The following is a 58,715-nucleotide window of genomic DNA, read 5'->3' on the forward strand; positions in this document are numbered from 1 at the left end:
AAGTTGGGCGCCAGGTTCACACCGGTGATTGTGCTGTCAAAATTGCATCATCTGGTTTTGCTTGTAGACTTGCACGTCTTAGATATGTGTCTTAGATATGTGAAGTTGAGTAATTAAATGATCTGGGTGATACTAGGTTACATAATTTTCAATCCTCAATGTAAAAAGTTGATGAATTAAAATCTTAACAAGCTGAAAACAGAGATGCTTTAAAAATTTATAATTATTTCTCACGTCCTACATGGCCGCCATTTTGGATTTCATCCATATGCCACGTTGTATTCGAAAGTGTATGTCCTAACGAAGATTTTAAGCCGTTGGTCATATTTTTAGGTTGCCCCAATTTTTGGACAGATGGGGGGTAAAAGTGACGTGGATTGTCCCATATGCAAATATCTCTAATACGCAAGCGCGGCGCGCCAGCTTTGTAAATTCACAACAAATTTTTATTGTAAATTTACAAATATTTTAAAATCACAGCAAAACGTTGTATGATTTGTAAATTTACTGTAAATTTTTATTGTAAGGGTAAGGGTACTGTAAATTCACATTTCTAACAGTGTTGATTACACATCAGATGATGGTTAATTATCATGACAAATGAGTATGAAGTTTGCTTTTTTGCTAAAAATTCACTAAAGATGACCCTAAATGAGATCAAAACGTCTAAAGAATTTCTAATACGTTAATATTTACATATAATACTTATATTGTATTAAAATTATAATAATTTTTGCGTTCCACAATAACCGCGCTGTTACTCTCATTTGCTATTCTCATATTATTTTTTATTATCAAGAGTCCTGTACTCTCAATTTATTTAAAGACAAATCGTTGATTTTTACGACGATTTCACGATGATTTCACCGGTGGGTCTTACCGTTAGCGCAAAGATTATTCGCAAATTGTATCGTAATAATGAGAAATATAGTATATTTGTCAGTTGATGTCAAATCTTTACGTAATCGCGGCCTGGAAAATTTCGATGGTTCGCGTAAAGAGAGATTAGCGCGAAACATTATACCGTGTTTACTGAAACGTTGCCACAGCGCGCGCACGATAAAAATTCTTATTTCACGGGCAGCAAAATATAATATCAAACTTCAAGTCCTTTTTCCAGGAAAAACGACAAAATATAATAGCAAACTTCAAGTGCTTTTTCCAAGAAAAACGGCAAAATATAATAACAAACTTCAAGTGCTTTTTCCAAGAAAAACGGCAAAATAGTCGTTACGTCGTTGCGACAACATTATGACGCCAACATGCGTTACTTCATCTACCAACGATCGTATAACGTTGGCGAGTGTTCGTCATGTATAAACGTATCGTTCATAGGCCGTATGCTTTAAAGACGTTTATATCAAAGTAAACAATCAGTGCGTCCGTCACACGTGTGCCGTTTCGTCATCGGGGCTCAGTCCTCATTTACTATGCGCGATAAATCAACGAGAATCAATTCACAGTTTTCTCGCTATTAATCTATCGGCACGATAAATGTCAATATGTATATTTGTTAACGCATTGTTTCACACTCGAATGTCTTTTCGATGCAGATTTTGTTTGAAAATAGTGAAAGAGCAACCCAGTAAAAGATTTTCCATGTAAGAACATACGAAATATAAATATACACTGTTAGAAATGTTTGTGAATTTATAATACCCTTACAATAAAAATGTGCAATAAATTTACAAACCATATAACATTTTGTTGTGATTTCACAATATTTGTAAATTTACAATAGAAATTTGTTGTGAATTTACATAACTGGCGTGCCGCGCTTGCGTATTAGAGATTTGCATATACTTTACTACAAAATGTTATTGTAATTTCACAATACAACTGTTTAAATTTACAGCACATTTTTATTGGATAAAAACTTCCAATACTTTTGGAAGTTTCTTACAGACAATACTTTTGGAAATTTCTTACAGTGTAATTATATATGAGGAGTAGACTTTCGAAATGCGTTTTGTCCAAAAAGACGATGTTAAAAAGAGACCGATTTTTGCTCACAAAGGTGTAAATAAAATGAAGATGTAAAATGAAGAAATAAAAATGTTTTTATAGATTTTGACTTTCTGAATACGATAATGTTAATAAAAACTTAAAAAGTTCGGGATCGATAGGGAACAACTTTGAAAATTGAGCATGATATATCCTCTCTTAAAATTGTTTACCGTGTTACGTACCCTGAAGTCTCTTTTCGTTGAGGCTGTTAGAGTACTTCGTTTCCGTTGAAATGTCGTATCTAAAGGTTTTGGGGGTCGCCGATTTCGAATCCGGTCTCAAATTTTGAAAATTCAAAATGGTTGAATCAATATGGCCGATTGAAGTTTTACTGAAAATGCTAAGTCTTCCGATTTTAGCAAAATGTAGTATTAAAAGGTTTTCGGGGTCGCTGATGCCGAAACCGAACTTAAAATTTGAAAATTCAAAATGGCTGAACCAATTTGGCGGACGGAAATGCTACGTGTCCTGAAGCCTCTTTTCGTTGAGGCTCTCAGAGTACTTCCTTTCCGTTGAAATGTTGTATCCAAAGGTTTTTGGGGTCGCCGATTTCGAATCCGGTCTCAAAATTTGAAAATTCTAAATGGAAATGGCTGAACCAATATGGCGTCTGACTATGAATACCGGTCTAAGATTTTACGTATATAACGTTTTTGTTTATTGAATGATTTACTAAATTGTGATCGTTACTTAAGTTTTGAAAGATTTTCGGGATCGTTCATTGTGATCGTTACTTAAGTATTGAAAAGTTTTCGGGGTCGTTCATTTCAAACCAGGAAATCTCAAGAAGGATGAACTATTTTTTTTGACGTTATTGTTAAAAGTCTTTCGATTTCAGCGAATTGTAATATTAAATAGTTTTTATTTTCATCTCTGACAGGGAAGGGTGGATGAAAGTCGCTCCAATTTTCAATAGCTTATATATCTGATTCTTATATATAATAAGCAGAGAAATAGTTATTAATTTTGACTGTTAATAACTTTTTAACGAACAGCGAACGGTGGATAAAATTTGTTCAAGCTCACTTTGGATTATGACCTTGACAATATATCCCAAAGTTAAGGTTATCGGAGCTTGGTCCCCTTTTGTCAAGATTTATCCTGATTTCTAAAATTCGATTTTTATTCAGAATTCAAAATCGCTGAACCAATATGGCGGTTGGAAATCTTTAAAATTCCTCGATTTTAACGAAATGTTCTATTAAAGAGTTTTCAATGACACTGATTTCGAACGATCCATTTCTATTCCTAACCTAAAATTTGAAAATTTAAAATATTTAACCCAATTTGGCGAACGGCAATTCTATGTCAATTCTTATTTTAAGACCTAAGTAATGTCCTAAGACGATAATGTGGTCCTCGGTATATGTAAGGAAACAACGTCTTTTTCGGGTGACGTAATGAACAATAATAATCTCATTTTTAGACCGAACATGTGAGAATGAAACCGATAAATTGGAGCCTTATGTCGGTCGAAGTTAGATCCCAAAATGTTTAAATAATTCAATCTTTAATCACTAAATATGCTATATATGTACCTGACATATATACCACAATTGTAGTCTAACAAACTGCGCGCCGAAAAAATTCCGGACTATATAAACGCAATTAAACCAATATAGTAATCTCGTGAATTAAATTAAATTTCAAATAATTTCGTTGCTCAAACATCATATTTTTAAAGATGTTAATATGCTGAAAAAACTGTAATTAAATTTAATAAATTTATTTTAATAAATTTAATTACAGTTTTTTCAATTTTGCACGTACAATTGGTTATAAAAAAGCTATCAGCAAGATGGGTGCCTCGTTTGCTTACTGTGGACCATAAGTGCGACCGTGTGACGATTTCAAAACAATCTTTGGAGTGTTTCAATTTAATTCAGATGAATTTCTGCGTCGATTCATTACTGTGAACGAAGCATGAATCCATTACCTTACACCCGTGACGAAGGAACAGTCAGAACAATGGCTTTCACCGGATGAACCCGTTCCGAAGAAGTCGAAGACCGTAAAGTCGACCGGAAAGGTGATGACTACAGGTTTTTGGGATGCACGTGATATAATTCATATCGATTACCTTCCGTCGAAGCAAACGATCAATGACGATTACTATTCAGCCTTATTGAATCGTTTCAACAACATTTTTAAGAAAAGAAAGATATTTTCCACCAGAGAGCAGCTCATCGCCGTAACAGAGGCTTATTTTGTAGGGTTGGACAAATTATTTCGATGGCTTGAAAATACGAGGACAAGTCAATAAGTTTTTAGAAAAACATAGTAAAACACATTATTTTGGATCAATTCATTTTTATTTCTCAATATAGTCTCCTTTCAGCTCGATACACTTGATCCAATGATTCTTGGTTCAACTTTTTTAAGCCGTCGAAATAATATGATAATAATATGATCGATATGAATTATACCACGTGCATCCTAAAAACCTATAGGTTTCATTCTTGAAGAATGAAGCGCAAAAATCAAAACTATGTGAATATAAAAGCGCATAAATCCTGTGAATATGATTTTCCAAATCAGTTATTATTAACACGTGTATGGGCTGACTGACAGCTTACTCAGCCCCCTCCCCCCCCACAAAAGTTTTTTTAAATAACGGAATGAACGCAAAAGTTTTTTCTTACGGATTTTGAAAGCGCATTATTATATATATTTTATTCATTAAGATTTAATTAAGTGGAGGTGCCGATGTATCTAGGCAGACATAGGTTATCGCGCGCTTGTAATGGGCTAGTTTAAATAAATTTCAATATTCTTGCTTCCTTTTCAAGGTATTCTCCAAATCCCGAACTTTTTAATAATTTTATCATATTCAGGAAGTCAAAATCTACAAAAAACACTATTTCTTTTACTTACATTCTTTTGGACAAAAGTCAACCTATATTCTCCAAAAAGCCCCTTTTGATGGGTAGATTTTTGTCCAAAAAGATATAAGTAAAAGAATAGTATTTTTCGTAGATTTTGATCTCCTGAATATGATAAAATTATTAAAAAGTTCGTAGCATTTGGGGAATATCTTGAAAAATAAGCAATAATATTGAAATTTGTTTAAAGATATCACACATGTTCATGTTTAATTTTCAAGGTGTTCTCTATCAATCTCGAACTTTTTATTAAGATTATCGTATTCAGGAGGTTAAAATTTATAAAAAACGCTATTCCTTTTACTTACACCTTTATGAGCAAAAATCGGCCTCTTTTTGACATCCTCCTTTGTAATTTTTAGAAAACGAGAAAGAAAGAAACTCCGCACACAAGAAAATAACTATGCACTTTACAGAAAATAACAATATGTCAATCAGTAGGATGTGAAATGTTAACCCTTAATACACACCTTTGGGTCATTCGTGTCCTACGCATTTCTTTTCTTTGAAATACTAAGAGCACCCGATCAATTATCGGTTTCTTTTCTATTCCTAAAAAAAGTTTGGCATTTAGAGAACAAGTTTTTTGTGCGTTGCCAGCTTCAATTCGTGCGTATCCTTTAACTGGCATAACTCCGAAATTTATCTCTGAGTCGCAAATGATCCAATTTGAACCAAGTTATCTTTTGTCATTAAACATCTATTTATATTAATATTTCCCGTCAGCATACTAATTTTCTAATTGTGTTCGAACACTGATGAGACAATTACGTCCCAGTGTCCGACCAGCTGTCCGATCACTGGTACATTAACATATTCTATTATTTAAATATTTTAATTAATAATTGTTATAAGTGGGTTTAAATAATTTGTCCTTGCTTAAGAAAGTCTTGAGTTTTCAAACGAATACAAATATTTATATTAAAAACCTTTCTAATATTATAAATTGTATTATTTATGACAATCTACGCATCCGGCTACTGGGTACATTTACCTAAATAACAAAATATTATTTAACCCAAGAGATTGGGTTGCCATTGCTCCTTTGATATCTAAGTGCGATCGAATTACGCTACGAGACTTAAGTATCTCTGAATTTATCTCGAAGCAGGAAAGCATCTGCGGAACGCAGCCATGTGACAGAGAAAAAGCTATCGGTCGAAAATCAGAACTCTCAAGTCTCAACGCGCCGCCTTTCGGTGGGCGGCCCACCAGCAGAAACGCGATCCAGTCGCCGCGCCGCGCCAGCGGGAAGCGATGCGACCGGCCACGTCCACATAGCGCGATCCTCGCGTTGGCAGCGGTACAAACATAGCTTCCCGAATATCGGGAAATGGGTAAACACGGGCAAAAGTAGTCAGACGAGCCGCTCGCTGTCTGGCGTGTCGCGAATGTCGCGATCAGCTGACGCGGCCGCCACACCGCCACGTTTTCTCACCTGTTGCGCGCCGTTCCCTCTGTCTCTCTCTCTCCCCCTTCCACTTTTTTTTCACTCTCTCTCTTTCGTCTTCCCGTTGCGTGATCGATCGACTTGCTCCGCGCTGATTTTCCTCGATGCTGCGATGCTACGAATTACCGGCACACTCTCGCTCGCGAGCACTCGTGGGACGGTATGCGTGACTTGATCGTTTCACACGAGATAAACGCGGATCGGGATCCGGGTTAAAAATACACTGAGGCGCGGCACGAGACCAGCTGCAAACCGCTCCCGTCTGCTCAAGGCAGCTCGGGCGGCTGTCTCGGAAATCTGACGCGGCTTCCAGGCACTTCCCGCGCGCGCGTTCCACCCTTCGTCACCCAACCAGGGGCGGATCTAAAAACCGATACGAAGTAGATGACCCTGGCTACGTTCCATTTGCTGCTCACAGCGTTCTTTGAATTATTTCATCCTTGTTCTAATATCAAACAAGGATAAATGATTCTCATGAGCGCCAAAGGAGCGCACCCCTCATATTAGAATCTGATCAGAGTGATTTTATCTTAACGAGAGTGAGAGAGAGAGAGAGATAGGTATATCATATACTGTAATACTATCTCTTTTTATACAGGTAGATTCATTTTAATCTTAACAGGCAAATATCTCATTTCGGAAATATGTATTTTTACTGAAAAACTTTCCGAACTACTCAAGCAGAACTACAAGTCACGATCATAACGTCAAAATGATGTTAAAATGAATCATAAATTGAAAATGACTTTTAATGATTATCTTGGAATCATTTTGACATCATGATGACTTGTTGTTCTGCTTAGGTGCATTCCAAAACGTTCTCTCTGAGGAAAATTTTACTTATAGGAAATAATAACGTATATCAGGTAACATTTTCCTTGGAGAGGATATTTTAGAATATAACTCGGATAAAAGTATATAATATACATCACCATTGTACGTCTTCTTAATTCTGTATCGTACAATTTTTATTTGGAATGTTTTTTGCATTATTTATTTGCATTAAAATTTCATTATTTTTAAAGTATTTGCCTGTTAAAATTAAAATGAATCATCTTGTATATACTATTTCACTCTAACTTTTAGACTACATTATTTTACTCATTCTACTTACTGAATTTAACGAAAAACGACAGGCTAATCAAAAGTTTGTTATTTCGTGATCAGACTCTATTATTACAGGCAATTATAGGATCTCTAATACAAAAGGCAGTTATCATGATGTCGCAAACACCGCAGAAATACAAGCATTCAAATTTAAATTATTGGCTATGTTTAGCAGAGGAAGCAGCTTTGCATGACTTTGCAACTGTTGCAAATATTCTTTAACATAATTGGTCTTATTCTCCTTGGATCTAAATATATAAACCAATCTTATTAATATAGCCATTGGATTATAATTAAATTTTGAATTCATAGGAAATTAACTTGTCACATATTCACCGGTCGCGTCGAAATAATCGGTGAAAATATAGCAAATTAATATTCTACAAAGAGCATTCAAATTTAGATTAAAATTCAATAATTTAAATTTCAATGCTCTTTATATTTCCGCGCCTTTTTTATTACCTGTCGCGTGGAATGACGTCACGCGTCTTTGATGTTTCGAAGATATAAGAAAGATAAGAATGCAGTACTGTTCTTGAATTGAGATATTTAAATCTTACTTGATATATATTCAAATATAGCATTATTAATTGCAACACGAAGACATATATACATACCTGACAATGATGCAAACGATGCTCGTGCATAAATTATACCTTCAGCGTACTTCAAACGAGTAATTGACGTGAGATCTTCTGCGAGGAGGGTCCCGATCCGGTTCCGAGCGAAAGATGAAGCGCCGGACTTGCGAGATTAACGTAGAATCGCGTGCGGATGGATTACACCGCGAGCAAATCCGACGTGCGACGCAAGAGTAATTTTTTTCACGCGCGAAATTCGTTTTCACGTTTTCAGGCAACGACGATCGCGCGAGAAACGCGAAGCGACTCGAATATGTGTGAAGCGTTTTGTGACTGGTCGCGATACTCGCGATATCGTGATTTATCGAATAGCGATTCTCGAGGTATCGAAACGACGATCGACCCTCGCCGGACCAATCACCGAAAGGCGAGTCACGCACACGCGCGCGAGAAGGCAAACCACGTGGTGAAATAGGTAGTATCGATTTCGTGCTGGAGTATCTGCCGCGTATTTGGATTTAATATAATCAGATAGTAAAAAGAGGATATAAAAAGAAGATTTTTCATAAATTTAAAACTGGAAAACACTCCGCGTTGAAATTAGATCGATGTTGTTTCCATCGGTTGGTGGATTTGCCCCCTCAATCTCTCTTTGAGGTTATATGAGATTTAATTGAAATTACGGTAATGTTTATTATTATATCTTAAAGACAAAAATCTGATTTTTATTCTTGCATTAGACTGTTTTAGATCATTTTGGTCATTACACTGGATTAGTGTGCACTCAGTACATTGGATTAGTACACGTTAAAGATTTTATATAAAGTATCTAAATGCAGTGGCATAATATACTCAATGTTGACAATGAAATAATATATGTATACTCTTAAATAATGCGGCATCGTTATAGGATAGTTAATTATTTAAATTATTTTTATGCTTATTGTTTTGCTAATTTTATGTATAGCAACTTCTGGTACGCATTCTAGTGTAATGCAAGAGTGACTGAATTCGCTATTATAAAACTTTCATTCTTGCTTTAGCAAATATCAAATATATATTTCACTTTAAATTCCAAAAGTGTATGCTGTTCTTATTAATGTCAATTAAACTAATAAAATATCAACTAAAAAAGCAGACTTAGTTAATAAAAATTAATACTTTCGTGAGATTTTTTTGTATTTTTTAACATAGTAAAAAATGATACAGTTTGAAGATTCAGTGTCTATTTTGACTCTTATGTCGATTTTTTTTTAATAAATAGATTCAGTCAAAGATGAAGCGATCAGCAGAGAGTTTGGACGCTGACCTGAAAGCAGAGAGTAATCTTGATGCAGGAAATAATAAAAAGAGAAAGAAAGTGACATTTGAGAAATCTCTTGATAATAAATTTACGGGTAAGAATGAAAAATAAAACCGTGGTTCGGAAATAGTCATGTGTAAAAATAAAAAATATTTTTCAGATAAAAATGTAAAGTCTTTAACAAAGAAGAACTCGAAAGGAAAGAATACAAAAGTAGCAAAACCAGAGAATAATGCTACAATCGAGAAGATAAAGTTGCTCGAACTGAAAAGGGAAAGAAAACAGCTTGGACAGAAATCCAAAGACCAGAAGAACTTAAAAAATGAAAATCCGAAAAAATCAGAGAAAAATAATACGACCGCCAAGAAAACCGATTGGCTCCAACTGAAGAAGGAGAAAAAGGAGCTTAGAGAGAAACGGAAAGCTAAAAGATTAAATAATGATGCAGTATATGATAAAATCATTCAGGCTAAGCAGATCAATGAGAAGTTACGTAGATTTGATTGCAAGCCTGTCGATCGTGTAACGTTAACTCAGACGTTGCACAACATACTGAAAAACCATTATAACAAAGTAATATTTACACACGATATGTCCAGAGTACTCCAATGTATGATAAAAAATTGTGAGGCACATATACTACAAGCTATATTTCAAGAGATAAAGCCATTTATCGCGGAGATGTTACAGTCTAAATACGCAAAAAATTGCATAAAAATTATTTTAAAGCATGGCTCGCAAGAAATCAGGCGTGAGATTATCTCTGGATTTTACGGCAATATTGTCAAACTAATGAGTCACAGTGTATCAGCCTCTTTTGTAGAACTCACGTACTCTACTTGGTGTACAAGTCTCGAGAAGATACATTTTAAGCAAGAATTTTATGGGGATATGTATAAACTGGAAAAAGACAAAGAAGTTAAATCATTGTCAGACGTATTCAAAACCGCGATGGATATGAAACTGGCTACACTATCTGCAGTAAAAGCTAATCTAATTAGAATTTTAAACAAAGGTTTTGTTAATTCTACTCTGTTGCAAACGATTCTATGGGAATTCCTCTGCGTATGTTCGGTGGAAGATAGGAGCGAATTAATAGTTATGCTACGATCTTACGTTATAACTCTGTCCCAAACGAAAATGGGCGCGAGAGTTGCTATGCAATGTATGTGGCATAGTACTAGCAAAGATAGGAAAATTATTATGAAAGCCCTCAAGGGAAATGTAAAAGCGATTTGTATGTCCAAATACGGTCACATGACGTTATTGGCGCTCTTTGACTCCGTAGATGACACCGTTCTCATGCAGAAAATAATATTGTCCGAGTTACAAGAGGATCTGGTTAACATTGCGTTGAATGAGTATGGAAAACATGTTATATTATATCTCGTGGCCAGGAGAAAACCTCTTTATTTTTCACCAGCTGTAGTAGAATATTTACGCCAAGGTGATAACAATTCCGCAAGTAAGAAGTCAGCTGATATTAGGGAAAAGGAACTCCTCGATACAATTTGCGGCCCGCTTTTTGACGCTATAATCGCGGATACAGCAATATGGTTATCCAACAGTAGCATAGCTATGACTACCCTGGCGATATTGAAAGTGGGATCGGGAGAGAAATTGAATTCTGCGTTTGAATCGATTGCTAAATTTATTAGCAATACAGATTCAAAAATCAAAGACAATGATACCGAGTACGATGTGGTTGAACATCCTGGATTACACACAATGTTGAAGAAACTTATTCAGTATGACAAAGAGTTGCTGAAAAAGAACGAATCTACATTTGGAGAAATATTGATATCACACCTAACGCCAAAAGTGCTAGAAAAGTGGATAGAATTTAATAGAGCTTGTTTCTTATTAATTTTTCTCATAGAGAATGAAATTGCTATAAATACATTACTAGTTAAATTAAAACCTTTAACAGAAAATCTCAAGAAAAAACACAGTGCTGGAGCATTGATATTGTTAAAAAAATTGACAAAAAAATAAATGTAAGTAAATATATTTGAAAGTAATGTATATTATTCATAATCCTTTTTTAATGTAAGTTGTTCCGTTTTTACCGGAAATGACTATAATAGACTTTGAGATTACAAATTATGTACTTTCAATATGTACTTTCAAGATTTTAAATAAAGTTTAATTCGATAAAAACGGATCAATCTACAGAGATCTCCCTTCCTGCTAATTATAATCAATTATATTCCTCTGCTTTAAATGTTTCTTTATGTTTTTATTGTATAATTAACATGTAACATGCAATTTGTTTGCAATTTATTTTACACATTAAAAAATATATTCACTAAATATTGTTTAAAAAATATAATTTAATATAATACAAAATATAAGAGACGAATAGATAAGATGTTTAAATAAGATGTTTAAATTAAATTGTTAAAGCATTTAATCAAATAATAAATATGATACAATAATGCATAAAGCAGAGTCTTCATCTTTCATTCTTTTATCTTTATCTTCATCTTTCATTCTGCGGGGTCTACAATATAAATCGTAGGATCTTAAGTTGTAGAAAATTGACCAATCATATTCGACTGTGATTGGTTAATTTTCTATGACTTAAGACTTTACGACCGCTACAACTTCTATTGTAGACCCCACATAAGAGTTCATAATTCTTTTATATATTTAATTATGAACTGATGGAGATTACGTTATAAAAAAATAAAAAATGACCTTACAAAATGGACTGCGTAACAAGAAAAGAAGATAGTGAAATATTAAATTAAAAGGAATCAGGAAATGTATTACAGAGATGATACCTTGGCAACAGAAAATAACTCGAAGCTACTTCTCCACTCTAGTAGAGAATTAATTCAGCTTCGTATTACAAAAGGAAAAAAGAAAGGGCAAAATACCTAAAAAGAAAACTAGTAACAACAAATACTAAAAAAAAAAGAAAGCATGTCATATACAAGTGATAAAATGCCTGTGCATCAAAATCAATAAAACAAGATTTAACGCCTAGAGCACTTGATACGAAAAAGCAAACTGTAAAGCAAAGGAAAAAAAAACAGTAATACAGAAATGAAAGGAAAGGATGGTAAAAAAAAATAAAGAGGAAAGTGGATAAATATAATATAAGAAGAGAAGCCTACATTTTTTTTAGATACTTCAACAACTATTCTCTCCATGGACGTAAGGAAATAAGATGAAACTGATATATCCAGTTCTTTATATCATGTTATCGATCCTGGATGATCTTATCTAAGGAACGAAAATCACTTATTTTTTATGAAATATATATTCTGTAGATTTTTAATACTGACAGTGTATATCAGAACCCGACTTATAGATTTCGCATTTTGTATAATGGTTATAAATAAAAGATTATTTTCAGTAATAATAGCACCGACAAAGTGATTAGATTGTTAGGATATAATACATAAGGGCGTAATAAAAAATCTTACAAACAAGTTGTTTTAAATTATACTTTATTAAGGGATATAATACTATAATTAGGCACATCTACATTTAACATATTAAATAAACACGCAACCATAGTTATCAATCTTTTGTTATAGTTCAAGATCGCTAACATCAACGATAGTATGCAATATACATCGACGTGTGCGAAGGATAAATTCGAGCTGGGATACCATGTACATACTTAATATATGTACGTGCTGGTTAAATTTTAAGCATTTCTTTAATATCAGTTACTCTGGTCCGTATTTCTGGTTGATTATCCTTTGTTAGATCGGGTAAGAGTTCTTTCAAAAGCCGTGTCATTTTATCAAGTTGTTCATCATTATGTGTCTCACGCATTTTTCTTGCTAACGAAAGAACTATATTTAATGCTTCTTTTCTAATTTTGGTGAACTTCGAAATATCTGCGAAGAAATAAGGTACTGTACTTAAAAATAGTACGATCTTAATAATTCCAAATGCTTAAATTATTTTAATAGAGCAGCATATATTAAACAAAATTAATGCATGCAGAATTAATACATGTTAAATAGAATTAATAATGCACTTAATTATATCGCATAATGTATATATACTTACTTATACAATATGATAATATTTTATTGAGACTATCACTTATTTGATCTAATAGTTTTTTGTCTTTTAATGACATTTCCGTTTTGCTTATTTTTAATAAAACAAGTCTATCCACAAAGAGATTTAACGCTGTCAAGATAGTAACTTGAACAGACCTTGTACTATTTGGCAGTACTTTCTGACAGTGAGTCACGAATTCTATGCAGTATTTATCTGCAATCACAAATCGATTTATAAAAAAAAATACTCAGAATGTTATAAAAACGCATATTTTTCACTGATTAAAATTTATCTAAATTTTGTAACCTTGAGTCTCTTTGGTGGAAGGCCATGCTTTCCCAAGTACCTCATAAATTGTTTCTTGCAACTTTATGTTATTTTCTTTTTTCTTTCTATTTTCTTCCGCAGTGTCCTCCTCGTCATCGTTATTTTTATCAGATACCTAAATGCGCAAAGTATATAAATATTATATTCACGTTCGCAACTATTCCTTCATGATATTGCTATCAACTTCTTACCTTAATCAGTATTTCTTGTACAATTTCATATGTTTCCGTAAACCTATCAATATCAAGTTCATGCAAAACCATAGCAAACGCTTGTAACGCGTGTCGACGATACTCAGCGTTCTCTTTCTTACTTTCCCTATGTAATGTTACCACAACTGTATCTAATAACGCAGTATCTGCGTTTAAGGCTTCTCTGTAATAAAATCCGAACTATTAAACTTAACGAGTATTAATTAAGTCTTTTTAGCACAAAGTTTCAAGTTGGTATCTTACGTACTTGCTATTGCATGCTAACATAGCGAGAGCGTTCAACAGACGTTCCTTTCCATTCCACGTTCTACCATGCAGACCATTGATCAGTATCTTTAATAAGGTATTCCTGTCATCTGTACCAATATTATGACCTGATTTTAAGGCAATGGTATGAACTGCATTTGCCGCTTGCACTTTTGTAGTCCATGATGCTGATTCCAAAGTTATATGTAAAATATTGGTTATTGCTGGCAGATTTTGCACAATTCCTGCTTCGGTCCCGGGAGTTATTTCGTTCCAAAAATCAGTCCATAATTCAACGGTGCTTTCGTTTCCTAATAACAGTATGTATAAAAATACACGAGAATAAAGTGCAAGGCATGCTTGTGAACGACACATTATACATACCTGGTACCTTTTCTGCATGCATTGCAAAAAAGGCAAGAGGAATAACTATTTTTTGATAATTCTTTAATTTCTCCTGATTGTAATTATTTATAGATTGCAAAGCTTGCCCGATCGCTAATCTTATTGCATCATCTGTAATTTATATTTTTTCATAAAATAAAATTATAGGACGCATATAACAGAGCATATAATGCTACTGTTAGATGTACCTTCGCGTTCCAAATACCACGTATTCAAGGTATTAAATAATTTATCCAGACTAGAATCTTTAGCGGAGCCAACTATATGTCCAATGGTAACCGCATTATTTTTTCTCACAGCAACATTACGATCCAACAAACCATTGAGCAAAGCAGATAGTAATTTAGCTAAATGAAACATAGTATCATTAATTTATATCACCAAAAAATATCAATTAACTACTAAATTGTGATACAAAAAATATTTTATGAAAAATTTAAATATATATATATATATAATTTAAATATATATATATATGTATATATAATTTAAATATATATGTAACATTCTTTGTTCCGTAATAATAAGAATAGTTTGTATTTTATTAATATGTTCTGTTGAAATTGAGATGATTACTAACCACTGTATGGCTGCAACTCTATTTTCAGATGCGTGCTAAGAAGAATCACGAAATGCGAACAAGCAATTTTTGTTCCAAATCCTATGCTGAACTTGATTAAATCTATTACTTTTGGCATTAATTCCTTTAATACATCCGCATCGACATATTGGATACACTATACATAAAAAAAAATTAAAAACAAAATATTAAGACTATACCTTATCAAGTTCGCAAGATCGTCTTCAACTCCTCCAAATCGTCTATAAGAATGTACCTTTGTTATTGTATCCGACGCATAATGACTTCTCGCAACATTCGCTCTAAGATTATCGATCGCTTCCTGAGTCTCTGTGGTTGCGCCGCACACATTACTCAAATATGAAAGCTTAGGATTCTCTGATTCACCAATCGTTTCCAATAACGACGGAATCAGATTGACGAGTGACGGTTTTAATAAAACGCCGGCCGTAGATACGAGTTGAGATACTGTTTGCAATGATATAGACCTCACCGTATCCACGACATGAGCAATGCCAATATCGAGTAACACGGGTAATATTGCTTGAATAACTTCTTTCCCCGTGTTACCGTGCGATGAATCGCAATGACGTATGCAAACCTGTGAGATTAACGATATTAAATTTCTGAACTATAAATAGTTATAAAGGCTAATCCATGATGTGCTCTTTGCTTCCTATTTCTTGCTCTTTATAACTTTTTACCTTTTGCCTCTTATCCTGTTTCTTCATTTTCTATCGTCTAAGGTAAAAATTAACAAATTTCGGAAGAGACAAAAAACACGTCAGAAGAAACACGATTGTCAATAAAATAATTATTGTACAAAGATGGAAAAAAGCAAGAAGTAAAAAGTAAAAGAGGAGAAGCAAAGAACACATTGTTAGTCTTAAGTTACGGAAACTCCATAGAGAAAATCTGTAGAAAATCTTGCGCTCACCTTACTGAGTATTTTAGTGGTGTTCGTCGCGGCTAATCGCGTGCCTTCGTGAATATCGTCCATTACGCGAAACAGTTTCTTCCAAAGTTCTGGGCCGCATTCGGCGAAGTCGAATTGAACACTACTCCTTAAAAGATCTGCGAGAGCATTACAACAACTGATACGTACCCTCCATTCATTATTCGTTAGATTATCGGTTACATCAGTCAATATTTCTTTATGATACTGTTCGATCTATGATGATATATAAAAAACAAATTTTTACACTTATAACATTACGTACATTAGACGTTGTTAACAGATATCAAATAATATTACTAACGGCTTTCGAGGTAGAAGGGACGACAGCTCGCCAAATGCTGACCATACTTTGCTGGATCTTTGGCGTCGGGTCAAACTGATACCTATACAATCGCGGTATAATGTTAGGTAGATATTTATTCAGTTCGTCTCTCGCGATATTGGCGATTGCCGCGAAACCGAAAGCAGCTCCCTTTTTGGATGTCCACATCGCATTATGATTTGCCAGATGCATAAAATAATATACAAGTTCAGGCTTCTGCAATTCTGTCGCAAGAGAACAGATTTCTCGATAAGTAGACAAGTTGCCACTGAAAAATTACATTATTTCTTTAAGTATCTAATATCTTTTCGTTATTAATATAGCATAATAGTAAATAATCGGTTTTTAATTCAAATATTTTTTATCTTAAATTGTAAGCTAACACGAAATATTCTATATTTCAACCTTACCCAGATGGGCTTTTTCCTAGTTGACCTTCTTCAAATAATTTAGTATCGGCAGTAACTTGTTGCACTGTTCTACGACCCTGTGTAAACTGATCTAATATCTTGGACACTAAAGCCTCGCGTTCTTCTTGTTTGCTGTTAATATGTACCAAACTAAGGCCTTTCGAAGCAATGTCTTGCACTATATCTGTTACGAGATAAAAAATCAAATCTCTTCTTCCGCTGAAAGATGATACAATTCACTGATACAATCAATAATTTATATTTCTTACCACTGTCATCTGAAAGAAAATCTATAAATGCATGATGAATCGTGGACAATCTTTCCTTAATGCATTCTCGTTGAACGTTGTATTTTAGAAGTGCGAATAGCCATACACATACTGCCTTTAAAAAAACATCTTGCTATTAATAAAGCAAGAACTGTTTTACCCCTTTTTTAAAATATGACATATAAATACCTGTCGTGAGTTTGGATGAGGCACTTTGTACATTTTAAATAATTCATTCAGCACATGTACTAATAATTCATCACTAATTTTACTGTATGGAATAACATGTTCGGCAGGTAATGTCGTCCAAGCATCTCTTGCTTCCGGAGAAGCTTGCGCTTGAACACAGCAAACCAAAGCTTCCCCCAGAATTAAATGGATTTCAATGTCTTTTGTCTATTAAATATCATATATTAATATATACATAATAAAAATGTGAAATTTAATTATATATATATATATATAAACACATTTATGCACCTCTTTGACAGTTGCTATGATTTTATTAGCGATGTCCACGGTATACGGAAAACACTCGCCGACACACAAATATCCCAATGAAAGCGCAGCTTTTTCTTTCATCTAAGCAAAGTAAAGCTGTAAGACTACAGAGTATCAAATATAAAATATTTAACTACATACACAATATGTAATTAATTACAAACCTTGGTATTCAATTTGGCATTAGATAATACGGAAAAGAGCGTTTCTATTATCGCTTTCTTATTCAATTCATTATCGCCTTCTGCTGGTAAAGGTAAAGAATATGCTTTACCTAAGATGCCAACAGCTTGAACAGCTGCGTCCATCAATAATATCGCGTTGTCACGAAGATATGTACCTGAATATAATAAACATAGTATTTCAAGTATATTAAGCCTGTAACGTAACATTATTTGATATATATAAATAATAAATACATACATATTGCTTTTACAATATCGTTGTAAGTCGTCCAATTGCACAAATCCTCTTTATTTCCATTTCGTTGTTGTATTAAATTTCTTTCCATCATATAAGTCAATGCCAATAATGCACCATGCTGTGCTTCCAAATTTTTTCTATTCATAACGTTCATAATACTCGAAACATGTTTCTCAAATTCATTCCTCGGAAAGTATCCAGTAATAGCGGCATATATTTTCGCGGCTAATTGTCGTACATCGTGTTTAGCAGAAGCAAGCAAAGAACAGAGCCATGGTAGCTCCTTTTCATATGATTTTATTATATAATGTGGAACGGATCCAAATACTTCCAATAATGCATTCAAGGAAATTTGATCTGTATATCATAATAATAAAATACAATAACTTGATATAATCAATATATCATATAATTATTTTGAGTTCAATCATAGTTATAGTTGATGTCGAGTACAACATATCACATAATTGATTTTTATTTATGATTACTTTACCTGCAGAAGAATGACTTAAAAGTAAAATCATGTCGAGATAATTATTTAATATCTCTGGTTGATCTTTGTATAATTTCTCTAAGTAACGTCCAATCAGAGGCGTATGTTCGCATGGATGCTGTAGCGGCTCATTTCGCGCGGGAATATTAGCACTTCTGGTGAGGCAAATGCGAAAATAAGAAATAATCTGTAACAATACAAGTTGTGATTGTAAAAATATTTATGCGGAATTCACAAATCTAGCTTCCACCTAGAACTTACTTCGGAAAATGTGACGGTACTATACGGGAGTATTTGCTTATCTGTGTTTCTGCTACTCGCAGCGGGCATTCTCGACTGCATCTTCGAATAAACATAACTTACTAGTTTCACAAACTCGGGCAACATTATCTTGCTGCTAATTTGTTGATCGTCCTCATTTTTATGCACAACGCCATAAAGCGCTTTCATGGCTTCTGTACTTATCTCGTGTTTATTGTCACCACACGCTAATAACAAGAGATACCGAGATGGAGCGTCATCAGGTGGAAACACGGTTGCGGCATAATGCATTGCCACAAATCTATTCGCAGAGTAATACACGTCACACACACGATTATATGTTAAAATTAATGTAATGAATAATGTATAATTTTTTCATACACATGCCTTACGCTCGATTCTGGTGATTCAATGTGTACCGACAATAGAGCATTCATCAAAGCTATATTGCTCTCGTCTTCTTTATTCAGCACAAACGCAGATGTTACGCAAATTAATGCGTCTCTTACCGTACGTCGCAGTTCACCGTCCGTCTTAAAAAAAATGTTCAAATTTAATAATTATATATGTATGATTTCAATAATCACTACAGTATTTTTAAAACAATCAAACACTTACAGAAACAAGCGTGTCGAATAAGTTGTGTAACAAACTTAAATCTTTGTTTATCAGAGATGGTATTCTTTGACCAAGTTGTCCAATGACTGTATATGCCATCGGTTTATGCACGTCATCGCCTTCGGAGATCAATTTTATCATGCCATTCAAGATTACTCCAGCCACGCGAGTTAACGGTACAAGACTGCAGCTTAAAAGATATTTTTAAATCAAATACAGTTTATTATATGCAACAAGATGTGTACTTTAAATAATGAGAAACAAAGTTATAATACATCAGGTGTGTAAAGAGTTTGCAATAAAATAAAAAATTCGAGAAGTTAATGATACGTTGCTCCTATGAATAGAGGATATAATTAATATTTTTCTTTGCGAAATAACTCAAAAAATTTGCAAATCTATCAATATCCAGTAAACAGCAACGCTGTTAATACATGAAAAATTTAATAGCGACTGAATTATAAAACACTTACTGCTGGACGATATTTGACGTAAATTGCAGCGCCAATGATTTTAATTTTGCATTCGTATTTTTTCCATAGAGTGAATCAAAAATAACCTGCAGGAAAAATGATAATTTTATTACGTAACTTTGTGTAATTTCACGCAATTTTTTCAATTGGCTTTAATTTACCTGAATACACGGTGGTATAATAAATCCTGCTTTAGTCACTCGACAAAGATATTGCAAAAGCTTGAGACGAATTCGTGTGCTTGCAGGTAGCCGTTTCATTTCGGGTTTCACCTCTTTTTGCGTAGCTAATGCATCGGTACCCAAGAATAATGTATAAAGCGGAGCTGCTAGTTGCATCGAAGACCAATCCAATGTACTAAACGGATGAATACAGAAAAAATTACAGCTCCGATCTGTGCCAAATAAATTCTGACAATTTTCACACGCACCCAATCATCTTTTTCAACTCTAAATCCGCCATATTAGCGATGCTGAATCTGGTATCCGCAGCCGCTACGATTAAGTGTATCAGAATATCTGTATCCGGGAAAAATCCACCTGCGAGAAACTTAACAATGCCCAACTTTATCTGCTCGAGTTGCTCGGCTGTAGGCGGACTCTCGCCTATCACTCTTTTAAACGCGTAGTCACTTAAGCCCGGCGGTACAGTGAACTGAGACCAATCAATAGTCTGACTTGAACCCTGTTGATTTTCCGTTTGTCCCACAGATCTGGTGATATTTATAAATCGCAGTCAGAAACTAAGTAAATATTTAAAAATAATGCTATTGTACAGTGTATATCTCACCCATATGGCAACAGTAATATGTCGAGCATAAAATTTATGAGCTGTTTCGCAACGTAAGGTTTGTCTTGCAAACCTAAGAGAGAGGCTCGTTTATCAGGATCTACTGGTATGTTGATATGTCCTAATGCTGGCATTATGATCAACATTAAGCTGAAACAAAGCCTCATTTACGATAATGTAATCCGACATTTTACAATATAGTATAAATACAATATATAAAAATAATTTATGAAGTCTTTTGATATATTAAAGGTAAAATTCTGTTAATCCTTCAGAGCTGACAAAATCTGTAACAAACTGACGATAGTTCTATAAAACCTAATTAATTTATGATAATTAAAAGGCACTAATTAATTTCAAAAAACCAGAATGACATAACTAGTATAAAAACAATAAATACCGGTTATATTATAATAAAAATAATCAAAAATTGTAACATAAAAATATTAAATTGACCTTTTTGACAAAAAGACTTAATTGGATCCAATAGATCCACCATTAACTCCAGAAAGGATTAAAATATAAGTAATAATAATGATTTTATTATTTTTATTACACCTATAAAATATAAGTGTAAGAATTAAGAAATTTGTAAAAAAGCAAACCTGTCTTGATGAGACAACGGTTTTCCCTCAATAGCATTCAGTACACTAGGAACTAATTCCGCTTGCTTGTTCAACTCCATTCGAGGATATCCTAACTTTATATATATTATCGTAAAGTTCTGCAATTATACAAATATACATTATGACGTATTTTTTTCTGATTTCGTAAATCATACATTAATCTGCGCAGATAACGTACAATCACAAACGAACTAGCTGATGGATCTTGATATTGTAGGAGTAAAGCTTCAACAGGCAGCTGTACTTGGGGCCTGCTCTTTATTCTTTTATTTATGTGGATCAATAGTTCCATTACTTTCTTCCTGACGCCTTCCTGCGCACTAGATAACTTGAGCAGCACGGGAGGTAAAAATTTGCAGACTGACGCCTGTAACTGCTCATCTGTCTCGGCAGAACCCAGACGGAGGAACACCCGCTCGAGTAAAACTAAATGAAACACAAGAAAGGTTGTGAAGTACAATTAATATTTCTCCAATCTTTCCTGCAGAGTTGATCGCAAGAGAAAGAATTTCTAATCATGTGTATTACATATAATGCAAAGTGAAATAGGAAATAATAGATATGTTTTTTTTTAGCTCAACCTCTTGCACAGAGTCGTCTTACTTTATTTTTTCTTTTTACAGTGAAGAAAAAAGAGAAAAGACTTTGCAAAAAGTTCAACTAAGGCCTGGTGCCACCAATATAGAATTAACTTTAATCTCAATTTAACTTACTGTTTATCTTAAAATTCTTAGAATGAGAAAAAAGAATAAATTGAACCAAAATTGATGGAACCTGGCTTAAACAAGAGATTTGTTTTCTATGGCTGAACTAATATATATTTTTGAAACTTAAAATTAGATATATGTTTGATGTTTGGCGAAAGAGAGAAGGAGTTCTAATACAGTTTAGTGCAGTAATAAAAAAAAATAATGCTTATTGACATGAATTCACGTAAATGGGATCACCCTCATATATCGATCTGTACTTATTTCAGCGACGTAATCGAGTGTCATCGAACGTGAGATCATTGTGAAAAAATGCTGACATCATGTGCTGTCAAGTCGGGATTATCAGGGATGTCAATGGGATTTAAACTTCAGTGTCGAGATTTGACAGTTGCGGACACGTGTTCGGGGCGGTGCAAGGGAGGAGCATCGAGGAAAGGATGGAAATCCATAGGTCCTCCCCGAGGTCGTCTCCGGTCGTCTCTCTAGCATGACAATCAGGTTCGCGTCTGACCTCATGTGGGTTGGCCCCATTTTCTACTCCAGGACAAACGACATGACCCACGACCCGGTTGTCGATTACGTCGCGCATAAAGAAGATCATCTCTCTCTTTCTTCCTTTCTCTTTTTTTCTCTCGGGAGTACTTACTCAGCTCGTCCGTAGCCGCTGCCATTTTGAAAAAGCCTGTAAAGAGGAGAAAGCGAATCCGGACGGCGAGGAGTTGCCGTCCGTGGAGCCGCGTGCGATTCGATGGCGAAGCGATGAAAGTTCGACGTCGGGATCGTTAGACCTGCGACTCTCCTTCCTCTCTTCCTTCTTGTTCTTTTTTTTTCTCTAACGTGACCGTAGACGTTGATCGTCGAGCAGCACACGACGCGCCGCGTGTATCGCACCCCTCTCGCGACTTCGACGTCGTTTTACTTGGGGGCGCTATGAATTTCGGACTGATTGTGAGGTTAGGAAAGAAGAGGCGAATGAGCGACACTTCGCAATGTCGTTCACGGTATTCCCTTTGATTTTCTTTTTCTCTTACGACAGTCACATCCGTCGAGTAACGCTCTAGAACTAACCGCGAATTTCTATTAGACGTTGGAGAATGTGCGTTGTGCAAAAAATTGACATTCTTGGTAAATAAGCATGTCAGAAATGTGCGAAATGATTTTCATATTTTGGAGCATTTAACAGTCCGACGAGCTCTCGAGAGGAATAATCCTCGTCGATCTTTCATCGAAGCTGAAATCTTACTTGTTTTCACGAGCGCGATCGGAAATCGCTGGAAAAAAAGAGTGGCGATCACGGAATTGCTCGGAAAATGCTCGGTTGAGGTTAGAATGTCACCGTGATTGCAGGCGCGGTTGCACTCCAACGAGCGATAAGCGAGTGACATGCGCGATCACGTGGCACGATTATAATTTTTTATAATTTTTCAAGACGCTTGAAAAGGATGGAAAAAGTTTCGCGAGTTCAGGAAAACGACCTTAGTTAATTTAAACAATATAATGGAAATTCCCCGAGAACGATTACATCTCTTTCTGTTCCTTTTTTTCGATAACTGCATGCAGCGGAAATCTGTTTTACGGTTTCAAGCTTGATTGTCGCTTTATTAATGTACTTATATTTTTCTACAAATGTAGTGTAGATTAACGTAGATAATTTCAGTTTAACTTACTTTTTTTCTAGTTCTAATAGTTAGAAAAGAATGAAGAGTAACTTATATAAACAGAGATTAAAGTTAATCTCGGTTTAACTTATTTTTATTCTAGCTCTAAGAATTAGGATTAGCTCTAAGAAAAGGATAAAGAATAAATTAAATAGAGATTAGAAATTATATAAGAAGGCTCAAATAATTTTTAAAAATTAAATTAATAAGAATAGAACTACGAGTCAAGGTCTTGATGCTATATTATTAAATAACAAACAGAAAGTTTATTAGAACATACATTTTGATCCCAATTGGATCATTCTCAATGTTAAACAATTATAACGTGACTCTACTTTAAGACATCCGTTAACGACTACAATAATGATTTAATAATGTATTTCTTTGGAATTTATTGTTCTTAATGTTATAATCAAAGTGATGATATTAGTTAATACCGTTTGAATTATAAAATTTATTATATTGTTTAACATTGAGAATGACTCAATTGGAGTCAAAACGTATGTTCTAATAAATATTTTGTTTGTTATTTAATAATACCGCATAAAGCTGTTTGCTTGACAACTGCTTGGCTCGTAGCCCTATTCTTATTAACTTAATTTTTAAACAGAGATTGTTAATTAAAGTTAATTACGTTAATAGAAATGGATATTAATTTTCCGGAGCTGACGTGAGCTTATTAGATCCACTCAATTCTTTCTACAATTTTTATTAAAATAAATTTCATAATTCTTTTTTATACAAGTTATGTTATTTTAGTTCCTTAAAATTAATTAATGCCTTTTAATCAGCAGTTATTAAATGGGTTTCACAAATTCAGTATCAGTAATTATAATATTATAGATTTTGTTTTCAGCTCCGGAGAATTAAATATTTACATTTGTTATCATCGCGAAGAAAACTCTTCTCTTCTTGCTGGGAGATGCGATTTCTTTGTTTATACATCCGTCGTCGATTTACATATAAAAAATGGAAATATATGAGGATGATATCTCCAGCTTCGAACTTGAGTGGCAAGGAGAAACGATACCATCTTTTTTAAACCTACGCCTACGATAGAATCAATTTTAAACTTTCCCGCCGAGATGGACTTTTGAAGTTGTCCGCGAGTCAAAACCGCATTATTTTTTTTTTATATGTAAATCGACGACGAATATATAAACAAAGAAATCGCATCTCCCAGCAAGAAGGGGAGAGTTTTCTTCGCGATTTTTTTCAGAGTCAGAGAATGTTACGTGATGTTCAAATTTAAGTGCTATCAGTGTCGCTCCAAATTCGAACGCGACTTTCGAGGTGTGGAACGGCCCGAAGTTAGCCGCGCGAACGTCGGGCCAATGAGCGCTGCGTGTTTGGTGATACAAATCCACTGACCGATTGCCGCCTCCCCTCCATTCTGGTCGCGCTTGTTTATTGACCTTCAGACCTGTCTTTCGCGAGATAGAGGTCAACTTGCGCAAAGACTTCTTCTGCCTGATCGTTCGAATGCGAGCGACATTTGTATCTAACGTGTTCACCAGTGTTCACGCGATATCATTTTGCACTCCATCGCCGACATAGGTAGGGAATCGTCGAAGTGCAAAGGAAAGTTCTTGGACGTCGCTTTTGCCACGTGCGTGCGTGCACGTGTGTGTTCGTACTTCGGCAGGTGTTAAACCAAGTTTTTAATCGCGTGCGACCGATTTGCAAAATTTTTGTCGAGTTGTTTCTTGGTGTGAATAATATTTGTGTACTTGCGCTATTTGCGCTCGTTTTTTTTTGTGCATGGATGGATAATTACATTAAATGTTATTGTCATCGTTATCATTATATACGTATCGTTATATTGTTATGCTGTATCGTTACGAGGCCGTTTCGCATTTGTATTTGTGATATCAACTGACTTATTTGACCCTTTATTCGTTCTTTTAATTCTCCGAAGCTGACAATGGGTCTATATTTTTGACCTGCTCAATTATATCACTCCAAAGCTGATGGTGGGTCTATTGGACCCTATATTCTTTTTATTACATCTGCAAATTTGAATTATTATTATATTAAACTTGGTATTTATTATCCAATCCTGCAAATTCACACGGAATTATTTAAACACTAAAGATCCAGCTTGACCGTTTAGGGTTTTTATTTCTGATTTATTGTGTATTCACATCATGATCTTAAAAGATAACATATTTAATATTGCTTAGTATTAATTCTTTTTTATATATATTGCTCCAAAGTTGACGGTATGTCTATTAGACTTACTCATTTATATTCCTTATGTTACATTACAAATTTCAATTATTATTATCAAATTTAGTATTCTTTTATATATGTATATCATTCAGATTTATTTGTTGGATTTACTTGTTTATATTCTTTATGCTACATCTATAAATTGGAATTATTGGTTTTGAACTTAGTATTTATTCTTTTATATATATATATATATATTATTCTGGAGCTGACAGTGGATCTATTTGGACTTATTCTTTCTGTTATATCTGCAAATTTGTAATTTATTATTGTTATTATTAACATTTATTCTTTTTATGCAAGTTACCTCATTTTTGTTCCCTTGAATTAATTAGTGCCTTTTTAATCATGTGTGAGTCAATAGAAATTAAATAGGTCTCATAAACCCATCAATAACTGTTACAGATTTTGACATTAATTTTAGAAGATTAATGTAAATCGTAATTCTAAATTATATTCTAAATCATAATCTTGTAAATTATAATTACTAATCTTTAATCAGCTCCTTACATAAATCGATTTATATTGCCTTCTTTATTGAAAAAAATGCGTGGTACGTAGAACAGTGATATGTACTGCATAAATTGCGTTAATGTCTTTTACAAAGTATATTTGTATTATGTACAAATTAAAGTGATAATTGTTATCATAAAACGTTAATAAAGAGATTATTAATTTATTACTATAAATGTTTGTATTTTAGTATTATAATATAACATTTTATATATTAATGTAAATATTAATATGCATTATGAACAATCTATTATAATTTCTCTTATTTTGATTAAATTATTGTGCAATAATGCATCTTATAAAACATGATGTAAGTACTAAGGTTTTACCAATATCTGAAATTTCTGTTTTTCATAACTTCTATACTCATCATTCTATACTCACTATTCTCAATATTAGAGGTATATGTATAGAAACCTCGATAGAAACATATGTGCAATATCATAATCTACGTGTTATGCACCTAGTAGCCTTTATTTTATATATCTGTTATAGGTAGCACGTATAAAGGATTTTGCTTATACATAGTAAAATGTCGGCAGATGCTGTGATATCATTTTCCTAATAAATTGTCCATACCAATCAACTAAAAACGTTCAATTAACTCGCATTGGCAATGGCTCGGAGAATAAGACGCTTCATTTACAATACAAGAAAAATGGTCTTAAGGCTTTTTAGACGCTTTCTGCAAATTATCCGTAAATGGCTCTTTAAAGGATTGGATGCTATAGTAAGTTCTATACGCGCGAACGTGCAATACAATGTGCGGAATTGCGAGACCATATTCTTAACAAAAAGTCTTAGTGATACGATCGTTTGATGGCAGTGGAAGATGGTGCTTGCCATCGTTACATATTGACTTGGGGGGGCAAGTCTTATGGTAGAAAGCAGTTGTCTCTGCGGTACCACGATATTGTAATTCTAGTATGTAGGGTAAGAATAGCTGCGGCTTTTATATGTGCTCACACACCAGAAACGCCGTAATATAATATCGTGCACGCTTGCTAACTGCTTTATGCCAATATCTTATATTAAGGCTTAACTCTGCCGGCTAAACACATATCCGTTTCCTACGCTCGAGGCGTATCATCCCTTTGGAAGCTCTCTGACAGATCTGATCCCGAAAATTTGGTAAACTTATTCCATCTCCTACCTCTCACTAATGTTCGATTCTATCAATTAGAAGCGATATCTGTACATTTTTAATACAAAATTCTCTTTATAATTTCAGACGATTAAAAACATGCATCCTTTGCCATCACATTCTACAACTACCCATGAGCAAATAAGAGTTCTAACTGTGAACAATGGAGAACATTTAGATGGGATATTATACAGATTAAAGAAAGGTCTTTAAAAAGAAGTTTCGCTCCTCTTAAAATTATTTTTTGAACTATATTTTGACAAGTTTTGTTGCGACATGTCTTTACTATAAATGATTTTATGTTGCTTGCAGGTTGGATAGTTGAGTTTCGACTTGGAGCTTCCCTTCTTGGAAAAACACTTGATGTTTTTATAAATCATCCATTATCGACCGATAAAAAATTCGAGAGGCATACTTACTATCAATTGAAATGGATTGACGAGTCGGCGAGCATACATTTAACTTTGTCAGGGTCATTCCATTATTATGTCACTGACCAGTAAGTGGATTAAGAATATTATGAGTATATATATATATAAGATAAAATTTTATTTCTTAATAACAAAAACTTTACAGAGTCGAAGGGAATATAAAACCTGTTGCGTCTGGGTACTTGCTGGTAGATCCTGAGTTGAAAATAGGTGAACATGGCGAGAAGTTACCTCTAGATTGTATTCAAATCCAAACAGTTCTAGCAAAGAGTTTAGGACCATTTTGTACATGGGAAAGTAAATTACTGGTAGCACGAAATTCTGGATATAACGCAATTCATTTTACACCGATTCAGGTAATGTCCACGCGATTGATGTATAATGTAAGAATACAATATTTAATAAACGCGAGTTTTGTTGTAGGAATTAGGACGTTCTAAATCGTCGTACAGCCTGAAGGATCAAGCAAAGCTTAATCCCGCTTTTAATGATAACAATAAGATAATTACTTATCACGATATCGAAACATTTGCAAATAAAATGCGTAATGAATGGGAGGTAAATTATTGTTTATCAAGAATAAGATAAATCGCGTATTCTTGCAGGTATCCAAATATATCCTTCAATTATCTTGTATGTTACAGATGTTGAGCATCTGTGATATTGTTCTAAATCACACGGCGAATGAGAGTCCTTTCCTGGTTTCTCACCCGGAGTGCACGTACAACTGCATTAACAGTCCTCATTTACGTCCAGCATATATCTTAGATGCAGCATTATTTGAATTAACAACTCAGGTAGCTTCTGGAGAATGGGAATTTAAAGGTATTCCTACTGTAATTGACACCGAGGATCATTTGAACGTAAGTCACAAATCATTCCTCAGTAATTAAAATTGAATTCTTTCGTGCTTTAACGTATCTTGCATCTACTTTATTTTGTCTTTAGGCGATTCGACATGCTCTCCACACACATTTCTTGCCACTAGTGAAAATACATGAGATGTACACCATCGATGTCAATGAAATTGTAGCGGAATTCTTAAATTCAGCGCGCAATGAGATGCCACAAGACGTGAATAATACAACAACCAAAGACATTACGGTGATTCAAGATCCTGCATTTCGTAGATTAAAATCAACCATAGATATGCAGCTTGCTCTGAAGAAGTATAATACATATAGGTAAAATAAATGTAGACACGATAAGGTATATAGCCAACATATGTCCTCTCACATAAATGCTCATGCATGATTCTTTTACTTTACGTAGAGCTGATTGTTTTGACGAGGAAACTCGCCTGAAACGATGTGCAGAGGACTTGAAAAATAAATTACAAGAACTCAATACAGTTATTATCAACAATATGCAAAATCATCTAAATGCTGCTGTTGAAAATAGTATTGCTGGCATGAAATATTTTAGAGTGCAATCCGATGGTCCACGAATTAAGGAAATTAATGAAAAAAATCCTCTCGTTCCCAGGTAATTTTATTTAAATTTGTATATATTATAACGTTATATTATAATTTCTAAATATGACTCTTGATATGATAAATTTACATTCCATAGATACTTTACCGATTACGGAGCACCTGAATCTTTAATAGAAAGAGAAAGCATAATGTATTCAGATAATGGATGTTATCTTATGGCTCACAATGGATGGGTTATGAATGGCGATCCCTTGAAAAATTTCGCGGAGCCTGATTCTAATGTGTACATTCGAAGAGAACTCATCGCTTGGGGAGACAGCGTAAAACTGAGGTAAAAATATCAGATAAACGTTATTTAAACGTCAATTTTCAATGAATTACTAGTAGAAAGTGCATATGCAGATAATTTAAAATATATGTTATTAATATGATTGTTACAGATATGGGCAGAAACCAGAGGATTGTCCTTTCTTATGGCAGCACATGGTGACCTATGTAGAACAAACGGCGCAGATATTCGATGGTATTCGATTAGACAATTGCCATTCCACGCCGATCCCTGTCGCTGAGGTATATCACAATTCTAAACCTTAATGCAACGGAGTTTATTTAATAGCACGGTTCTCTATCTGCAGTATATGCTGGACGCTGCACGACAAATTCGTCCAGATCTCTATGTTGTCGCAGAATTGTTTACCGACTCCGATCAAAAAGACAATATCTTTGTGAATCGTCTTGGCATCACATCTTTAATAAGAGGTTGTCATATTTCTCAAAAACTATTATTAATATTTTTAAAATGCAATTAATAAAAAAAAGAACATGTCGCGAATGAAGATATACATCAAAACTGTTATATTGTAGAAGCTATGTCTGCTTGGGATAGCCATGAACAAGGAAGATTAGTATATCGATCATGGATGTGACTCATGATAATCCTAGTCCAGTAGAGAAACGAAGTACTTTTGATCTACTCCCTAGCGCAGCGCTCGTATCGATGGCGTGCTGTGCTAGTGGTAGTAATCGCGGATACGACGAATTGGTGCCTCATCACGTAAGTTCGTAATGCAAATTTTTGTACTTTTGATATCTTATATATTTACAAGATTTTCTGAGATTTTATTTTCTTCAGATACACGTGGTAGATGAGAAAAGGCAGTACACTTCATGGATAGACGATGATTCGATAAACAATGTTAAGTTTATTAATTCGAAAACTGGTATAATTGCAGCTAAAAAGACATTGAACGATCTACATTACATGCTTGGTCAACAAAAATTTTCACAAGTATGTCATTAATTGCTCAGTTTTCGCGGTTTATATGTATTAGAAAGCCAATGTATGTAGCTAAAAGTTTATTTTCTGATTCTTAGGTATTTGTCGATCAAATGGATACTGATATAGTGGCCGTAACAAGACACTCACCGACTACTCACGAAAGTGTAGTCTTGGTCGCATTCACAGCATTTAAACATCCAGACTCTAACGCTCATGATCTGAGAAAGCACGTAAGACCACTTAGAGTGGAGGGTATAGTGGAAGAAATTATTTTAGAAGGGTCACTTTCGCACATTGATGCCAAGTAAGCCGTAAATTTTATTTTCTTTAAAAGGAAGGTTTACATGTTTATGTTGATCGATAAATCGCGTTACAGAAATGGTAAACCACTTTTTCTTTTGCCTGAGAGATATACAATGGACGAAAATATTATAAATGGATTGTCCGAATATTCATTGAGCCTTAAACAGCACATACAGTGTTGCGATTCCACGATGATCGAGAAGACCGATTCCGGCGATCCTAAAATCACGCAGCTTAATTTCATCAACTTCCAACCCGGTTCCGTTATAGCTATACGGTACAAACTACAACTTTCTGTCCCCAAAACCGCAATATCCCCTAACTTTCTTATGTATAAATTTAATTTCAGTGTGGCTCTTCACGCGAATATAGTACCTGCTTTAATGAAACTCCAAAATACTATCTCGCAGATTACTTCAAATGAAAAATCAGAATTACATAATATAGTTTCCGGCATGGACTTCTCGGATTTAAATAAAACGTTATATAGATGTGATCAAGAGGAACGAGAGGAAACTCAGGGCAAATTTGGGGTATATAATGTGCCAGGATACGGACCTCTTGTATATGCTGGACTGCAAGGTGATGCACTGTAATATTTAATTGAATATGAAGTATATATTTATAGACACTTCATATTTTTTTAATTACAACTCGTACATCAATATATTGGTACGAGTTTTATTGGTATCCTATTGCTGTTTAATAAGTGCTTCAGCTAATAAGCGTTTTCAAATTAGGCATTATATCTTTATTGGCTGATATTCGTCCAAATAACGATCTAGGACATCCCCTGTGTGTTAATCTTAGACAGGGTAACTGGTTAATAGGTAATATATCAGAAACCATTTTCGAAATGTATGTTGTGATATTGACGATATGTGAAAATGGTAATTAAAAAATTATTAGATTACGTGTGGCAACGTCTAAAAGAGGATGACGACACTGAACCTCTTGGAATTTGGCTTGAACAAGCCCTAGAACCGTTTAAATTAATCCCGAGATATCTTGTGCCGAGTTACTTTGACGTTATAATTGTGAACGTTTATAGGATTCTTTTAGATCACTGCAACAGTTTAATGTCAGAGTAAGCATCAAAATCGAAATGAATACTGAATCAATTCATTAGAGTATCGAACTTAAAAGTTTCCTAATTAATATTTTGAAAAGAATAAAATATTTACAACAAAAAAATTAATCATATGTTATTTGTTTAATATTGTTATTCCAGCTTTGTTAAGAACGGAACTACATTTGTTAAATTACTGAGTTTGGTTTCGATTCAAATGGGTGGTGTGGTAAGATCATCGCAATTGCCAAATTTATCGCCGGATCTTAATCCACCTAAGCCAAAAACTAAAATTCACGACGGAGTGACAGAGCAAGTGTGTTTAACGTTATCAGCGGGCTTACCGCATTTCACAACGGGTTACACAAGAAATTGGGGTAGGGATACTTTCATTGCTATAAGAGGGCTGTTACTTTTGACTGACAGGCATGTCGAAGCAAGATTCATAATTCTTGGATTCGCCAGTACTTTACGACACGGCCTGATACCCAATCTGCTCGATAAAGGAAGTAATGCGAGGTATAATATACTTAGAGTATTTTTAGGATAATATTTTAGGAAGTTTTGATTCAAGCTTTATCCTCAATCTCATTCTGCAATAGATACAATTGCCGCGATGCTTTATGGTGGTGGCTCTATACGATTAAATGTTACATCAAGGAAGTGCCGAATGGTTTGGATATTCTATCCGATAAAGTTTCAAGATTGTTCCCGACTGATGATTCACCAGCTTTGGACGCAGGGGAACATGTATGTTGTAAAAAAAAAACAGCCGCAACTTCAATTATAATCGATATAAATAATTTAAATTAAAAATTGCACGTTACGTGACGTGTAAAAATGGTTTCAGGATCAGCCATTATATGAAGTAATTCAGGAAGCTCTCACGGTACATTTTCAAGGTCTCTGCTTCAGAGAGAGAAACGCCGGGAAACAGATCGATGAGCATATGACCGATCGCGGATTCAACAATCAGATCGGTGTTCATCCTGAAACAGGTTTCGTATTCGGTGGCAACGATGTTAATTGCGGTACCTGGATGGACAAGATGGGATCTTCTGAAAAAGCTGGTAACAAAGGCAAACCGGCTACCCCCAGAGACGGTTCCGCCGTAGAGATAGTTGGGCTGAGCAAATGCATTCTCAGTTTTCTGGCTGAATTGTACAAGCAGAATCTTTTCCCGTACGGTAGTGTTCAACGTAAAAGTCGCGATGGTAAGGATACTGAAAACACTAACATTTAGACATTATTAACTTTGCATTTTTTTCTAATTATAATTATACATGAACTATAGGCCAAACAATAACTTGGAGTTACAAGCAATGGGCCGACAGAATTCAAATAAATTTCGAAAAGTACTTTTACGTAAATGAGATTCCGACACAGGACGAGTCGAAACCCAATTTGATCCATCGACGAGGTATATTCAAAGACAGTCACGGAGCGACGCAAGACTGGGCGGATTATCAGTTGCGGCCTAACTTTCCCATTGCGATGGTCGTTGTGAGTATTATTATCAGTGTTTAAAAATATTTTGCGAAGCATATCCTATAATATAGGAAAGAAGTATTTTATATTACAACAATCCAGTAATGATTCATAAATAGGCTCCGGAACTGTTTAATCCTCATCATGCCTGGACAGCACTGAAAAAAGCGGAGGAGATACTACTTGGCCCGCTAGGAATGAAGACGTTAGATCCTGCGGATTGGGCATATAATGGATATTATGACAATTCCAATGACAGTACCGATACTAAGACAGCACATGGATGGAATTATCATCAAGGGCCTGTAAATAAATACCTTTATCACAATCGCATAATCGTCTTGAAATATAAAGATTGAGAGATTTAACATTCATACAATATATTCTTAAACCTCTATCTTAAACATCTTAAACATCTTTCCCAATCTTTTCAGGAATGGATCTGGCCGATAGGATATTTCCTACGAGCACGTTTGCACTTTGCGTTATTAATCGACGATGAAAACGAATTACACCATGTGATTGAATCGACTGAAAGCATTATTTCTCGGCATTTTATCGAAGTGTCCACCAACCATTGGAGAGGCCTTCCCGAGCTTACCAACAAGGACGGAAGTTACTGCTCAGATAGTTGTCGCACTCAAGCTTGGAGTGCTTCAGTTATATTAGAGGTTTGTGCTCGAAGCGAATGAACTTTGTATAGTATTTTTTTTCTGGTATTTGTCACGGTATTTGTTACGGATTAGTATTATCATTTACGAGTCATTTAAGGATGTTATTTGTATACAGTCATTATTTAGCGTCTGTTTGGGATTCAGGTACTCTACGATTTACAAAAGATCAAACAGGAATTGCGATCCGAGCGAGTGAGATCCAGGAATTGATATAACTTTGCGTGTGTTCATCACTATCAGCTGCATCTAGAGCAATTAAAATTAGAGACGAGACGTAGTGACACCATGAACAGAGCGGATGACACGAATATGAGCTTTTCCACTGAAGCAATAATGACATCGCACACACCAGAAACACACGCATATCATATCCCGCACGTAGATGTAACGAACACGCAAATCTGCAAATATGTAGTCGCTGCTGATAATACATCCACAAAAAACGATATTCTGATTGCCACCGAGGAAGGATCGATCTCTGCGATTGATAGGAAACGCGATTGTACAAATTTTGGTAACTCGTCCGATTCGAGAAAGATTCCATTAGATGCGAAAAATGAGGTACATCTTGATAATCAACGTAAAGCTGAGAATTACAATCGACAACAGGTGATGATTGGAAACCACGAAACTACTGTTCGAGACCTATCGAATGTCGATCATGTTTACGAGGAAGTTAAAGCGATTAAACAGCCACGCAATAGTTTATATGAGTACGACATTCAAGATTACTACGAGAAATATAGCCCCGCTACAGCGAAGACCTTGATAGATACGCTTTTCTTGTCGCGACATACAATTTGCAAGGAGTGCGCGAGAACAAAGAGCAGCCCAGTGTACACCGATCGTTTGATATATACAAAAGAGTCGTTGCTCGCCATAGAAGTAGTTCTGTGTCAATATGACAATATATCATGCTTCAAGTATCCGCACGAGAATTCCGAGGATATTTTCTGCTCGCAATACGATCAAAATAGAGATTATATGCTAGTCTACAATTACACGAAGACTAACGTCGCAGGTATATTCTATTTTCATTGCTGGCCTCGAGACATCTTCGATCTGCAATCGCTGTTGAAGCCGAGCATCCATGTTGTAAATCGCACTTGCTGCAATCTTGTAGTAAATACTCACTTGTATCATCGCTGCATAAATAACTATCACGTGAGAATATCGAGAGCCGGCTGCACACCCATGACGTTTTATCGTGATTATGGCACTCTAATAAACAGCACGAAACACATTAGCCACAACGATTCACAGGATCCACCGATTTATCAGGTACGCCGATCGAAGGGTGACCACACCGACGAATACCGGGGAAACCGATTGAGCTTGTTGCTGCTGGAACCGTTACTGCTAATGCCGGAATCGGCGGATTCTGAACGCCGAGAAAACACTAAGAATAGGATTTCGCGGTCAGAACACGCAAAAATTATCAAAATAATAATGATCTATGCATTATCATTTCTTATTCTTACGGGCATTACATTTTACATCGTTTATTTTACCTAGAGTGGCTGAATTGTTAAATTTATGATGAGATATTTAGGAAAACTTAATCACATTCGAATATTACGTGATACATTTATTGTCATTAATTTTACGTTACATTTGTTACGAAGTGTTGTCGCCAAAATATTTAACGGAATGATTAAGATCGCATGTATGCATGATTTATATTTTATCGTTATATATGTATATATTTTATATTCATTATTAATGGGCTAATTTCGTCAATTAATTAATGACAAGAAATTGTTTTGTGGTATACAAATTGTTAAATCTACATCACTATGAGCGAATCGTTTTCACTTCTATCAAATTACACGCGTAACAGATATACAATATTTTAACAAGCTCGCATATAATTCATAAATATATTTTATATATATCTTTAAACTCTAGAGAGCGATATAGTCGTTTTAAATAGCTTCATTAAGGTTTATAAAAAAAAATGTTATTCGAGACACGTGCTCGAACTGTAATCTTAAAAGTTCGAAGATTTAATTCCCTTATGTGTTGTTCCATTAATATATCAAATAGTTCTTATTGTTAATTTCACTCACGATACTAGAAATGGAATTGATTTTAATGACGTCTTATTTATATAAATACTCGTCGACATATAAGATTCATGTAATGAATAAAAATTGATATGCTTTAGTATATTTTTGTCAAAAAACAAAGCCATTAGAGATTTCGAAATTTCGGATAAATCTCGTGGATATATCTTAAATTGTAAATACATATATTTGGATCGCAAAAAGTATCGGATATAAATTTTGTAATAAAACAAATGACAAAACTTCTAACTAGCACTAGAAGTTTCATTCTTATATTTATTTTGAAATGCCTTCATAATATAAATTCCGATATTTTAATTTTTAAATTGTTTGTGAATATTTACATTGGAGATTAATGCGTTTTATTATTGTTATATACTGACTTATTCTTATTAAATTTTCTTGTTGGTCACTCAATCGATCTTTTTATATCATTTTTATCCATTCACCATTTCAAAATTTTATAAACTATTCGCAATACAAGTAGAATTAAAATGACTAAAACAAAATTTATAAATTTTCAAACAAACGGAAGTTTTTTTTAATTATATATATATATATAATACTGACGTAAGATAAATTGAAATTGTCAAGATTAATTATTATAAGAGAAATATTCAGGTCTCTTACTTATAAAAAGTTACATATTAATGAATAATTATTTCAGGTACATATAGTTAAAAATCGTATATAAATTATTTATTAGCTCCAACATAAGTTGAACTATACAAAACTTAAAATAATAGTCGAAGAATAAAAATATATTTGTCCTAATAAACATAATATTAATATTAAGTCGAACATTCATTGCATTATCACTGATTCTATCCGCTGTAATCACAATTTTATTTTAAAAAAACGAGTTTTTGTTTTAAACAAGATCTGCGCGACTTTCATTCTTAGTCCAACTTGTTCATATATAATAAGTTATAAATATTTCTCATAATGATACAACTTTACTTTAGTTCGTGCTCCTACGTAGTAATCAGATTCAAAATGCTACAGGCATGTAAAGTCTTACACTTCACGTTTAATAAGGTTCATTATGCCGCTTCTTATCGACGTACAACGTCGTATTGCTCAATATAAATATCGTGTAAATCCTTAAAAGCCAATTGATGGGTTCTACACTAGCACCTAAACCGTATTTATAAAAATACGGTTATTCCTTTTAAATATCATCGAACAATCCTCTGGGTGGAGGACCTACGCGACTTGTACTCGTAGAGAATGCCCTCGTGTTACTCGGCTCGAACGAATCAATATCGCCTTGATTTTCCACGTCACACCGATTTGCACCATAACTATCTCCACCAAATGTCATACCGATATAATATTCCGTGGGATCGAAATCGTGCAACAGACCCGCCCTCGCAGATTCGACTGACTCGTCTCGTTTTAACGGCCGTACTAAAGAATTTTCAACGATAAAGTTACTTACATAATCTATATACGGTATCATTTATTTTTCATTATACATACCAGTGTCTGTACTTTGTCGAGACGTCCTGTAACGTGTACCCACCGAAATATTAAATCTTTCCTGCATTTCGCGTCGTCTATACATAGAATCCTCCGCTCGTTGCCGTTTACGTCTCTCTACAACAAGAAAAAATATGCTGTTTTCTCTCTTATCTCAATAAATTTATTTTTTCAATATCATTAGATATTAACACAAAGTCAAATTGTAAAAACCACTTTATGAAACATATACATCGTGTGTTAAACGTACAATTAATAATACAATTTATATTACTAATTGTGCATTTTTAACACAATACCTCTTTTTATAAGTTCTCTCCCTTCATCTACGAGATCAGTCGTAAATTCGTCATCATCAAGGAATTGCTGAAAGCCTAGCATAGAAAGCAATCGACTGCCTATGCTAAAGTACGTAGCTAAACAGAATGCTAGAATTGCCATTGGAAAGTACACATTAAATCCATCGGATATTATGGAAATCACGTCCATATGACCCATCACCTGACAAAAAATAAAGAACAATAAGGAAACAATAAAGATAGAAATCAATTTTTTTTAATTTATAGATAATTTAAATAATATTACTTGTGTATAATGCGTTTCTAGGATATGAGTTTTGATAATATGTGAATCCATGTGAATAAGTCCCAGGAAATTAAGACACATTGGCGGAGTTAAGCGACACAGCATCATACCACTAAATATAAGACTGTACTCATTCGTTTGATGATGGGGTGCCAAATAATAAAGATTCAATACTCGTATCTTCAAGACAGTCGAGTAGGCGCAATAGCAAAGATATGCGATGATCCATGTGGACAATACCTGACAATTGAGTAGAGATATGATATAAATAAAAATATATATACACTGTACAAAATAATAAACGCAAATCTTTACCTCTATAGTAAAGTAATCATAATTTCTCTTTGCTAAATTCAGAAATTGAGCGAATAAAGATAACACAGGAGACTTGTTGAAGAATGTTACTTCTGACCATACCACAGCCACTGATAAACAGCCGGCGCAAATAGCAGCTGCTTTTAAAACATAATCTTTCACAATACATTTCCAATACCATTCTGAAATTTAAGTGACAAAATTACAGAATCGAAAACTACAAAAATTAAATTGTTAAACGAATATTATGTGATATCAACACAGCAGAATAAAATGCAAAGCAAAACGAGATGTTACTTACCGACAACAGGATTATAAATAATACGAAACGGAAGCGAACGATGCGTAGGAAAAGCCTGTTTAAATCTTCTATCGTGACTCACTTGATTCTTCGCTACATCTTCCAAATAAAATATTTTATCCACTAAAATGCCCCATTGAGTTTCTATGCGTTGTAAAGTCTGCAACGCTTTTATAGTCTGAAATAAAAATAATAGCGATGTAGAAATGCAAACGCGTCATTATATATACATATATACTATTAACAAACCTGTCTATGTAGACGAATTAAAGCTTTTTCAGTAGGTGTATCCGTTGGAGTATCATCGGGCAATTGTCTTCTGTTCATTCTGTCCTTCAATTCTGCAGGTATTTTTTGAAAGATCGTTTCCAGATTGCAATGGAATGGATGACCGGGCCCAATGGATATCGTTGCAACTTGTAGCGACTAAATTAGTTATTAATTATTAGACTATTAGTTATTAATAATTAGACTAATTAGCGGCATTTATTATTTATTATAGTTTCTTTTCAATTCTTACAAACGTAAATGCATTAATATCTTTATTTTGTACCTCGAGTATGTCATCCACCGTCTCTTCCGCTTCGCACTTGTCTAAACTTAATTTCGCTACCTTGAAATAGCTGTAATTTAAAGTATATCCAGGCTTGCTGGCGTTCCATAATCCTCGAGGTACTTCTACAAGAGCGTAACCGAGCAATAAGACCAATAAAAATAAACCCCATGTATTGGACGCAGATGATGCTATGGCTTTTAATTTTTGCCTATAAAATAGTAAACATAATTATTTATTTCTATACACATTAGTAACATTTTAAGACTTATATTTGACTTATATTATAACTTCAAATTAATGAAACTCACCCATCGAGATCTAAGCCAGGCTTTAGCGCAATATAGATCAAGAGTATACCACATATAAACAAGTAACTACCATAATATATAGCGTTATCTATTAAAGCGGACTTTAACTTCCCGCGTACGGTAAAATCTCCTGCTTTTATGTAAGACTGCATTAACGGAAGTATCAACCATGTCAGGCATTGTGATGTCCAGTAAACTATCCTCCATAGATTTGGAAATACATTCTCTGGCACATTAGGCCAAGGCTCTTTACATGTGGTAACTGGTGCAGAGGTTGTGTTATTGGGATCTTTAGTGCTGTTGTGCACATTCTGCTCTACGCACTGTCTAAATACTGTCTGTAAACGCAAATATTCTTTTATTTATTTTATAGAGTAAAACAGAAAGACTATATATTAAAAAATGGATACTTTCTATTTAGTAAAAATGGACACGAAATCAACAGAAACATTATTCTTTCTGAATATTCATGAACAAAGACACAGAACAATATCTATGTCAAATTGAATCTAAATGGAAAGCACCCAATAATTAGAACAAGATCATGTGTTAAACAGATAATTACCGAAGAGACATCCAATGGTAATATGAAGATTATTAATAAAGAAAAGTACCACGCTATCAACACGGAAATAGTAACTGCAATGTGATGCCGAAACACGTTTCCATATTTGAAGAGTAGAGTCCCAGCCAGCAGGAACGCCACTATGATCTCTGTCAGGAAAGCGCCAAGCACCATCTTGTCTTTAATATCTGGTGCAACAGTGATATCTGATGAATTCTATAGATCTCTAGATACTATCGAATGCTTATGCACTTGCATTAGGACTATCCTCTGCCTCTTGCGACTCTTTGACTTTGATCTCCGCGTCTCTCTGCATCTTCTCGAGTTTCTCCAACGTGACTGATTTCAACGGAATCAACTTTGGCTTACAAAGTATGTAATTCAATGTATCTGTCTGATAAAGCAGACCTTGTCTCGGTAGGACTATGTCGCACTGTTCCACCTGACTCTCTGTAGGCTCTGACATCTTCGATCAATCTGCGATGCCTCAGAGAATTAACCTCTTCATCGTGACATCTGGTAGCAGAAGAATAACGCTGTAACGTCAAATGAAGATTAATTTGAGATTTCCATGAGGAAACGATATTGATTTTAATTTAGCTCAATATATCAATTTCTATATCGAATGAGCGACAAAAGACTGCAAAAAAACTGAACGTTTACTTGGATCCTCGATCATTGCAGACTCAAATCAACAGAAAAAAGTCAGGAATCAATTCCTCGCATACCTGACGTAACGCAATTGACAGAACGTTGCGACAGAACTTTCTCCTTGCTGTCGTCGCTAGATAACTCAGGTGATTATGCGATTATGCCGCCGACACCGTCACTCCGTAATCGGATACAGGCTGTCAGTAACGGTCACAGATGGTTAACGAACTCGGAAATCGTCAAATCTTTACCAGTGGCAACAGATCGCGAACCATAGCGAACCGAACTGAAGCCTGATGCATGGTCTACAATAGCAGTAGCAGTAGTGGATGAGACTGTAGAGTAACAAATTGACCAATTACAGTTGAATGTAAGAAGAATAATCGACTGTGATTGGTCAATTTCTTACTCTTACAGCTTTATCCATTACTGATACTGCCATTGTAGACCACGCATGAAGGTTTGTTCGCGTCGCAAGCTCCAACATGCTCCAACATGCTCCTACCATAGCTCCTACTCACTCTATCAAACGCATTGGAATGAGTAAGAGCTATGGTAGGAGTATATTAGAACACGTTGGAGCAACAAACCTTGGAAGTAGTGGAAAACCTGAAATGGAACGTTAGATGTCGCGACGCGACGGTGCGAAGCTCAAAACTAACGTCAATGACTGCCGGATCTGTAGATATGTCAGTGCGACCAGCTAGATAAGTTAGATAAGTAATGACACCGAAATTAGAGATAACTATATGAGAAAATAATTTGTAATTTTGCGGCGATAAAATATTATAACGTTACGAGCCCTATCGGGACTTTTCTGTGAGGACAAAAATTTGCCCAGAGTTGATGGTCTTTGAAGTATTTCGTCGATGGTAATGAAGTACCCAGAGCATTTATTTATTATAGCATTTATATGGCACAGTAACCGTACGTTTCGGAGTCATGAAACTCTAAGGGCCATGGCACACAAAAAACTTAAGGCAGTAAGACGTAAGCAGTAAGGAAATCAACATGTTGGATTCGCTATTGCTTATGTTATGGCCTTACGGACTCTACTGTGATTGGTCAATTCGCTTACTGCTTATGTTTTATTGCTTAAGTTATTTTGTGTGCTATGGCCCTTACGCTGTGCACGCATGTTACTCATGTGAGACATCATGCGTTAAAATTCGTGAAGTCACATGAAACAAATTATGTAAACAGCACGTTAACCGAACATTGCACGACGTTAACTTTATGGCTGACACAAAGTTGTAGCAGCATGTTGACTGTGCAATGAATAATACAAATTCTGTCTTTTTGAAACAGCACGCTAAGCACACAATCCTGTTACGGCGTGTAAAATTTTTATTAGTTTTCATTCTTGGAACCCAATTATGGGAACTTATCTTGTCATTATTGGCTGCGTTCAACAGACTCAAGTATTGAGTCTGCTGAACGCAGACATTTTATTAAAAAAAGGAATAAAATTTTTGACTGAGAAGTCTCATCATACTGCGCCTTTTTTATCCTACTCGATGTGGTTTTTTTAAATACGAGAAATTGAACTTCGCTGTGTCCCTCTAGTGGCGATGTTGTGCACTGCTTGAAAATTGGACATATTTAAGGCTTCCTAAAATTTATCTTCAGATACTCTACGAATTATTTCATTGGCTACTGAGCATCTAAAGATAAATTTAAGGAAGCCTTAAGTATAAGGTCTGACTATGAATACGAGCATAAAATCTGACAACATTGACTTGCACAATACCAGTACGATATCTAAACTACTGGAAATCACAGCCTGTTCAGCTGTGACTTTTGCACGTTTGACTATCTGGATAGACAAATGATGATATTACGATAATTAAGTAATAAGATACACTACAACTTGTCGGTGATGGTGTGACGATTCGTCATCTTGCGCCGCTCCGACATTTGCGACGATAACGAACTCGTGATGTATTAATAATGATATATACTACTCTTCTACGAGGCAGATGATGAAGAAAAAAGAGGACACAGGGATTGTCCTGGGTTGTCCTCAACTGCCTCAACTGTACTATTTTCAATGATTTAAAAAATCTGTTCTTTGTGTATGTGTATGTACGTAGGTTGTTATATTTTCTCATAATGAGTCGGATAATTAGATGATCGAGACGAAAAGAAGAGAGAAGAAAGATTCAAAAATTCGAAAAATTCGATGAACAGCTTAAATTTGTAAAAAAAAATGCAAAAGAATTCGTCGATGTTACGCTAATATTATAGATATTATAATTATTATATTATACTAGAGATAATATAGAGACATTTAATATTGGATGTTGGCCTTCAAATCGAGAAAAAGAGAAGTAGAGAGATGCAAAAAGAGTATTCGGAGAACAGTATCGTATCGAGTGATAGCTGGAGCATTTATGTGAGAATTTATGTGATGATTCGAGAATCGCGACAATCTAATCGAAAGTCAAAGAGATACGTTCGAGATTCGATCACTGACCGTGAATTTCGGGATTCGTTGATACACTGGAGAGGAATCAAATGATGCAATGATGATGAGCGTACAGCTGACATTCCTCGACAGTAAATAAAAAGTGTCATATTTAGCTTCGCTGAAGGGATAGGGTGACGATAACCGATCCTGAGAGCGACGCGTATCTGCCACTTAACACATATAAGATCACATTCAGTTTGTTTATTTGTAGCTTCGGTTGTCATAACATTATAGGTTCGTGAGGGACACAAAGAACTTCCTACAAATGATATATTCAAGATCAAGGCATATATACAGGGTGTCCCGTAAGTTTTTGCCAACCGTTTTTGTATAGATAGAGCGAACTAAACTGAATCGAAAAGTCCTCTACCATTTTGCAATTTTCGCAATAATTAACGAGATATTAATTACTAAATATTGTGCCGCGAATATTGGTCTTCAATAATTTTTTACTCAAAGACTATCAACTTTATAGAAAAAAGCAAGAGACAAAAATTATTTATTTTCTTCTCATAAAGTTCTGAGAATTTTTTAACACCGTATTTTCTCCTGATGGTAAAAATAAGAAAATGTAGTACTAAAAAGTTGATAAAAAATTCTGAAAAAATTCTTAGAGTTCTATGAGAAGAAAATAAATGATTTTTGTCTCTTGCAGTTTTTCTGTAAAGTTGATAGTATTTGAGTAAAAAATTATTGAAGATCAATATTCGGCAATTTTTAGTAATTAATATCTCATTAACTATTGCGAAAATTGCAAAATGATAGAGGATTTTTCGACTCAGTTTAGTCCGCTCTATCTGCACAAAAGCGGTTGGCAAAAACTTACAGGACACCCTGTATATAGATATATCTTTTAACATTTTTACAACAGATGGTTTTATAACTTTCAATTCACATTAATGTCTATTTTTATTAATTATGTGGATTAACTTTAATTTCGGTTCAATTAATTTAATCTTTATATTTTTTCTAATTTCTAAAACTAAAAAAGATTACAAAAAGTTAAATCAAAATTATAAACTTAACACTATGTTTGCAACTTAAGTCTTTTTTGATATACAAGCGAAATTTCACTCTTAAATTTCTCTGAAATAAAGAAAGGCGAAGTTCGAGTCTCCCTGCTAAAATATCTTGTTAAAAAAGTGATTGGTAATGTAACTCTGAATTTTTTCACATTTTTTAAAAACTTATAACAGTAAAAAAAACTTGGGCTGGACGGAGGAAGAAAAAAATATGATTGCAAGCGAATGATTAATTTATATTGGTATAAATTTGTACTTTTTATCAACAAATTTACTCAAACTGTTATTATATTTTAATATAATGATAAAATTATGATAAAAACATTCGTGATTTCGACTATATAAGAAAAGAAAAACCTAAATAGTAACAAATCCTTATTTAATGTCTGAGAAGTATTAATCAAAATGAGTTTCATAATTCAATCATACAGTCATGTCTGATAATAAAAAAATATAGGAAGAACATTTTTTTATTTAATGGAAAGAGATTTCAGTATGATTGTATACGCAACTATATGTATTTTTAACGAATTGTTAAATACATCGCTTGGTTTTTCGAATTTCAAATTGCATTCTGAAACGCGATTCGTTCCTGACTTCAAATCATTCAAACTTTAACAGTCGCTGATATGCGCCATATGTGATATGTCGTAAACAAACTTGAAAAAATTTTGCTGTATATATATATATATATATATATAATATATAAATTAAACCGCAAGTAAATCAAGCATGTTCCAATTATTGCATGTAATTGCCCATATATCTATAAATTTATTACAAGATTGATATAATTGTTTATATCAATCTCGATCAATGTCGATTTTTTCGCATTTTTGTAGCAAATTACGTTTATTAATCCACACCGCTAAATCAAACGCACGCGCCGCGTCACGTGACAGCAAGTACCAATCTGAACGAGGCTAAGAACCTAGTTTTCAAGCGGCGACTGTATTCGATTATATAGCTCTCTCTTCTTCTCGCGGACGCCGCGACATCTCTATCTCGCTTTCGAGAAGGTGTAGAAAGTGCAGCGGAATCCCGCGCGACTCTGAAAGTTCATAGATTTAAACTTTTTCACCTCTTTTCCCTTTTCTCTTCGACATCTAATCGTGTGTCTGTTGGTGTCTGTATCATTTCAAGTTCAGGAGGTATAATAACGCGATGCAGCTACGAGGAACGGATCCTGTATCAGCTGCGTTCGGTCTGAACGTTTACGCGCTTTCAGCACTCTTATAACCATCATTCTGTCTTCATCGTTCGTTAGACATGAAACAAACATAGGTCGTGGTCCGATTCGTGCTGACACGGTCATCGGCATCGTTTGTCTTCGTTCAACATTTGACAAACAACAAGGATGAAATGATTTTTAAGCGTTGTGAGCGTGAATCGGACCGCGGCCATAGAAGCGCTGAAAGCTCTGAAAGTATTCAAATCGAACGCGGGTCACAACATCGCGGCGGCTGGTTCAGGCCCAGGCTGGCCGTGTCGTGTCGTCACTATTACCACCACCACTCCGTCGTCGCCGCGGCGGCATCCCTCCACCACGAGTCCGCCGCCGCGGTTCAAAACCTGTCGGTCTGCATTCCAGTGTTGCCGCCGGTGAACGCCAAGCAGCAGCCGCTAGCAGCGGTAAGCGTGGTCTCGTCGTCAAGCGCGTCGTCCCGTTCCGTTTTGCCGACGCGTTTTCGATCGCTTCTCCGCTGCCTCGGCGTCACGTCCGTTGAATTCACGCCAACTGCGCGAACATGAAGTAGACGAGGGTGAACCAGGTCGTCGCGCACGCGAAGGAAGCGGGGAAGCAACGTCCCGTGAAAGAGGAATACTCCACAAAGGAGCACGCGGGCCTGCACCGCGTCGCGGCCACTCTGGTGCACCCATCCCGAATTACATCTCTGTGAGTCGTCGAGCGACGCGCGGGGCGCGAGGATATCCTCTCTTTCGGCGTCGACTTTGGTTGGCGTGCGGCCGGATCGAGAAAAAGGGTAAGCACGCCACTTCTCTTTCTCTCTCTCTTTCTTTCTCTCTGTTTCCTTCTTTCTCTCTCTTTCTTTCTCTAGAACGGATGATCTCGACCCCGGTGCGGATCGATCGATCGCGCGATCGTGAACCCGGTCCTCCGTCCTCCGCTCGGAACCGCTCGCGTCCGATCGTTTCGATCGCTCCGTGTCGCGAAAGGGAGCACCAACACTGGAATACCACACTCGGAGATTTCCGTTTCCACGGGAGAGAATTATACAGCCCGGACACCAGATCCGGATCTTCCCGTCCGCGTTGCATTACGCTCTTGGTATTTAGAGTGGGTATACACACGCTCGTTCTATTTGCACTGTCTACATGCGAGACGAGGTGCGCAACCTCGGAGGGAGAAGGAGAAAAGAAGCGAAGAGATACGGCTGGCCCTGAGAGCGTTTTCTTCCGCGTCGAATTAACTTCATTCGCACCTATTGTTTAGTCTCCTATAAGACACAGTTTCACCAATATAAGACTTTGATGATTAACTTCAATCTCGGTTTAACTTGCTGTTTATCTTTTTCTAATTCTCAGAATTAAAAATACTGAAATTAGAAATTCTGAGAATCAGAAAAGGATAAAAGAGTAAATTGAACTGAGATTAAAGTTAATTTTACATTGGCGAAATCGGATCTAAAGCCGGTATTCGATTCTTATATTTGAGATTGTCTTAAGTACAGTCTTAAGCTAATCAGAACTGCATTAATATCTTAAGACATTACTCAAGATAGTCTTATGGCCATTCTACAATAAGCCATTAGTCATAAATCAGAAGTCAGAAGCTAAAAATTGACGATTGTGATTGATCAATTTCCAACTTCTAATTTCTGATTTATGACTAATGACTTATTGTAGAATGGCCATTAAAATTGGAACGGACAATGAATATTACCCTAAATCTTGGATCCTATCTCTCCACACCTCTTAGAAACGTAATACGGAAGAGAATAAGAAGGGGAGGAATAACGATTTAATCGCGAAATTTAATTCACGCACGTGAAGAAGAATCTCAAATCCATCTTTCTTAGCAGTTTGCTTTTGTAGCCTCTCCGAGCTTGGAGCAAGACTTGCGCGTATCGGGAGAGCGAAGAAAGAAGGAGGGGAAAAAAAGAGAGAAACAGGTGCGGAGGAAACGCAGATAGGAAGTGTGTAAAAGAGATCCGACGAAACAAGTGTATTCAGGCGTCGTAGGGCGAAAGGGGAATCAAGATATCAAGCAGGAGAATACGGGAGTAACTGAAAGGTAGACCTCTCATTCGTTATCATCTGGCTCCGCCAGCGTCCTTCGCTCCGAAACCTCCTTCGGCGTCCTGTTTTTTTTTTCTTATTAATCTCACCTGTTTTCGACGGCGATCCTCGACGTCTTCCCTCGATTCCATTAAGTGCACTGCGAAACAAATGAGAGGCGTGGAGACGAAATTCAGATTTGCCAGCTTTATCACAAACTCGTTCTCTCTCGCTCGACCGCGCATCGCTCTCAGGTAAAAATGCAAAGTCAACACTTTTCGATCGGATTATTGAACCGAAAAATCCACGAATATTATAGGAGTGTTACGAGAAACGATCTGTCTGAATCGGTACGAGCTAGAAGTTCTATCGACTCCTTCGGAAATCTTGGAGGAACGTGAGTTACTTTTACATCCCTTAAATGACAACCTAATGCAGTGGTAAATCTAATGTATTTCCTCACTTGCTCCAAAATTCCCTTTCTCATTTCCAGAGCTGCTCCTCACATGTTAACGAGACAGAGAACCCGTCCTTGCCGTCGTCGCGATCGCGATCCCCGATCCACGATCCCATAAACGCACCGCGAGAGACGGTCTTTCACTGGAATACTAATGACACGGATAGTCATTTATGGCACGGCCACGGCATTCCGTACAGAACAGGAAGGAGTCCGTCGTGAGGATCAGAACATTTTCAGGGCGGAAGATCTTTCGAAGTGTCAGATTTTTTGGTGGTTCTCACAAAGAATTATTGAGACGAGCCACGGTCATCTCTTTTCGCTTCTGTGCTTCCTATATAAATCACGTCGAATTGAATATTCAAGATATAACAGGCAGTTTGACTCGTGTCGATATTGAAGGTCTATACATAAAAAACTCTCACGTTAATTATGAACTTCCGATTATTATGATTATGATGTCCAAGATTATATATATATAAGCAATCACTTGATATTTGAGATATACATTTACTAGTAACGTATTTTAATTACCAACTAATGGCTACAGTAGAAAAAGCGGCTTAAGGCTAGGTTCACAACCTTGTTTTAAGAAGTCTTAAGTCATAAGTCGAAAGAGATTAAGTAACAATAATTTCTGTCATTAAACTGTTTTTGCGCAGTCTTTAGGCTTTAACTGTTACCCCGGATCTACAATAGAGTTATAAGCCTTAAGCCATAAGAAATGGATGTGATTATTCTCCTCGAATTCGACTGTAATTGGTCAATTTCTTACGACTTAAGGCTTAAAACACCTATTGTAGATCCGGACTAAGACTTGAGCAAAATCCAATTTTTATGGTCTAAAAACATAAGTTCTGTGACCGATATATCGTCACTCACAACTTAAAGCTTACGACTTACGGCCTCTTAAAGCAAGGTTGTGGACCTAGCCTGATGAGCGCTTTGCACTGATTGGATTGTACTTTTAGATCTAAATTGAGATAGAACTATTCTCCTCCAGATCTAAAAATATAATCCAATGAGTTCAAAGTGCTTATCAAACTGTTTTTTTCTTTTAAACGAATTTTCATTGTCTGCAACTGTTTTTTTTTTCTAAATTAATCTATATTACGCAATATTTTCTCTTCTCTGTTACGCTTCGTAAATTTTGCAGCGTACGACACACTGCCCGTCTATTCAACGCACCGCGACGATTAAGTCATCGTTAATACGAAGGCGCGCATCGGACGGATTAGATGCAATTACGACCCCGCAGGTTTGCGCGTGCAAACCCATCGGTCGTGCGTGCACGCGTTCTCGCGTTGGTACGTCCATAGGACGCCAAGAGGGGCGCGGAGTGGACAACCACTGCTTTGGAATTCGGCTTCTTTATTTTTACGAGAGGTAACATCGGAAACCAGCCTCTTTGCGGGCCCTTCTCACCTGTTACATACCACCGCCATTTATGCTACCATTTAACCAGAAGTTAAGAGTCTCTCTCGTACATAAAACACAGCGGGCTGCTGTCGCACCGATAATCTACCAGCGTACACTCAAATTGTCTTCTTCCCCTCTCCTCCTTTCTTCCCTCATTACCCCCTTTTTTCTCCCATCTTTCTATCTTTCTCTTTTTTTCCTTCTCAAGTTTACTCATTCGAAATGATAAATTTGAGATTTGAGGTATACTTAAATTTCTCGTTATCCTGCTTTATTTCCTTCTCCCTCATTCGTTCACTTTAGTTTATCTGATTTCTCTTCCTACGTATTAAAGTATACAAGCAAAAACACATGGAGATATCATGTACAATTTCAAAAATTTTCATAAAATTACATTCTATAACGCTAGGAAACTATGAATATTCAAAACTCTTTAATTATCATATTTTTAGTAACAGACTAAAAAGGAATTTCTAAATGAGATTAATATGTTAATATAATTCTTTTTCAATCAGCACTAATTTCTTATGCACGCTAGATAGCTATTTAATTAATTAAATATTCAAAATTAGTATTCTGAATATTAAGTTCAGAATACTAATTCTAAAGTCTTCTATTAAATTCAATCAAAGAAAGAGACACGTCAATTACATATTAATCACTTGTTGTATTTAGTATTATATACTAGTGTTAGTGAAAAAATGAGAAAGATTATACCAATTAAGTAATAGTGCATTTTAATCACAGATTCGAAGGAGATATTTTTCGTTCATCAAACATTTTAATATCGTCTCCGGGATCGAGGCGCGTTCTCGTTCACCAGGTTTTTCCGCCGTTAGGAAAAGTTGATGCGATAGTTTTAGATACATTAAGGCAAGCGTGTGGGTGCGTAGTACGACGTCGCGATGCGTGATGTGAATGGATATACCTACGCGCATAGCAGCATATCATAGCGCTATATAGCTCGAGGAAAAAGAATTATTACCGTCGCTCTTCGCCATCGCAGGCGTGCTGCGCGCGAGTGTATGCTTTTCTGATGGCCTCGCTCGAGAGGGCACGTGGGTGTAAAACGGTTCGCGCAATGAACGGCAGCTTTCGACGCCGTATATGGATATTTTCTAGACAGCGTCACCCAGCCTCACCGACTCCCTTTTTTCTCGTTATCATTACACGCAAATAAAAACTCATGTTACATTTTATTATTCATTATCATTCATCGTTGTGATTCGCATAAAAGTCATTCTTTTGCTTACATCTTTTAACCACTGCACTTATTCTCTTTCCTTCTTCTTTCCCTTTTATAAAGTTTATCAATGTAATCATTTTTTTTAAATTATTACATTATTGTAAACGTTGCAACGAGAAAACGTGTTTATGAAGCAGTATGTTCTTACATAAGCTGTATTTTTATAGACAATTATTATGCGCTTTCCTAACTTCAGAATGATAAATGCGCGTTGCATTTTATTGTGTGTAAAGCTTTAGACACAACGCGAGGCAACAGCGACAAGAGCGGCGATAGGAATAGAGTATAGAAATAAGCGATATATAATTGTCGCGTCTCGTTGCACAATGCCGCGAAAGAAATAAAAGGCCTGCAATCAATCTGATCGCATATAGACCGTATAGCATATTCTCCCATCTGCTTCAAGATTATAACGTACTTATATAAACAAAATGAAAAATCTGCATGGTAGGCTATAAGGCAATAGATACAGACTTCCACCTCGCTAGAAATTTATCATTGCCTTATTCTGTGTTCCTACATGCATTAACGTATGCATTCCTGAATGGTGGATTCCTCTGTTTCTATCATTATTTCTATCGTTATTGCTGTTGCCTCGCATTATTTTAAGATTTATAAAACATGTAATTATTAGGAGATAAATTATCATTATTATTTCGTGCTTCTAAGATGAAAAATACGTTCTATTTTCTCGTGAACTCGGACGTTCTAAACTTAAACGGTGTGCTTGCTCGGTATTAATTTTAGTAGGTCTTCACCGACACTCCGCGAGCCGCATATTTGCTTTCCCGCGGACGGAGGACCGGAAAAACAACCAGCACAACGCGAAATGCCTGGTTAACGTAATGGCATTGTCTTCTTTCGTGCTTGCAGAATGTGTCAAGATGACATCTATCTCCTCTTTATGTGGCATCATCGTTATCCTGCTTTACAGTCCGATCGCATATACGTGCGGTAAGTTTCTTAGAACGGTATTACGTAAATATACTCCAAGCACCGTGTGAAAGAGAATAATAATGATGCTTTTGATAACAGAGAACGACAAGATTCCTGAGATGAATATGTCCTTTACTCGACACCCTCAACCTCTAGCAGTTCCGTTATATGACGACGTAAACTTTGAGTGTAGTCTCAACATCCCCGCGGAGCGTTTCGCTTGGCATCACAGGCCCCTGGGTTCAAACAAATGGACACTATCATCTGATACCTACAGTAATACTGGTGGCAAAACGTCTCGGCTCATTGTCTCCTTTGACAACGTATCGAAGGCCGGAGATTATCGTTGCATAGCGTTCTTCGGTGAGACACCCCAAAAATTAGTATCTTATATCATACCTATTTTATTTAATCTATAATCAATTTTTTGCCATGCAAAACGCATAGCTTCTGTATAGAAAATTTCCGTAAAAGCCTTAAAAGTTTCCTGTCTTATTTTATTTAACCATATTTTGTTTTATTTAACAAAAGTATCAAAGATTGTGCTATCTACGAGTGAGGTCTTGGTTTCTACACCAAGAAATTTGTATATATATTTTTTTTTTATTTTCTCGCAGGTAGCAGTGGATTAGTGTCGGATCCAGCGAGACTAACGCTCGCGACGATACAGGAGTTCTCTGATAAAAACGATGTCTACATCGAGGTGGCGGAGGGTAACACCGTGCCTATCACATGTCCCGTACCATATTCCGAACCGGAAGCCATAGTGCAGTTTTATAAAAACGACATGCTCATCAAGGACGCGAATCTAGTGAATGGCAAAACCATGGTCATCAAGGATGTCAGATTGGCGGACAGTGGATCATACTACTGTAGCGTTAACAATTACATAACGACGGTAACATTGACGAGCAATCATAAGACCATCTTGACGGTACACGCGAACTTGACTTTCCAACCGCCGTATCTTACCAAGCTACCACAAACGGAATATATAGTTATGCGTGGAAAGAACGTTACGTTGGAGTGTTTCGGCGCTGGTTACCCTGTGCCACACGTCACCTGGAGTCGCCTAGGCGGCTCTTTACCATTAAAGTCCGTGAAATCGTCCGTCGGTTTGACGTTGGTCCATGTTCAACCGTCCGATCGCGGAGAATATGATTGTGTGTGGAGCTACGATGTCCGACAGATAAAATCAGCGATCATTTTAAGAGTGGTGGAATCACCGAGGGTAACGAGACAGCCAAGCGCGTGCAAATTCCACGAAGGCGGAAAATTGCAGCTCTCGTGTAACGTAACAGGCGAGCCGCAACCAATCGTCGAATGGCTTATCAACGGAGAGTCCTTGATGCCTAGTAAGACACAGGAGATGATAGGCTCCACTCTTCTTATATCTGAGGTCGAGAAGAAGCACGCCGGGATCGTTCAGTGTGTCGCCAGCAACGACTACGGATCGCATTCGGGATACAACCTGTTGCAGGTTCAACCGAAAGAGCATATTGTCGGCGGCAAGGCCGAATCGAAGCCGAACTACGGGACTATGTCAAGGCATAAGCATACCAGGGGCGGTGGTAGACGTAACAAAAATAAAGAAGCAAAAAAGAAGGGAGACGGAGGTAATTATTTGTTTTGTGTTATCGTTTTGTATATTTTGTTATCATTTTATCAAACGTTTGGCTGAGATATCGTCGATTAAGTCCGATTCAACACGATTTTCTTTTATGAAGAATTGCAGAACTCATAATTTTTATTAAGATTAAAATTAAACGGGATTTTAATTTTAACTGCGTTTTTTATGTGATTAATTTTAACATCTTATGGGTTTATTTATTTGACGATCAACTTGGCGTTTTGGACTGAGATTTTTAATTGAATATAAAATTACATAAACAAACTGAAAAAATTGAAAAATTATAGCGCAATTATCAATTTTATTCAATGTTATTTTTTATATCTAATTTTTCTTTTCAATTGTGAATATAATGTCGAATCGAATCTTCGTATTATACAGATAGCATCCAGATTGATATATTAAATATGCATGTATAAAGCAAGAAGATTGAACTTTTTTGCGTGGGGGTCCGGGGGGCGGAGCCCTTGGTCAGAGCTCGCGAGCCTCCAAAGGCAGCAGCGCGAGCAAGCTAGTTGTTTTTATCACTTTTCCTCCGAACGATGCCTTCCCTACCCATGTTTACCGCCCACCATTGACTCAATGGTGTAGCCTTTGGTGGATAATTCTACCGCTTCGATATATGAGCTCTAATTAGTTAGACTATGTTCGGACATTGTCAGTACTGAAAATTTATAATATACATAACGTGAACTGTACTGACAGTGTACATTTAAACACGGCCTTAACATACAAGCAAAAAGAATTACCATGAAAATTAATGCTCTCAATAATACTGGTATCCCCATGAAGATGAAAACGTATGGAACTCTCACTCAATTTGTTATTGTTATGAATTATATAAGTATACATTATTGAAAAAAAGTGGTCATACTTTTAATCTTTTTTTTTATATATCCTACATTTTCATACTGATAACATTTTAATTCTATTGTTGTTTTTTATATTTTAACGAAAAGATGAATTCCTCTCTATTAAATTATTTGTCCTCCTTTCAGCAGAAATCGAGTTGAATCCTCCCGATGTGCCCATCATCACGAGATTGTCTGATATCTCCGTTATGGTGCGATGGACAGTACCGAAGAACACAGGCCTGCCAATACAATTTTTCAAAGTTCAATACCGAGAGATAGGCTCAAAGATGAGTGGTAAACAGGCAAAGTGGATGACTGCCAACTCTGAAATACCGAATCATGTGCGGTCCTTCGAAGTGGCCGACTTGCAAACTGAGCATACCTATCGATTTAGAATCGCTGCGGTGTATTCGAATAACGACAACAAGTTGAGTAAGAATTCCGTACGTTTTCATCTCCATAGGGATACCGGTGTTGAGAGCACTAAAATGCCAATACCTCTATTGACTAGCATTGAAGCGTTAGGGCCACATGAGATGTTGTTGCTTTGGCAGAATCCCAACAGATCAGCAAAAATCGACGGGTTTTATATATATCATCGGGCTTCCTCCTCAGCCGGTGAATATTTGAAAACCACTGTCGAGGGAAAGGATGCTTCCAACATGACCATTTCCCACTTACTACCCGATACTCCATATGAATTCAAAATTCAAAGCTTCTCTGTAGACGCGGCATCGGAATTTTCTCAAATATTGCGACATAAAACGCTAAAGCTCGTTGTTGAGCATCCAGTTCAGCAAGTCGTGGCGGAAAATAAATTGAGACCGAGCGAGAATAACAAAAATGTTAGTATATACGCCATAATCGGTGGAGTATTTGGAACATCGGTCATTGTGGTCGCTCTCGCCTTCGCAGCGAGATTCCTGTACAAAAGAGCCAAGTATAAGCAAAGTCAGGAATCGCAAAGTGAAGGTATGTGTTTTGAAGAAAAAAATTGATAAAACGAAATTCTTTCATAATCTTGAACGTAGATAATCTACTCTTTTTTGACGAGCAGGTAAACCGATAACAAATGGACGAGTAATGAATGGTGGAGTCACAGACTCCAAGATTAACATTACATCCAATCCGCTTGCCGGCCTCGACACATCCGAAGATATAATGCAGCCTAAGGTCAGTATTTGTAAGTAACAACATTTGCACTTTTATTTCACTGGAAGAAAGTAACGGAACTGAATTCGGTCATTTGGCATTGATCCATCGATAATGAGAAGGCATTGAATTTCGCTTTTAAGCTTTCAATTCTATAGCTGCGCTCGCTTTGGGTGCGACATACTCGACTTGTTGCTCAACTTTAATCAGTCATTTACTTTTCTTCCGGAAGTCAGTACGATTTTAGACGAGCGCGGAAAAAAATATATGTTAATCGCGTACATAAAAATTCTGCCGCTTTAACAACTGAATTAACTTTACATTTACAAACTTTACATTTTTAAAAGATTTTTCAGTATCGATATCGACTTCTGCTCTCGTCTAATAAGTGTAATCCGACATTAAATTGCCCGATATATTAAGGAGACTAGTCTTTTCTAGTTTTAGCATTGGTCGCGCGCTGCTCTTTAATTCTACTCGCTCTCTGCACTCTCTCTGGAGCCGCTTTTCTTTTGTTTTTCCGAACGCGACACACGCACGTTACCACTTACACGCTCTAGATCTGAAAAAAGAAGCGAACGAACACGCATGTTTCTAAATCCAGAGCGGACAACAGTCGTCGATGGAAATGACATCGTTTCTAAACGGCCAAAACAACAATGGCAGCAACAACGGTCATAACAACGGCGACGCAGCTGGGTCTGACGTGAACGTCACGTCACATAGCGAGCCGTCGTCTCTACGCCAAGGGCCGCTACCTATCGAACAACGTTTGTGAGAATGATTGCAGCTATATCTCTGTTTTATAGACGGTAAGAATGCGACCCGACCTGACCCGCATCCTCGAAGACGGACGTTTACACCGTTTATCGAACCTACAAACATATTAATGAACTTTATTTTGCGGGAAGAAATGTAAGGGCTTGTCGATACGTTATCTCATTGAAAAACATAACTTATAGACTGTATTAACGTTCAGCTATTATCGCAACGATGAGACTGGTTGCAAGACATTTACAGGGTGTCTTAAGTAGATATGCTCAAATGTATTCGCTACTGTAGATTGGGATTCATTTCACGTAACTTGCATGGGAAAAGATCTACGACGTCGTAGATTTCTCAGCAAGTGTGATGTATTTTTTATATTCAGTATAACTTAATATAATGATTATCAAGTATAGTATTATACATAAAAAGATACTTCTTTTCAAGTCTTCTGTTTATCGATACGAAGACAGTATTTCAGACGAAATAGTCCCATTTTATAGTGCATAATTAGAAAGTAAAAACGATCTGTCTGCATCCTATGACATATTCTTTATCTTTCTCTTTCTTTTTATAAGAATTTTATTGATATCCTTGTCCGTTAAGTAGATGTGAAATTAAATTAATGTACCTGCGAAGTAACTGACTTAACTGTTACATATCTACTTAACGGTCGTGAACTAGTGAGCATTGACTAATATTGTTTAGTAACTTTTTTATCCCTTTTTCGTGGTTTCCATCCCTTTACACACTTTCACAAGCGAACTATTTTTTAAGAATTTTGTACTAAAAGTTTATGTATTTCTATAGTACATAACTTAAAGATACACGATACGTATATAGTTACATTAACTATTCGCGAATGTTGAAAATAAGGTAGTGTCATTTCACAAATAGAGACTTACTAGTAATATCTTTTTTTATAAAATAATTAAGACGTAATGTGGTTTTTTGAGTCATATATTGTTAACATTATCTTGGTGTGTATGCCTGTTATTTTTATAAGTGTTTTCCTAGCTGCAAAAGAAAGATCATATAATTTACTATTTGTTATTCGTGACCAATGCAATATTATACGTCATAATATCTCTGACGGTGATTTGTTATCAAAATTGTATATGTATATAAAATGTTATTTTGAAGAGAAAACGTTATAATATATGGTGAGCAAAAAAAGAATATGATAAAATTATATTTTGATAATTTTGATATTAGCGTATGGCAGTAAAAGACAAAAATTGTAAATATATACAAGTGTACAAAACTTTTCTAATAAATTGTTTAAGCGTTTGGCTTACGAAAATATTGCAATTCACAATCTGTGAATTAACACAATGAAGCTAGTGAAAATATTCATTGTAAATATTAGAATAGTACTCAAGCGACACGAATGAATATATGTGCCTTACATCTTGCCTGAGGATAATGATTACGAAAAAAATAACGATTATTTATATACTTCTGTACATGTATGCTACTATTTTTTGTGTACTTAATTTTTATAAAATAAATTATATTTAAAAAAAATGAAAAAATGTGAGATACATGAGCCTGTGCGAAATAAAGATTTATCAAGCATTCCTTTTTTTTTATTCAGTGAGATTTTATTTTTTTATTTTTTAATTATATATTTGGTTATAACACACTTTAAATATAATAATTATGTGATTAGATAAATAAATCATTGATAAAGTACTGTTGAAGATCCACGACTGTGAATGTTTTTCATTAAGAGAGATATTTATAGTGAAATGTTAAAATTGTCTACACTCAGTGGACTAAAAATAACACAACATTTATGATATAATTCACACTCAACATTGTAACTGTTATGTAACACCATGTGTTATTGTCGTTATTGTTATGATTACTATGAATTACATAATTATACATTACTGAAAATATCGTTATAGTGATTTACACTCTTAATTTGGAATAACGATGTACATATCAGATACTAATATATTTATATTATTGAGAGTGCGAAATTATATATATATATTATGTTACTTTTAGTTGGTATTGACTGGATATATGATCTATAATTCTCGAAATTCATAAAATTGCATGTGTTATGTTTATAAATTTAATTATCACACTTTTATATATAAAATTCTATTCACATAAAATTAATCATTTTTATATACATACTATATTGCATATGTGTTTTTATACGTATAATATTCAATATATAATTTATTTTTGTGTGATTTCTTAAATTTTCTTGCGTATTACGTACATATGTACGTAGAATTATCAAAATAGAGTTTCGTCGTGAGTTATATAAGTTCAAAATCAGGGTTGGGTAAGTTAACTTTTTTTTTTTAACTAAGTTAAGTTAAAGTTAACAGCCTTGAAAATTTAACTTAATTAAAATGTGCAAGTTAATCCATAATGAAATTAATTGAATTAAAAGTTAAGTTAATAAAAAAAGTAATTGAAAAATTAAATGTTAAATTTGATCCGAACGAACAATAAAAAAAAAA

The 58,715-nt window shown here is 35.4% G+C and overlaps 6 protein-coding genes across 12 annotated transcripts; 3 read left to right on the forward strand and 3 right to left on the reverse strand.

Annotated features, from left to right (window-relative positions):
- Nucleotides 1–8,487: 8,487 nt before the first annotated feature.
- Nucleotides 8,488–11,313, forward strand: peng (Pumilio and CPL domain-containing protein penguin; the record flags this gene model as incomplete). The annotated part of the gene is made up of 3 exons (XM_018459657.1): nucleotides 8,488–8,711; nucleotides 9,292–9,424; nucleotides 9,491–11,313. Coding segments are annotated over exons 2-3 (1,944 nt in total), but the record flags the coding sequence as incomplete, so codon positions are not given.
- A 1,488-nt stretch (nucleotides 11,314–12,801) lies between these two features.
- Nucleotides 12,802–23,299, reverse strand: LOC108730165 (proteasome-associated protein ECM29 homolog). Of its 2 annotated transcripts, XM_018459694.1 has the most exons (29): nucleotides 23,226–23,299; nucleotides 22,629–23,045; nucleotides 21,451–21,698; nucleotides 21,252–21,370; nucleotides 20,647–20,796; nucleotides 20,288–20,569; nucleotides 20,019–20,214; nucleotides 19,858–19,943; nucleotides 19,385–19,574; nucleotides 19,154–19,299; nucleotides 18,767–19,067; nucleotides 18,506–18,692; nucleotides 18,013–18,369; nucleotides 17,754–17,929; nucleotides 17,569–17,670; nucleotides 17,278–17,484; nucleotides 17,089–17,203; nucleotides 16,820–17,003; nucleotides 16,389–16,677; nucleotides 16,067–16,300; nucleotides 15,386–15,730; nucleotides 15,130–15,286; nucleotides 14,738–14,896; nucleotides 14,529–14,660; nucleotides 14,146–14,455; nucleotides 13,878–14,061; nucleotides 13,666–13,801; nucleotides 13,363–13,572; nucleotides 12,802–13,187 (listed from the first exon to the last, which is right to left on the reverse strand). In XM_018459694.1, exons 2-29 carry the CDS (start codon nucleotides 22,651–22,653, stop codon nucleotides 12,985–12,987), a joined length of 5,430 nt encoding a protein of 1,809 aa, XP_018315196.1. In that variant the 5' UTR covers nucleotides 22,654–23,045; nucleotides 23,226–23,299; the 3' UTR covers nucleotides 12,802–12,984. The 2 variants fall into 2 exon arrangements, with proteins under 2 accessions (XP_018315196.1, XP_018315195.1); XM_018459693.1 differs by having other exon boundaries at nucleotides 22,629–23,286.
- Nucleotides 23,300–27,385: 4,086 nt separating this feature from the next.
- Nucleotides 27,386–36,090, forward strand: LOC108730166 (glycogen debranching enzyme). The gene is given in 28 exon segments (XM_018459696.1): nucleotides 27,386–27,422; nucleotides 27,425–27,516; nucleotides 27,617–27,734; nucleotides 27,842–28,028; nucleotides 28,106–28,316; nucleotides 28,384–28,518; nucleotides 28,605–28,823; nucleotides 28,909–29,144; nucleotides 29,233–29,445; nucleotides 29,533–29,727; nucleotides 29,837–29,966; nucleotides 30,032–30,155; nucleotides 30,261–30,316; nucleotides 30,319–30,450; nucleotides 30,529–30,684; nucleotides 30,771–30,979; nucleotides 31,052–31,255; nucleotides 31,328–31,560; nucleotides 31,719–31,808; nucleotides 31,888–32,065; nucleotides 32,210–32,566; nucleotides 32,650–32,797; nucleotides 32,898–33,261; nucleotides 33,342–33,550; nucleotides 33,655–33,840; nucleotides 33,970–34,206; nucleotides 34,354–34,401; nucleotides 34,450–36,090. Coding segments are annotated over 28 exon segments (5,964 nt in total). The 5' UTR covers nucleotides 27,386–27,400; the 3' UTR covers nucleotides 35,725–36,090.
- A 938-nt stretch (nucleotides 36,091–37,028) lies between these two features.
- Nucleotides 37,029–40,568, reverse strand: LOC108730146 (LMBR1 domain-containing protein 2 homolog). The gene is made up of 10 exons (XM_018459648.1): nucleotides 40,388–40,568; nucleotides 39,823–40,160; nucleotides 39,512–39,722; nucleotides 39,208–39,384; nucleotides 38,959–39,136; nucleotides 38,658–38,839; nucleotides 38,343–38,582; nucleotides 38,057–38,258; nucleotides 37,758–37,874; nucleotides 37,029–37,685 (listed from the first exon to the last, which is right to left on the reverse strand). The coding sequence occupies exons 1-10, from the start codon at nucleotides 40,559–40,561 to the stop codon at nucleotides 37,447–37,449; spliced, it is 2,058 nt and encodes a 685-aa protein (XP_018315150.1). The 5' UTR covers nucleotides 40,562–40,568; the 3' UTR covers nucleotides 37,029–37,446.
- Nucleotides 40,569–40,620: 52 nt separating this feature from the next.
- BBIP1 (BBSome interacting protein 1) lies at nucleotides 40,621–41,348 on the reverse strand. The gene is made up of 2 exons (XM_018459649.1): nucleotides 41,116–41,348; nucleotides 40,621–40,923 (listed from the first exon to the last, which is right to left on the reverse strand). Exon 2 carries the CDS (start codon nucleotides 40,851–40,853, stop codon nucleotides 40,632–40,634), a length of 222 nt encoding a protein of 73 aa, XP_018315151.1. The 5' UTR covers nucleotides 40,854–40,923; nucleotides 41,116–41,348; the 3' UTR covers nucleotides 40,621–40,631.
- A 4,119-nt stretch (nucleotides 41,349–45,467) lies between these two features.
- LOC108730174 (interference hedgehog) lies at nucleotides 45,468–57,393 on the forward strand. Of its 6 annotated transcripts, none has more exons than XM_018459708.1 (7): nucleotides 45,468–46,515; nucleotides 51,766–51,846; nucleotides 51,928–52,191; nucleotides 52,446–53,444; nucleotides 54,457–55,284; nucleotides 55,370–55,495; nucleotides 55,906–56,146. In XM_018459708.1, the coding sequence occupies exons 2-7, from the start codon at nucleotides 51,777–51,779 to the stop codon at nucleotides 56,022–56,024; spliced, it is 2,406 nt and encodes an 801-aa protein (XP_018315210.1). In that variant the 5' UTR covers nucleotides 45,468–46,515; nucleotides 51,766–51,776; the 3' UTR covers nucleotides 56,025–56,146. The 6 variants fall into 6 exon arrangements, with proteins under 6 accessions (XP_018315210.1, XP_018315211.1, XP_018315212.1 ...); XM_018459709.1 differs by having other exon boundaries at nucleotides 56,069–56,138; XM_018459710.1 differs by having other exon boundaries at nucleotides 55,370–55,485; nucleotides 55,906–55,980.
- The last annotated feature ends 1,322 nt before the right edge of the window (nucleotides 57,394–58,715 follow it).

This window comes from Mycetomoellerius zeteki, unplaced genomic scaffold, assembly GCF_001594055.1.
Source record: "Mycetomoellerius zeteki isolate Tzet28-1 unplaced genomic scaffold, Tzet1.0 scaffold85, whole genome shotgun sequence".
NCBI classification, from domain to species: Eukaryota; Metazoa; Arthropoda; class Insecta; order Hymenoptera; family Formicidae; genus Mycetomoellerius; species Mycetomoellerius zeteki.

What these genes read in the sequence shown, in the direction of transcription:
- BBIP1 (XM_018459649.1), bottom strand. Translation starts at nt 40,853, where the DNA reads ATGTCAGAGCCTACAGAGAGTCAGGTGGAACAGTGCGACATAGTCCTA.
- LOC108730146 (XM_018459648.1), bottom strand. Translation starts at nt 40,561, where the DNA reads ATGGTGCTTGGCGCTTTCCTGACAGAGATCATAGTGGCGTTCCTGCTG. An exon ending in TACCATTGGATGTCTCTTCG is followed by an intron (nt 40,161 to 40,387) that starts GTAATTATCTGT and finishes TTGCGTTTACAG; the next exon opens with ACAGTATTTAGACAGTGCGT. An exon ending in TAATTCGTCTACATAGACAG is followed by an intron (nt 39,137 to 39,207) that starts GTTTGTTAATAG and finishes TTTTTATTTCAG; the next exon opens with ACTATAAAAGCGTTGCAGAC.
- LOC108730165 (XM_018459694.1), bottom strand. Translation starts at nt 22,653, where the DNA reads ATGGCAGCGGCTACGGACGAGCTGA. An exon ending in CGTCGGATACAATAACAAAG is followed by an intron (nt 15,287 to 15,385) that starts GTACATTCTTAT and finishes TTTTATGTATAG; the next exon opens with TGTATCCAATATGTCGATGC. An exon ending in AGAGTTGCAGCCATACAGTG is followed by an intron (nt 14,897 to 15,129) that starts GTTAGTAATCAT and finishes TGTTTCATTTAG; the next exon opens with CTAAATTACTATCTGCTTTG.
- LOC108730174 (XM_018459706.1), top strand. Translation starts at nt 51,777, where the DNA reads ATGACATCTATCTCCTCTTTATGTGGCATCATCGTTATCCTGCTTTAC. An exon ending in TCCGATCGCATATACGTGCG is followed by an intron (nt 51,847 to 51,927) that starts GTAAGTTTCTTA and finishes TTTTGATAACAG; the next exon opens with AGAACGACAAGATTCCTGAG. An exon ending in AAGATATAATGCAGCCTAAG is followed by an intron (nt 55,486 to 56,068) that starts GTCAGTATTTGT and finishes TTCTAAATCCAG; the next exon opens with AGCGGACAACAGTCGTCGAT.